This window comes from Bactrocera tryoni, chromosome 2 (assembly GCF_016617805.1).
Source record: "Bactrocera tryoni isolate S06 chromosome 2, CSIRO_BtryS06_freeze2, whole genome shotgun sequence".
In the NCBI taxonomy this organism is placed as follows: domain Eukaryota; kingdom Metazoa; phylum Arthropoda; class Insecta; order Diptera; family Tephritidae; genus Bactrocera; species Bactrocera tryoni.
Window position 1 is genome coordinate 35,827,306 of NC_052500.1, and position 72,089 is coordinate 35,899,394.

Sequence of the window (72,089 nt, forward strand, 5' to 3'; positions counted from 1 at the left end):
GACAACATAATAGCATAATTCATTATTTTATTCTCAAATAAGTATTGTACATATTAGTATAATCATCATTTAATATGTTTCTCTTAATATAAAATACATATATTGTTCAGCGACGTGTTACGCGGGAAAAAACAAGATTTTCTTAAGATATTGAATTGCAAAAAATATAAATTTCTGAGATATATTTTCACTCTGCGATGTTTCAACATTGACCATTTTCCAACAACATCGCGCAGATCGATTTCGTCTACTTTATCCTTTGATCCCCCATTGTTGCACGCAAATCGTTGAAAACAAATTTCAATTTACTAAAAGAACGTTCACATGAAGCTGACGTGACAGGAGCAGTCATTATGTAATGAACAATTTTGTACGCAGAAGGAATGACCTTTCTCAATTTGTACGCTACCATAGAAATGTCATCGAAAGATTTACACTCTTTACATGAATCAAAAGGAATTTGTGTTTCAGCAAAAATACAATCTAGATCTGCACTGAAGAACTTAGGTTCCAATTGCACAACATTTGTTTATTCGAACACTCGTTCATTTGAACGCCGATTCACTCGCTGATTTGAATTTTTAACATTGCTCTATACCTATATGATACGATATGATAAACTAATCATAATCTCCTTCGTCAATTTAAACAGAACGAGTTTCTTGTGAATATAAATATTGCACATATAAAAGTAAATTAGGAGATAACCGACTTTTGAAAGAATGACGATCGATAGTAAATTCATTCTTCGAACTTAAAAAAAATATATTCAACCACTGTTATTCGAACATTGTAGTGTTTTAATAATCCTGGAAATTACGAAAAGGTGCCTTTTTAAGCTTGCTTCCGCAATTATAGAGCTATTTATTGCGTTTTACTGAAGTTAGAATTTTCATAAATGCCGGCTAGTGAATTCGCAATGGATATGACGTAAAAATTAATGTGCAATAATATATTTTGATGAAAATCTTAAAAATATTCAATAAGTTTTGACAACAAATTTCCGGGTACTTGGCAACTCTTACTGGAATTGGCGAAATGAACTTTCAAATTTTTAGTTATGATATTAAAACGGCCGAAAATGCCGACTCGTTCATAGATGGGGGGGTGTCACACCCACAATTGATAGTTTGAACCTTTTGTAAATACTGATTCGTTTCGTTTTCGATGAGTTTCATTCAACTATAATTTATTTTACGAAATTATCTACCTTGGTATATCAAGTAGTTTTTGTTTTACAAGCAGTCTATTAGTGATTAAAACTTATATAAAGGTAATATGAGTTACTTAATTGGTTAAATCAAAAGTATGGTATTCTCGCCAATTCTTGTCATGATGTAAAGTATCAAATCACTTGAGTACAAAAGTACACATAACTTTATTACATAAAACCAAAAGAAACAAATTTGGGAACAGCTTAGTAATTGATAGCTATACGGGCCATATTTTTGAATATTATTAATCGTTGAAGTCGTACAATTTACCAACTAATAAACTCAGAATATTTGTCTTTCCACTAGATTTTAAATACTCATTTGAAATAAAAGTTCTATCTTTCTTAAGAATATTCTCTATAACACCAAGCTGTTTATTCATGTGCTCAACGGAATTATTTTGGGTCAAGTGCAAGTTTGTCTGGCAGAATATATAACAAAATAATTGTCGCCTTTCGTTCGGAATCCGCCTTTTCACACAATTTTTTGCGTTAAATAACGGCTTTCACCTTAGTGTGCCGATAAAGTGAATTCACACATTCACACTTACTTATATGCCATATACTGTGCGTTTCAGTTTAAGCCCATTTTACTTTACGGTTGCTCCTTTTCGGCGTGATTTACAGACTTTTCCCAAGTGTGTCATTTCGTATATGAGTATGTTTTTACCTCAGTTGCCTCAGTTGCTCCGTTGCTTTGACTCTTACTTTCGCATATATTTTCACTTAAGGTGTTGTTACTGTTGTTGTTGTTGCTGTTGCGTCTGTCGTTCAACACATTTTTGCAAGTGATGTACTGCTTGTGGCAGGACCCCAGCAAGCTCTCTACTGACAATTTTGTAACTTTAATTTTTTCCCAGCTTAAATCCCTTCGGCAATTCCAAAGAGACTGATTGTGTGATATGTTGTTGTTGTTTTATGTCAACCTTGTCCATCACATATATTTGTTAAAGATTAAGCTTCTTAACAGGTTTCGATTTCTTTATATCCTGTTGTTTTTTCCTACACTTTTAAATTTATGGCTTTGTGGCCTTACAGACACTGTTATATATTCTACTATGTGTGTGTGTCTATCGTATTCTCTATATTGGATTGGCCTTTAAGCTTCCATTCTTACAAGTGGCTGCACCACAGATAAAATTCTCATAAGCAGGTGTGTATGGCTGTATATCCTTCCTTGTGTTTCGGGCATTAAATTTTTATTGTAGCCTGATGTAGTTATCGGCTCATTTATATCATATTAAGAGAGTATTTTACGGTGATTTTCCGCAATAAAGTAGCATTTTAAAGGAAATTCAACTTTGCTAATGATGATTGCTCTTTTAGTAGTTCTTATTTTTTGGTTTGTTTATGTACTTTTAGATATATATGTTCGCTATTGAAAATTTATGTTCCTTAACAGCATATTGAGAACATTAAATACGAGACTATTTGTGTTATAAAGTTATTTTTGGAATACCATTGCTCTTTGGACAAATTAAGCCAATATTAAGTACTCCAAGAATAGTTTTGTCGTCATTTGAGAAAATTTTGCTGAAAATACTTTATTAGTTGTATAAGTTGTACTTTATAGTGATGATGATATTCTTTTTAGCAGAGCCTCTGTAACAGGCGATCCAATTCCTAAATGCCATTGTTCAAATGAACATGTGCGTTGATACCAAGGTGCGCTGTTTAAGGTTCGCCGCCGTATAGATCATATTTATTAGTTTAAGCATTAGTAAAAGCATGTAATTCTAACTATTACAATTCTTAACATTGATAAAATATTATACACAAGAACATATTTAAACACAAATTTGTACACTTGAGAAACATAGATAATTACATACGAACATACACACGCACATACACTGAGTGTTTTATTTAAAAACAACTCCATGTCATGTAACTATACATACCAATATACACATATACTTATAAATTTAATTAGACATGATAGATCCCAAAATTGTATATAGTATAAGCGATGAAAATACTGAAATAAATCAGAATGAAATAGTTCTATATATATAGATGACGTGTCTATCAATTTTAGTTCTCCATCAGAGGTGAGACAAAAATGAATAGTTCGTCATCATTTGATCTTACAAACTAAAGATATGCTGTTCGAGCCAGATATCAAAGTCCAGCCAAACAGTCCTGTATAAAGTAGTAAATAAGCAACTCAAAAAGCCACCCTAATTTCCGACCAACATTGAACCTTTTATCTGATTGTGCTCCTACTCCGGCAGCTCTTAACAAACCTCCACTGAAATTAAATTAAATTTTTGATTGTGAGTTCTTATATCACGCTTTTGCCTCAGACGCTCTACCACTCTTATGTGTTCTGATTTTACTGATTTCAAGAAAACGTCAACGAAAGACGAACTAATCTTTTTTTGTTTATCCAAGCAATAATTATGTTGGGTAGTCGAAAAAGTACTTTAATTTAGTATTAATAGTAAATAAATAAACAAATAAGTATCATTTTGGTCGATTTCCTTTTGCCATTTTTCATCGGCAGTGTAAATCGAAATTTCGGAAACGAGCGAACCATTATTGTGCTACACGAACTGATACAGCATCGTCTCCGTAAACTTCACAAATTTCTTGGCTTGCGTGGCGTTCTTCCCTTTTTTATACAAACATTTCAAACTATAACGAATTTCTTCATTATTTTCATTCATTTTTGAACAGCTGTAACTTTTTTTCAACTTTCCCGAATTTAATTTTTAGTTAAATGAAGCTTAAACTCTTATCTTTCCAACACTTTATGGTATGACACAATGTGATTGGTAGCACAGGAGATATCGACTGCATCGACATCTATTGACAAAATACGAAAATATGTTTTCGACTACCCAATATCTCGATTTTGATACACAAAGTTAAACTTCAGAGTATGTGTTAGGCATTAAAATGCCGATTGATCATGGAATGTTTGCGAGCGAACCAAGATTTTCCGGATACACCAGTGCTTCCAATATTCCATTCGTCGAGGTATTTATTTTCTGGGTTGGCTTGACTGTCAATGACATCTGCGCCAAATGTCAATCAAAATAATGACTAGTGTTTAGTATATGCTTGTTTTTCTAAAGTACATAAAGTGAAAGCACGATTTGTTGCAAAATCACTAAGTTTTAACGTAAGTGGCGATGAGTCTTGGATATATGCTTACGACCCGGAAATCATCGTCTGTTTTCATTCGGTCGAGGCAAGTGTGAGCCGAAGCTGATAAAATCACGTCAAAGCAAGTCAATAATCAAGATGTCATGCACTAGGAATTCTTTCCGACCGGTCAAACTGTCAACAAGGTGTACTATTTGAGTGTTACGCGTCATTTGCGCAAAGCTATTCGTAAAAGAAGCCAGAATTATGGGCCGACAGTACTTGGTTATTGCAACACGATAATACAGAGACTTTAATCATAATTGTTTAATTCCAGGTTTTTACTTTTCTTGAACTTACTGCACGAGTTTTTCTAATATATATAGTGTTTTAATTTTAATGCTCTTGTCACCTATTGTTACAGAGTATAATAGTTTTGCTCACCTAACGGTTGTATGTATCATCTAAGCCTAATCGAGATAGACATAGGGTTATATACATATATATGTATATAAATGTTTAGGATGACAAGAAAAGGTAAAATCCGGTTGACTGTCCGTAAGTCCATGCAAGCTGTTACTTGAGTAAAAAATTAGATATCTTGATGAAACTTGGTATGTGGGTTCCTTAGTACAAAATAAAAATACAAATTAGTAGATGAGCGTAATCGGACTATTGCCACTTTTCGCAAAAAAATACCACATCTTATGGCCAAAAATTGTCCAAATCCAAACAGAATTGTTCAAGCCCCAGTTACCGAATAAATGGACCCCAGTTAACTTTTGACCGATAATATCGATCAGTCTGTGAGACGTATAATAGAAATTCAGAGAGAATCCTTTGCTGACAATAGTATTTCTGTGTATAAAAAATGGGTTGAATCGGATCAATACATCCCTGAGCACCCAATTGGGCGAAAACTTGACCTAGCTCCCATATAACTAATACACGGATTTTCGAACACCCGGCTGACTTTGCTGTATGTGATTGGTGATTTTATGTGAGATACCTTAATGAAATCCAGGGAACAATTTATTGGTACGAGGCATATTCATTGCATGTATTATTGGCAAACAATTTTTCTAACAAATCTTATGGTAAATTTGTCGGTCTGTGTATGAGTTATATAGAGAATAAGTTTATATAAAATTGCTTAGATTGCGATCGTCTGATTGAAGTTTTACATCTTTAGGTATTTCGGTTGCACTCGAACTGAGTGCTTTCTTATTTGTTCAATATATATTTCTCTAGAATATATACGAAATTTTATGAAGTAATCTGTGATTTCCGTATTTATGATGAGATGAGACCATAAGCAATATTCGCAAACTCACTGAACCATTTATACATAGGGTGCGGACGAAATATGACAATTTTTTTACAAGCTCATCTATAGCAACAAAACTTTTATCAAAAAGAAGTACCTTAGTAGGAACTATTCCCAAACCTACAAAAGAAAAGAATGACAAAATGGCGCGGTTTTCAACGCAGCCTTACAAATTAAAAAAAGAAATGTGGTGTCGTGGGACACCAGGTAGGAACGAAGTTCCTTCGGATAATGTAGAATCGATACAATTTGCAAAAAAAATTGTGTTTAATTTTATTTAGGTTGTCCTGATTTTTCTCTCAAATTTCGCTGATTAGTTTTTATTTAAGTACAGATAAATATTAAGAAAACTCTACTGTCGCCCTACTGCCGTCGGCAAATATAGGAAATATTCAAGTTAGCGGAAACAACAACTGTCGGCCTGCAGTTGTGTAGTCGTGCAGCTGTCAAAATAACAGTGTCCATAAGAACGTCTGTATTTTAATATTTGACAGATGTAGTTTGCAGTCTGTCGCACTCTATGTGTTCCGCACTTCACTCAAAACTAATTTGCATACACAATAACGTTACAGATTTTCATGCCTAATTATTTTGCAAAACCTAAAGGTAGGCTATAACTAGCGATCTTACAGAATTTTTCTTACGGGTTATTTCTTACGGGTTATTTCTTATGGGTTATTTCTTACGGGTTTTTTCTTACGGGTTTTTTCTTACGGTTTTACTATCACTTTTTTTTTCAGTTAGCTCCCGCAGCAAAATCCCTATCTTCTGCAAGCCTGCCGTAAGGAACTTCGTTCCAATAATTGTACTGTAACAATTTACAAAAGCAAACCCAACAAAAAAGGTCTCTTATTAAGTTCGTATCATAAATACCTGCGTGTAAAAATTTTAGAAACAGGTAAATGTACACCTGAAACTATTGCTATTTATAATAATAGAGAATTTGGCGTGAATATGACGGATCCAATGGCTAGAAAGTACAGCACAAAATCTAAGTCTAATAGATAGCCTGTCCAGGTGTATCGCAACATTTTGAATTTAGCTGCTATAAATGCTTGATTTTTCTATGTGCAAACAACTGGAGAAAGGATAACGCGACAAGTATTTTTAATTCAGTTGACAGAGGGACTTGCCACCGAATACCACGAAACACATGAAACGTGGAAATTATGGCGAAAACTTCACCAGATTCCATAACAAAATAATAATAATAAAACTATAAACATTTGTTTAACACGTAAAAAATATGTTTGTGGCAAATGCTTACGGGAGAGACCCGTCATCTGTAAAAAGTGCGACAGTGCGACAACGGATACATTTTATTTAGTTTCAATTCCGAGCTTTCTTTCTAAAAATGTACTCCTAAAGCCTGAAAAATAAATATTTTTTTAATTATTATAATACAGTTTTAATAATACAGTTTTTCATACTGAGTTCTTGAAGTAAATGTTTACGAGTTGAAACATCCTCCCGTTAAATACCAAAGCCTTGGCCTTGTGCTTACTTTGATAGTCATCACTCTAAACACACCAACAACTTAGAAATTTGCTAATGTGTTCAAAATCAAAGCCAAAACTAAGATTTTTATCTAGGTTATAATTATAAAAGCTTTACTCACCTGTGATTGATGTGTAAGTTGTCATTCGATAAAATAAATACAATTTGTTTTTTTCCTTTGTACATTGAGTGACTTGCTTTAATTTATTTCTTAACTTATTGCTTTATAAAGGTGATGGTGTATACATTAAAGGTGTATATAGTAATCCTAAATTGTACATTGAGACCATAAAATATTTCGTTTGAAATTCGCATTTTTGCTTTCCTCTACATTTTTTAAATTGTGTGTTCCAGTTTTTACATCAAAGATTTAATATTTCACTAACTGTAGTATATATTCAAATCCGATTGAGCAATTTATATGTGTTCTTATAAATATTAAATCACCTATTTTTACTTTTCATTAAATATTGCTTCCTCATACCGTAGTTGGCTCATAAAGCCCTTAATGGTGTAAAATATTGCAAATTTAAGGGTCTACTTATTCCTAAGTATTACTACAGAAATTTATATATAATTTGACAAATATAGCTAAGATTGTTTTGGTACTTCTATTCTTACACAAATAGGTTAATCTATGTAAACCATGAGCATCCTTCCAATGCTAATGTTTAGTATATTGCTTATACTAGCATTCGTAAATATGGAGGGAAAGTTTTTATACCTAGGGGTTCGAAAAGAGATACTTGTACATCACATTTATGAATTTATTCGATTGCTCAGAATGATATTGGTAATAGTGCACTTCAAATTGAAGTCTTATATATAATTTCCTATAATTTGCATTTCCAGAGTTTCAAAGAATATATATTTATACTAGAACTCAGGATTTTGACTAAATTTGATCTTTTTGAGTTTCCATACTCAATATACAACTTGTAATTTTTTCCTACCTAATTTACAGTTAACTGGCGCTGTTGAGTTCTTAAACTTTCTTAAATATTTTTTTATCATTAAAGGGTCGCTACTTAGAAATAGTTTCTAGAGTTCATTAAAATGATATTTTCTTACTACTTATCTAGTTATTTACAAGTGTAGATTCTAAAGGATTGTCTGTGTAAAAGTATCAGGTAGAAAATTTGGAATAACGTCAATTGTTAACGGGCATTTTTTACTACAAACTGAAACAGCAATAACTATTTTACCTCAAATGGGTAATTGACGACTGTTCGGAGTTTTATTTCCTACACTACTTTAGAATGCTCACCTCTTTCATTGCATTCTTAACCAGTAGGGTGGTTATCTGGTTAAAAAATGAGGCTACCAAATATAAAATAATTAAACTAAGCGTTTCATCTGCTAGTTATGCTAATCCATGGGTTTTGTAATTTCAATTTCGATTATATCCTCGACTTCGCCCGATGTCGGTGTACTACTTTTATCGCTTGGTGTCACACTGAGTGATAACTTTGATTCAGTAGTGACTTCCATAGATTTCCAAGTTCCGGCACCAGTCGCACGCCCCAATGGTATACGTTCCTGCAACGCTATGCTACTGCGATCATCAGCCTCCTCCAATGCGCCCAGACTGCTGGTGGGCACCACGCGATGAGGAAAACGTGGAGAGCAACGCACTCGCTCACGCATAGAGGGTTGTGGTTCTAGAATGGACGGTCGCCGATTAGCAGGCAGTTGGAAATTCACTTTAGTCTCGTGTACTTTGGTATAACGCGCTACACCGATGCGTTCCAATTCGCTTTCGTCGAGTGGCAGTATCAAACCCATGTGGGTGGGCTCTTCTGGTGTTTCTGCCGATATTGATGGTATTTGCAGAAAATTGGGGTCGGGCGTAGCAACATCCAAATGTGTACCGCTCTTAGCAAATGACAATCGCTTCATTGCTTTGAGCGGCGCTTCATTAGACCCGTTCGAACCTTCATCATTACGGTTTGTCTGATTGTAGATGGCATTACAAGAGGCTGCTTGCGTGGTGGGAACGTGACGCGTAAAGAGTCCCATATGTGACTTAAATGCAGCACGCAAACTCTTTTGCTCGCCAAGGCTACAACTGGAACCTTTGTTACTTGAGGCTGTACGTGAAAATATCCCACGTAGGCGATTGATTAGTCCTGTTTTGGTTTCCGTCGCTTGTCGGTGGGCAATGCGTAGATTGTATAGGTCTTGTTCGGCCAGACAGGTCGCAGCGCTCTTACGTTCTTCCAGCTGTGGCTGCGAGGCGAACGCAATAGAACGACGCATAGAAAGTTGCATGTATTCAGCGGAGGGCCAACTGGCACGCGGTATGACCGGTGGTAAAACAGATAGTAAAAGGTTGGGCAGGATGCCAGATATGCTGGGTGCCCGTGATTTATTATTACTCGGTGGCAATGCAGGAAAAACCGGAGGGAAAGTTGGTGACGATGGATGCATAAATATAGAAGTATCACTGGTAACTGTTAACTCAGGCTGTCCGAATAAAATTGTGTATATAAAAGGAAAGAATAAGTACTGCATAAAGGCGAAAGGATCTTTCAAGTAACATTTTGGTTAAAGTTTTGGGATAAGTACTTTTATAGACGTATAAAATTACAGTTATGAGATAATTTCTTATGCTCACCCTTTGTTGTCCTCCCACTAACGAGGAAGAAGATGTAGCTGATGACGCAGTGCCAAATTCAAGAATACGTTCAAGCTTTCGTATCTCTTGATCTAGTGCGGCTATTTCTTTCTTATAGACGCGATTTTGTACCTCTACGCGGTATTGTAGCTCTCGTCTATCGTCTATAACAAATCGTCGCGTGTTGCACTCCATCTTTAAACCCATGCTGTGGATCACTGGATCGACAATAACATCTGAACACAAAAAATTATTATGCGAGTGTGCATCGAATTGTTTTTAGAATCGTCTCTTCAATACTTTGGGAACTCAAATATTAGGTTATCAAACTAAAACTGTTTATTATTTATTATAATCGAGTATTTGAAACATTTATTCTACAACCAATTGAAACTAAGTTCTTTCGTACTATAAACAGTTATTTAAATTACTTTATACTTAATACTTACTTCGTCCCCAAATATCGTGAAGTTTCGGTATAAATGACAAACACAATGTTGCCGTTGTTGATGCCAGTATCAGTGAGGTTATAGTTATGAACGCTAGTGTCACTCGTTCTGAAATCAAGTTGGCTAAAACCACAACTATAGCGCTTGTAATTACTACGAGATACACAGATACACCAATGTACTGCGAATCGTTGAGTGCAGGTATGGTCACATGACGCGTTTCCCAAGCCATATACACGCCAACCACAAGCAACAGGCCTTTGTAGGCATATAAAGCGCCCAGCCAACCTTGAGTGTGTTGCGAGCGACAAACTTCGACCTGGTTTGATATTAAGTTAACATTTTATATTTGTGTTATCATGTTCTTTGGCTAATATTAAACTGTATAATAAATAATATTAATAAATTATTCGTCAGCAAGATATTTTTTCCAGACAACTCTATCATACTCCAAGTTTGCCACGATTTCGTAAAACCAAAAAGGAAACGTCAGATACCCTATAAAATTTAATATTTATATATGTAAATGATCATCCGATTTACCCATTTTGCATACATGCGAGCTAGTCTCTCAGCTTTTGAGATAGCAATCTGACATTTTTCTTCTGACTCTTTCCTTTTCAGTGTACAACTCAGGAAGCAATTATTATAACGATATACAACCTGGCTCGAATAATGCCTTTAACGATCTTATGATCTATGAGTTAATACTTCCCTAAGCTCACATATACCTAAGGCAACCATTTTCGAACTTCTAGGTGACTTTATACCGTATATATCGGCCAATATATCTCAATGAAAATGAAAGAGCTTGTTTTACTGATAACAGTGTATCTTTGTGGCTAAAATGGATAAAATTGGGCAAACACTTGACCTAGCACCCAAATTTATATATTTTCAATATTTTCCATTTAATGGTTTTAATGGACGCATTTTTTGACTTGGAAAGTCGATTGCCAGGGGAATTCAGTTGCATTGCTTTTAATTTATTTCTTTAGAATTTTTTCTTTTGTAGTGTCTAAATCAGATGTGATAATGTTATGGATTTGCTTACTGACAAAAAGGTGGGGCTAAATCAGAGTAACGCAGAGAGATTTCGAGTATATTAGTTTCAAATCTTATCTGTGACGAGATTAACATGTACCATTTTTGTTAGGCGAAATCTTACTGAATCCAGTAGATTAGTGATATAATCTACTCAGCAACTTAAACTTTGTGATTGAGTGTCGGTGGGAACAGAGTATGAGATTTTTAAGCTGGAAATATCATGGTAATTGGGAAGTAATTAGCAAAAGGTTAGTAGATACTTATGTAAAGAAGAAAAAGAGTAAAGCATTGAGGCACATTATCACAATTGTTATATCCCCAGACCCATGATGTTAAATGCAAATTAAAATTTTACACACTCAAATTCTAACATGCGTGTGTGTGCGACAAACATTTGCATAAATATGGTAAAATTATATGGTTTACACATACAATATAAATGGTGAATACATATAACTTTAAAAATCACCTGTGGCTGATAGACGACGCTTCGGTCGATGCTGCTGATTTCCAACGTCAAATTGTGCAAATGCCTCTCCATCGGATCGACGAACACCCAGAGGGTGACGAGGAGCGCGTCGACCACCAACAGTATACATACCAACATTATAAGTTGCGCGTCCTGTAGCATTTTGTCCTTGAATACACTGCCGGTGCGTGTGAAAATGCGGTGAACACGATATGTTTTGGCAAACATCGAACCGAATGCCAGCGAAAAGCCAGCGCAGAGCAAATAAACACGTGCCTGCGAAGATGGGCGTGAGAAGAGAGAAATTAAGTAAAATGTTTGTGAATTATGTACAGCGAATTCGAAAGAAAAACGAAAAAATGAAACAATACAAGCAACGAATTGCCACAAATTTGTTGGCAGCGTCCCTCAAATTATGCAAATTAAAATTTGACATTGTCTACGACACTTTCACTTTTGTCGGCGTGACTGCGTGCGTTTGTTTGTGTTGGCAAACAATTGTTGTGAATTGAGATATTCAGCTATGCAAATTAGGCCGATGGCGTGCCTTGTTGTTGCAGTTTTGCATAAAAATTTATTAACATGATAATAAATCGCCCGTATTGGGTCAAAAAATTTAACTCCGAACAAAAAGTTTAATTTTGGATGTAATTGTAATAAATGCTGTTTTTTGTTAAAATCTTCTTTGTTAGTGAACGCATGTGGTGCATATATTTTTGCCTCCAGACTTGGAATCGTTTTTTTCCGTTGAATAACTTTATTTAGTATTGGCACTTCCATTTCAATATCCAGAAGAATTGGGATCTTCGTTCTCTAGCTTGCCGAACATTTATACATTCGAGTTAGTGTTGCAATTGTTTTGCTTACAAAACTTTTGTTTTAAAATTTACATTTTCATCAAATGCAAAATGTTTGGGGATTAAAAATAAAATAGAAGCATATTTTTCAAATTAAAACTGGAATGAAAAGTGGCAAAAATCTAGAATTTACGCAATTGTACGAGGGCTGCTATATATATTCTGGCCTAGGGCAACACTGAGTTTTGCCAGGTGCAATCTGACATTTCCATTGGAAAGTTTGACATTTTTTAGCATAACATCACTCAGAACGTTTAGTCATTTAATCGTGAATTGTTTTATTTTCAGGGAATTAAAAAATTCATCTCGGCCAAAAAATGGAATTAACTCGTGAACATTTTCGTGCGATCATTTTTCACAACTTTCGACGTGGATTATCACGACAAGAGTGCATCGATGAACTAAAATCTTTGTATGGCTATGAAGCACCATCCTATAGCACTGTGAAAAACTGGTACAACGAATTCAATCGTTGCCGATGCTCGCTCAAAGACGAATTCCGTGAAGGTCGTCCAAAAACAGCCGTTGTGCCAGAAAACTGCTAGTCCGTACGTTAACTGATAATGCAAGACCGTCATGTAACATACTTTCAGATAGAGGCATGCCTATGCATTCCTCCCACCAGCATACATTCGATATTGCATGAACACCTGGCCGTAAAAAAGGTTTGTTCTCGTTGGATCCCACACAATTTGACAATCGCTAAAAAAAAGGCTCGTGTGGATTGGTGTAAAGAAATGCTGAAAAAATACGATCGCGGTGCTTCAAAAGATTTTTATAAGATCGTCACAGGTGACGAATCATGGATCTATGCGTATGAGTCCGAAACAAAACAGCAATCGACAAAAAAAAAAAATAAAAAAAACAAAAAAAATACATTTTCGTTGATAAATATGCCTATTTACATTATTAGGCCGGAAATTTATGTATATAGCAACCTACGTAACTGAAACCCCATAATTAAAAGTAATTAAATTGAAAAAAACCAAAGTGCGCTTATCCAAGTTGATATTTAATTAAAAACAATAAAAAATTGCGCCGAAGCTATAACACCCTTCACAAAAGATCCTTTAAGAACTTTGATCCGTCAGTTTGTATGGCAGCTATGTGCTATAACTATCCGATCTAATGAATTTTTTAGGAGTTTGCGATTGGCTTAAACAATAACTCAAGAATTCGTCGAATGCAAAAGATGATATCTGTCGTTCTAAAATAAGAAAATGAGCTTTGCGAGAAAAAAACGGCTTAGATGATTAGAAATTTGAAAATTATTTTAAGTAAAAATTTGCGGGATGGCGCACTAAAAATTCAAATAATAATTTAATTATTTTTGTATTGCAATATTTGAAGCTCTGATTATAACATTTGTGTACGAACTAAAAGTAAGATCACTTAGCAATATTTTTTCATCCAACGTTCCAAGGAGACTACACTAGCTAGATGAAACGAAAAATCAAGGGATGCATTCTGATAACCTTGTTTGATCATCTTATAATGGATTACATTCCCAAAATGGCGGAAGAAAAGGAAAGCCTATACTTATTTGATAAATTTAACCAGCGTTCTTTGTGGAGTCGATTTAAATCCGGTATATGATTAATGATACAAGCATCTGAAGCATAAGTCCGAAGTAAGGTCTAAGATAAACGTTAGTATTAAGATCACCGGCACAACCCAAATATTTTGAAAACATCATTTGTATGAAACATAGCAAATATATTTCGATATAATGGGATCCTGCACTCATCTAAACTATTAAATTAAGTAGCGATGGAGTTCCAATATTGGTATACCAACTTAAGTGTTCAAAACCCGAATAGTATATTTCATAGCCTAATTGTTTTTGAAAATATCTACTTGATAGATAATTAAACTATTTTTCATACAACACTCACCGTGCAAACATTAGAATATGAAGTCTCCGGAGTGGGTAGCGTGGAATAGTCCAGTCCAAGCAAAATTACTGCGACATACACACAAACGCAGCCAACTGCAGAAATATTACTCAGTTTGGGGCTAGAAAGCTTAATAGCTCTTCGCCAAAGAAAATTGTTTTTGTAAAAAAATAAAAAAAATATTAAAAACGGAAAGTTAGTGAGGTTGTTGACATAGGTGATATTTTATACAAAAGAAAACTGCGAAATGGTTCAAATTCACATTTATGGCAAGCACTTTGATGACAACTTAACTGGCACTCTCATATTTGCCATTTCGCAGTGCTCTTGCGCTTTTTAAAACTATCAGAACGCTTAAGTCCACAATTGGCTACTCACTTCATTTTTCGAAAGTGCAACGTAAAGGCGAGAAAAGCTATGGCTAATATGATGCCGACAACCGATAGAGTGGCTATCGTATAAAAGGCGCTCGTCGCGATAGTGGCGACGCGCATTTTGAAAATTCGTCTGGCGATGGGCACTTGGCCGGTATGCCAGCGCACCGCACGGCAATGGGGGCAGTGAAAATCCAAACGGCTGACTGCTGGATAGTAGAGGGCAACGAGCGCGAGTGTGCCATTTTGTATTTGATAGAAAGCCGTTGTGCCAATGCGATCCGGGCCACTAAAGGAAACTGGACCCTGCAAGGTGTAAGTGAGGGAATAAGCACGATAAATTTTAAAAACTGAGCACAAATTCATGTAAAATATTGTATATTTATAGAAGAATGTAATTTCGCCTTGTTTTTACAAATTTCCATTTATCTATTGTATAGAAAGTAATTTTTTCTTAGGGAAAACGCACTTTACTTACCGACACTCCCAGAAAATCCAATTTCGCCATCTGTTGAAGGAATTCCCGCGCCATATCCGCTCGCACATAATCGAATTGATTGAGTTTTGATTGCAAACCCAACTTTTGCCAGCGTTCTTCGGCAGCTCGTAATGCTAAAGCGATTGCCCAAACCGCGTCATACGTTTGAGGTGCATAAGTCGATACGGCTATAGCGTTTAGGGTGGGTATGTCGTTAGTGTTCAATGCTTTATCTCTTAATGAATTCTGAGTACGTGCCGCATTCGATTTTCGTTGTTTATTAACACTGCCGTTATCAAGCAAACCATTAGCCCTTTGACGTAATTCGGACAAGAACATTTCATTGCTCTGATCATAAAGAAGAAAATTGTAATTTATGAATTTCAAATGATGAAAATAAAAAATTTAATAAGTTGACTAAACTGAGGAGACTCTTTCATAATCTAAATTATATATGGTGTGGGGCATTGTCGATTTTATGGGAGCACAATTATATGGCGTGAGTATTGATAACAAACGTTATTATAAGAGAATTTGACGTAACCCCTTAAATAAATGAATTAAAATTATTTAGCACCATCACTGTATACTAACGGACATCCCTAATATGTTCGACTTACCGATACGACGACATTTTGGTTGTGTTGAATAGTTTTCCCTGCACTAATATACAGGTATTTATCAAGGAAAGCAATACTATTTCCTATTTCAAAATCGAATTTTTAATTAACGTAACGGAATTTAAGATAAACATGAAAATTAGAAATAAATTCCCCTAGCTAAAAACGATAACAGCTTCTTTATTGATCAAATATTTCGAATTTTTCCGAGATGCAGGCTGCGTGTAAATAAGCAAAAAACACCAGATCTGTAGGTTAAAAATTCTCTGATTATTTTGATGCATTTGGTTATGCTATAAACAAAACTTCAGTATAATGGCTCTAAGAGAGAGTTTCGAATTAACTGATTTAGTCATTCAGGCCTCTGGCAATTTTGATAAATCGGATAAATCGTCACTGTAAACTACCTAATTCTGTTCTGTTCAGCTACTTTAATTGTTACTATATTGATAGTTTGGAAATCGATTCAGAACTTCTCCGAAAATCTCCGAATGACTGAATATCATAAAGGAATTTAGCTTAGAAAGTTAAAATTAAAGCAATACGATAATAATGGTACTGAAACTAGTAGGAAACTGTTTATTTTGCATCCTCATAAAGTAATAAGTTTCATTCTCTCTGGTTGACTATTGAGTAGATGCCTCAGATAATATCGTGATAAGTTGTCTTCGATTCGCCTTTTCGAGTTAGTGATACAAGATAGTATTTTGACAACTGACATAAATTGTTATTCTACGATATGCTTCTTTTTCATCAATCTTTTTATAATTGTGCACCGGCATTGTGCATGGTCGACTTTTAAAAGCCAAGTTCCCGACTACTCAATGATTGAGATTCGTTTGACGGGTCTCCCTTATTTTCTTACTGTGCATAGGTCAATGTCTGCTTCAAAAGTTCATTGGAGAAAAGAGAACCAATTATAGTCTGTATAACACGAATCAAATTAAAGGGTGATCCATTTCGAGGTTCCTTATTTTTTGAAGGAAAAACATACAAACTTGATGGGAAATGTTTATTATCATTCGAAAGAACATCTCTTGGCTTTCATTTTTGAAGATTATCTCTTTCAAATGTTGGCCGCGGCTACGTTTCAGATGGTCCATCGTATGGTAAGTGGCGAATGAGACAAAACAAGTCTAACGGTGTATTATCGCACAATCTTGATGGCCAATTGACCAGCCCAAAACGTGAAATTACCTGCTCACCGAAGTGTTCTTTCAATAAATCCATTGATTGATGCGATGAGTGGAAAGTGGCGCCATCTTGTTGATTCCAAATTTCGCCGAGATCATGAGTTTCAATTTCAGGTATCAAATAGTCGATTATCATGGCACAATAACGGTCGTCCGACGGTTACATTCTCACCGGCATCATTTTTGAATAAATATGGAGCGATAATTCCACCGGCCAACAAAGCACACCAAACCGTTGTTTTTTCTTGATGAAATGGCAGCTCTTGAATCTCTTCAGGTTGCTCTTCGTCCCAAATGCGGCATTTTTGGTTGTTTGCATACTCATTGATCCAGAAACGGGATTTATCGCTGAATAAAAATTGGCTGAAAAGGTCTGATTTTCTTAGAACTTTCCAAAAGCCTAACGATGGCGATTGAGAAGGTCGATCGGCAGTGAGTTCTTGCAAAAGGTGTATTTATCGTAATAGAGTTGAACGAGTCTCTGAACGTGACGACACAAATATTTATAAAGTGAGTCAAGCGCAATGCTGTAAAAATCTGTGGTTTATAACTGATTTACTTACAAAATTATCAATCGTATTTAAAAGAGTTAGTTGGTTAGTTTGGGCCACCAACACATTTTTTTGTTCCCAATAAAGAACTTAAAGTTTTATGACTGAAAAATACTGTCTTGACAGTTGTCCACAAATTACGTTTTGATCATTTTACTTTGTTTGGTTAATGTTTACTAATTTTTTTAATGTTATTTATCTTAGATATCTGTTTAGAAATATAAGAAAGATTTTCTCTACCGATATATTAATAACATGTTATTGAAAAATAATCCATAGAGATATCAGCTCAGTTTTGCTCTATTTTACTAGATACTTTTCGTTCTGTGTATAGTTGACTTTTGACTGAAAATACCGGTAAATAAGTGAGACATATCATTGAAATTCAGAGAAAATTCTTTCCCTCGTGCTGAATCGGGTCAATACTTCTTTTACCCTATAAACCTAACATAAATACTTTCGAACTTGCATATTTGTGCTTAGAATGAATAAAATCGAATGAAGACTTTCCTCAAACTCCGGCTTTAATCCTATCAAGTTGCAAGTGTATAAAATGTCCGGTTACAACCGAACTTACAGGAAGCCCTTTTTTACTTGTTTTATTTGACTTCAATACAGCTGAATATCATATCAAGCCTGTCGAAATGTGCAAACTTTGTCCTAAAGCTTCAAAATTTTACACTTTCAGTCGCAAATAAGCAATCTTAACCTTTAAATATAGACGGAGATTACAGCCGAAGGAATAATTTTGGTTTTTATCTGAGTAGATGATGTGAAAGATCCATTCCTCATCTTGATTTTATTTCGGGTTTGAGCGAACCTGTCCTGCCTTACGTGCCTTATTTTTAAAAAACAAAAATTACCTCCAATGCCACTAGCGTTTTAAAATATTTATTTAGAGTGTCCTCCAATTTCGTTTGTTCCATGCTTGTATCTATTATTGATTGCATCTAGCCAAATAGTATTAATGAGTATTTATTTTTCATTTCCAAAAGAATACGTACATATATACACATTTAACTTCTTTCCACAATTCACCAACTACTTAAACAAATTCATTGAGCAATTTTATCATATTGCTAAATAAATACATATATTTTGAATTCCAATTCCCATTTAGCACCAATTCATTGCCACCACGAAATAGTCTAATCAAATAAATCGTTTTTCGTACCGACAAAGTCGCTGACCAATCTGCCATAAAGTAAATAATCAAACATACCAACAAACAAACAATGGAGAAATCAACATGGCAAAACCTATAAATCGACGAAGTAACGACAAGCACACATACATACATATGTATAGGACACACACTCATGCACACTTGTCAAGACGAAGGCAAATGCAATTTACAAGCATATAAAAGCATGCTTTCCGACATTCTACGGTTCGCGAATTCATACAGTTTTGTCAGCAATCTGGCATTTCATCAAACATCTCCCCACTCTGCGTTACAGCTGCTTTTACAGCTGATATAAAACCAGAAATCTCTTCTCAGATTTCGTCATATTAAATATCCTTAAATAGTAGTGTTATTACTCGTGTTGTTCTTGTTGCTATAATCGACTTACCAATCCACTGTAGCTGGTCTTATTTCCCACAATCCTATTGTGACTGGCAATGATAATCAAATTCTCGACGGCGTCCTGCAGTTCCTTCGGCGTACAATTGGTTCCAGTGGCCGATATGTCGTTCCACCATGGCGCGCCCATGCTCTCGTGCAATATCCAGGCGTAATCCGCGCCGAACATGCGTAACCGAAACGCTTCGCAAAGTACTTGTGGTGCTAAGTCCTGCGAGAAGCTGCCGATAATAATGCGGGTATCTGTCTCCTTTGCGCGCAGCGAAGATGGCGTTGGTAGGCGGTTAACAATTGTCGGGCGGGTGGGCGCCAATTGTCGATGTTCGATTCGGTCGATAACAGCAGTGCGGTCAGCGTTTTGCGAAAATATATGGAGATACAACAAAATGATGATAGATATATATTATATACATACATAGATGGTGGTATATTTTTATTTCAGCAATGTAGATGAGTGTAGAGAGTTGCGGAATGAACAATTATTTGTTGGAATTGCAATTTACGACAGATTAATCGATTTTATATGGCGTCTATGCATTTATTATGAGTTCGTTCACATTGTGCTGTGAACAAGTTTGTAGGTTGGCCTTGCCTACAATTAGGTGTGCCATCATTAAAGAAGTACTATATAGTGGCAGTAGAGATAAAACATCTCCTGAGATTAGGTATTAAAAGGAATTTCGATTAAGCGAAGCTCCAATTTCTTTAAGGTATCTGGAAAAAATGGCGTTCTGGAGGTCTGAAGTGTGGGTCTGTGAGAGTAAAACTCTTTATTCGATTCAAATCTCTGCCTGACTAGTAACTTTAAACTTTGGAAAGAAAAGCAAACCACAAGGAGCCAAAGCTGTAAATTACAGGACCTTGTGAACCCTAGAAAACAGGATACACCTCTTTCTGGCCGACAGCAAACTTTTCGCCATCTTCGGAGCATAGTCCTAGGTGAATTCCAATTCATCGTTCGCCACAGAGCCAACAATAAACACTGCTATGGATTGATCTCACGGTGGCATTTGTTATTTGGGGTTAGCATACGCGGCACAAATCACGCCAACAGATTTTGCATAACCCAGGTTTTTTGAAATGCCTAACGTCTAACTCTAGCAAGTTCAATAGGTAGTCTGTCAACAACAAATTATGAACTTTTGACATGTTATTCTCCTTGGCCGTCTGGTTGAGTCTCTCCATGCTTCCTGGCATCCAAAAAAAGTTACTGTTTGATGAGGTACATATATAAAAAATTTTTATCGTCGGGGGCGTTTGATACATGCATACGATTCCTCAAATTTTAGTTCTGAAAGTTTCCAGGAGGTCTGTACCGAAGACCATCATTAGATATTAGTTCCTTAGCTTATACGATTTGACTCCGCTAGCCTACATTGCGTACCAACGTATTCTTTTTGAGATAAGGTTACAACATTTTACGAACTTAAATTCTTATAGACAGTGGCACCAGTACCATTAAAGAGTTTTGATACGCGTAAAAATCGCATTCGAGTTCTAAAGTTGTAGAACAATTAGTCTGTAGTAGCTGCCAAGCAATTCGCTGAACACACGTCTTATGAAATTGAAATGGACAAGAGCAAAAGTGTCCGATTGGGCTTCCAAACACTAAGATTATAATTTCACAATTAAGGTATGAGCCCGTCTGGCTTTATATTAATTACAAATTGCTTTTAACTCTCGAGTGTATATGAAAAAGCTTTCAGTCATTCTGTTGAAATATAAATGTTATAAACTATATACAAGTATATATCCTACATGCATATACATATGTATATGTATACCCAAAAAATGCTCAGAAGTCAAAACCAAAATTGATGAGCTTACGAGAATTATCACCACATTAAATATATAAAACAGTTATACTATATATGTATGTATACGTACAAATTTGTGTCTGAGGCTTATGTACATACAGACGCAAACATAAGTCGACAAATCTACTTACTCGTAGCAGTAATAGTTGCTCCTTGAAATCTGTCGCCGCAAATGTAATGGTTGCCGCACAGGAGATATTTGCTGCCTCCAGTTCAGTTACTAAATCATTGACAGCCAATGAGTGGACTTCTTCGTTCTGGGAAAATGTGGTAACGGTATCCCAACCGAAGAAGCGTATGAAAGCAATACGCGCGGGATTGTGCGATGAGTCTGGTGCGACGGTACGGTAAAAGTTGGGGAATTCCATGCGGTCACTGAGCGCTGGTGAAGTGGAACCAAACGAAACCTGTGGGCATAAAAAAAGACCAAAAGAACTTTTGTTGTTCATATGCATATATGTATATCTCTGTAATTTGCATGTGTGCATGGTGGCAATGTTGCTGTGCGCAAATATCTGTATATATTGATATACTACAAGTACTTATATAATATGTTTCAGCAAAAAAAGGGTCAAGTTCGTAGACTGTATTAAAATATGTTCAGATAAATGTTTGATAAAATGACAAATACGGTGTTGATAGATAAAAATATACATATAGTATATAAGTATATTAAAAAATGATATGTATGTACATATATATGTACATATATTAGGTTGTCAAAAAAGTCTTGCGGTATTTTCGCTAGTTGGCGCTGAAAGCGCGTAGTTCTAGTTTTCTTCGTCGCATCGGGTCATGCTATACCTTTTTGGAAAGCTCATTTCACGCGCTAACACGTGTTTGATTGATTGTCGTTTATATCAAATATTTTGTATTTACATTTTACATTAAGATGTGGTACGAATTCATTATTATGTTTGGTGGTTTGCACCAGAAAGCTTTGTTAGAGTTGCACAGAGTCACCCAGTGGTGACTCCGCCACAGTATCCCCTCCTAGAGAGCCGTAGATGTTGCGAGAAAGGCGGGCTTTAGGCGAATCATGGTAACTTTGACCTTGCTAGCGTTGATTTCGATAAAGAAGTACTTATTAGTGCTGCTGACAACCCTGAATAGGCCTCTGTAGGGTGCGGATACGATGGACGAATTGAGTCATTTCAAATGAAGACGTAGTGGCTTGATTCCAGCTTGCTGTGAGCGAACGGTTTTGTTGGGGGTATGTCAAGAAGTATCGACGGGTCGCAGATCTTGCATGATGCGACGATGATAAAATCCGAAGGCTTGTGAAGCGTTGTGCCGTAAAAGAGCTCCGAAGGCGTACATGCCATGTCCTACTTAAGGTAAATGCTCCTAATTACGGCATATTAAGGTAGATTGATGAATATACGCACATTACAGTGAATCAAAAGTTAGACGGAATGAAGAATTATAAACAAATCGTAAATAAAGCTTTTATTTTTCATATTAACTTTTCAAATGATAGAATTTTTGTACCGTTTTTTTGTTATTAATGCTTTTCTGAAACACTCAATTGGCCCCAATTCCGTTCTAAAATTTTGTCAAAATCCTAATTCCGTGCTACATTAGAAAAGGTTCTTATTTCAACTATTCCTAGCAATTTGTTAGTAAAACTTACACAGTTTATACGTGGAACACAACGAAACATTTTTATTCACATAAATCACATAGAAAATTACTTAGTTAAATAAAATAAAATAACTTCAAATATTTTAATGACATTATTTGTCAGCTATGCATTTGATGCGATATATAAACATAAAATAATAAGTATTTAGTTAGTAAAACTGTATACATTCAATTACTTGTACGTGAAATAAAATTATTTCAATTACATTAATGTACATAAAGTCAGTTCAATATTAAATTTTAGTTTATTACATATCAGGTATTGAAAATATTCCTCTCTTATTTATAGGCAGAGGTAAATTAATTTTTTTAACTACTTCATCGGCGTCGTATTCTAAAATATCTTCTTTTCCTGGCCAATGCCAGTTAGATCCACTCATTGTCATGGTTTTGATTTGAAATTTTTCTGGATTCCCATTAGTAACTTTTAACACCTGCTCAGGAAATTTCTCGCCTTCATACCTTACTACAACATAGTCTCCTGGATTAAAACTATTATTAATGTTCCGTTTTGCTTTCACCTTTGAACCTTGCTTTTCTTTCTTTTTTAATCTTTTCTTTCTTAATCTTTTTTTCTTCATCCAAGCGTCGCTGATACTCAATGTATTCAGAAGCAGTGGCGACAGTTGGGGTTAATTTTTTCTTGACAAATTTTTTTGTTTGGGTTCACTGGTTGGGGCTCTGGCCAGAAAAGAGCATTTTTGAAAGGCGTTGGAAATTCAGATTTTTTTATTTCTATTGCATTAACTGTGCTTTTTGGTGGAGTTCTCGAATTAATATTAACCACGTCTACATTGTCATTCGCCTCCCTAGGGGGCAACTGAGGTCTTGGTGGATGGTTGACAGTTGTTGGGATATCTTCGAAGTTAATGGCTTGAGCTACTGGGCAAGGTATACTGTCCAATATATGTATGTACTACTTCACGCTGCTTGGACTTCACGGCTCAAGATGGAGATGAGCTGCTCACATTATGTTTGTTAACTAATTCTTCATTGAAATCTATGAAATCAATACTCATGTTTTCGATATCCAATAAACTGTCGTTGTTAGCTAAAATACTCGTAATATTAAGATCGGAAATAGAAATACTTGCAATGCAGCTGCTTGTTTGCTCATTCTTAACACTTCTCCAAAAGTAAAATAAGTTTTCGTCTTTAACATCACCCTTGCAAGTTCCGCTGCACTCAATAAACAGTTTAAGCTTTTCAGCCGGCAACCTTTTCTCAAAACTTTGTAAAAATTCTTCGGAATTATTTTTAATTTAGTTCCTTAACCAAGTTAGTTACGCAGTTTACAAGTTGATATTTTGTTACTGGAAAGCTTATTACCGCCAGATAACAAACCCATTTGACAATAAAACTTTCTTCTTCTGTCGTTAGCACAGCTGGAGATCCTGGGCAGCCTTTTGAATACTTGTATTTAATTTTGTCCAGTAGAGTTTGCTTCGGAGCACGATATACCTTTGAAGCCTTGTAACATGTCATCCGATTGCTTTTTATTGCTTCAAGAGCTAAATTTAATGATTCCTGTGTATATTTTGGCATGATGGCGGCACTCAAATTTCTGTTAAAATAAATTGAAACGTAATTAGAAACACACCGTTCCCAACTGCGGCCTATAGAACGGAATTAGGCACAAAATTATAAACTGAAGCCTATTTTCGTGCTACATGTTTTTATAAATATTAAGCAGGGAGTTCCCGAAATATTTGATGTAAACTGTTAACTAATTTAAATTCCACCAATGAAGAATCATCGCAAATAAAGTCTTATTAATCCAATAACATAGCTTTAGAAAAGTAAGCCCCTGAATTGTGTTTGCTTATTTTAAGCTCATTTATGAAATTTCATACGCAAAAAATAAGCTTTTTCCTCAAAAACCGATAGGACGGAAATTGATCTTTAAACAATTTATTGAGTTTACTTTAAGCTAAGAATTTAAATATATATTAAAACTCAATTTTCAACCCCAAAACAAAGTAAAACGAAATATGCTATATGTTCCTAATTCCGTTTCATAGCACGTAGATCGGTACAGGTGAAATTTCAATGTACCAAATTCCGTTCTAACTTTGCATTTAACATTTTTATGAGTTTATTATATAAAATTCATATTAAAACATATATTTCGGTAAAAAATGCTATAATGTACAAATATTTTAGTATATATGTATATATATGCACTTACCCAATTATAATATCAGTCTTAAACAATTTTTACACAACTCTTAGCACTTTTCACAACAAAACTTGTTAATTATCACCACCGGCTAGGCAACTGCTTCCAGCCAACTAACATATGTGAATTTAATATGAAATAAAATGATTTATGGTTTGACATTTTTCAAATGTAAAGTTGAATATATTTTTAACAATTTAAAATAACTGTCCTTTGAATGATGGGTAGCATTGACTTATTTTGTTTATTTAAAAAACTTGTAAACAAAATAGCACGGGATTAGGTATTAGGCCTAATTGGGCACACTTACGTTAAAGGTTGCACTTAACCTCAATAAAATAATTGGTAGATAGGACGTCCACTGATCTGTATTGTGGCACATAATCCAATACTTTAATGTGCGGTGTCATCGCTCAACGAGGCCATTTCATTGTGGGAGGTACCATCATACGGCTTTAGAAACTATCGGTGCCGTCATGTTTGGTACTGGTTAAGCGTCTGGCCATTGGGTGAATCTATCAATTATCGTAAGGCAATACCTGTTAACTTCCGATAACGGAAACGGGCTCACTATGTCGATGTGTAAGTGCTCGAATGACTGGGAAGCTCTCGGCGCTGTACACTTTTATCCTGTCGGATGATTTTATTCCGTTTGAACCTAATACAGCATCTTTGCAGTAGCACGTATGCCAGGATGCGACAAATTGTATATTGCTTGCAGGAATGCTGAGCGAAACTTCGATGTTACAAATGGGCGTAGGCGACCCATAGGGACATGGTAAATCAAATTTCTTCAGCTTAAGAGAATGATAAATTATATCATTAAGATACGAATTTAATTCTCCATCGTCGACTTGATTCTCGGCTAACTCGTCGTAATTGATTGCAGCAGCGGTCAGAGATTGTATTCGTGAAAAAAGATCAACCGCGACATTCTCTTCACCTTTAACGTATATCGGAGTAATCTTGGATATAAAGTCGAACTGCCTGACTTGTCGATATGTCGCCTTGTGTAGCGAAAAGCAAGAACCATCAACGATCAAAGTGATAGTTCTGCATTGGGCAGCGGATGAGTTATCATAGCGAAATTTGCTAACTGAGATTGGCAGGTTTCGAAGTGGCGTTTAGTTGCTTCGGTCAAATGAAGAGTGATATTGTCGTTTTTTCCGTTACTTGGGTTCATGGCAAAAAGTGGTCCTTAACGTTTCAGAGCGTTTGGCAAGAATCGACGATAAAAGTTCAGGATGGTTAAAAAACGCTTAAGTTTCTTACAACACTCGGAAGTGGGATCTGCGTTAAAGCTTCTATACGGCTAAGAAGTGGGTGGATCCTATCTTCCGTGAATGAATGTCCCAAGAATTCAAGCTCAGAAAATCCAAACTTTGATTTTGAGACGTTGATGCTTAAGTTGAAGTCACTCCAACGACTGAAGACTAAACGAATATGTGCCTTATGCTCGTCAATGGACGTTGATGCGATGCAAACGTCGTCAAGGTACGTGAAGACTTACTCTAAACCTCGAAACACCTCGTTCATTAGTCGCTGGAACGTTTGAGGGGCGTTTCTTAAACCAAACGTCATATGAACTCATATAGTCCAAACGGCGTCCTGATGAAAGCCTTTCTGAAGGTCAATCTTGGAAAAAACTATTTTACCAGCTAAGATTGCAGAAAAGTCCTGCTGGAACGGCAGTGCTCTATAGTCGCCGCATGGCTTCCACGATCTTCAGCCTTGCTTCAGGACTCGCTCAGTTACTGCAGGAAGGACAACAAATGTCCACTTTAATAAACAATTCTGGCCGCGCAGCTGCTAAGTTTTGCTAAGTTTCAGCTCTAACTTCAGGATGACTTCCTCGTAGCTAAACACAGGTGAGCCGTTTGCTGCAAACAGTTGCATTGAGGTAGGACATGCTCGAGCTAAGTTTCGTTGACCTTGGGACGACTGGAGCGGTCGTTACCCAAAAGTAAATTGACTTTCTTTGACACGGCGGCGATTTCAGCTCGGAGCTAATGCAACACACGTGGTCGTCTTTTAGTTTAGTGGAATCGTTGAGAATTTGCGATGCCTCGAACCAAAAATCGAGGGAGTAAAAATATGCCTCGATAGTATCGTCAGACATCGTTGGGAGCAGGATCCGAGGACAGAAAATATTTGTAGAAGCGGCAACCACAATACTTACCCCATCGGTTACTTCAGTGCTATCGTTTAAGCTCACGTTAAAAAATATTGTAGATCACGTCGTGGTCAGCAATTTGTTGGTTTACACCAGAAAGCTATGTCAGAGTTGCACTGCGCACAATTTGACTTCGCCACATATACAGGGTGGCGCAAAAGATGAAATGAGGAATGAAAAGATGATCAGAAGATGCTATAAATTTTGCAATTGACCTCTAATATCAGTTCTGTTTTGACATTTCTGTAGAAACCAATGCCAAATACACGTAAATAAACAATTGTAACGCTACACTGCGTGCCACAACCGAAATGCTGAAGGATGCATTTCCCGGGCGCCTAATCTCCCGTTTTGGCGATTTGCACTGGCCATCAAGATAGCCTGATTTGACCACTCCAGACTTCTTTTTGTGAGGCTATTTTAAGTCGCGGGCTTATGTCAACAAGCCTCAGACTCTTGCAGCTCTTAAAGACAATATCCGTCAAGAATGTGAGGACCTATCGACGGAAGTTCTGGCCAAAGTGATGGAAGCCGCCATAAAAAGGGCTCAAATGACAATCAACTGTGGCGGCGACCATTTACATGATATCATATTCTCGTCTTGAGGTAAAAAAAATTTAAAAGACCAAATAAAAATAATCCACAAGCAGAATCAATGTTTTTAATTTTTTAAAAAAACTTTTTTAAAAACTTTTTTCCAAAAAACATCGGAAGATAATTTTTGCGCCACGTGTTATTTGATTCTATTAAGTCCTCGGGCTTAAATAGGCCTGTGTGGACAATGACTGAATGTCAATAAAGAACCAACCAACTGAGAAATTTATCTGTACAATGCACCTGTAATAACTGTAGGAGTTTAGCATTCGAAGTCTTTACTTTTGAAACACTTCATTGGCATTTTTGATAACCCTTCTAAAGGATGGGTGAGCTATATTGAACAATTTTACTTACTAACTATCCAACTAACTAAAAAATAAATTTCCTAAAAGATAACTCGGGTATTTGAGGACGCTCCTTTGTTATATCACTTATTAAATCATAAAGCAGCCGCTTCAAATATTTAATAAACAATTTTTAGGAATTACATAAAAAATTCGGACTTTTTTTTAAACTTTTCAGACATTGTGAAAGTTATTCTTTAATTAATGATTTCTCACTAATTTCACTTCATTATATATTTATACACTTCTATATTAAAGAATTATTGTGCTTAAAATTTAACTTTTCGTACGCATTTAATTTATTAAATAAGTTTTCAGATTAATTGAACCTCGAGTGCACTGTTATTTAAGTAGCAGTTAATTCAGTGATACCTCTACTACTTATATACATACATAAATATATTATAATGCCTGCAAGATTACTTACCTGCACAATACTCCAGTGCGGCACCACTTTGGCTAAGCTTTCAGTCACCTCCGAGCAGGCGGAGCCCAGCAGCATAATCATACGTGTGTCAGGTTGCGTGTAAATGGCATGAAAAAATCGATCAACTCCAACACCGGGATCACACTAAGCCAGACGGGTAGGCATTCGGACAGAGAATTCCAAAGTAAATACAATATATTATTCATACACATCCATATATGTACATGTACTTATGATACTTAAGAAAAGAGAATTATGAGAGGTGTGAGTTGTAAGTTGTATAATTAGGAATATACTATATCCCATATTGTATGTATCGTAGAAATTATTTATATCATACATCGTACTTATTGTACATATATTTAAGTATTTGTTTATTTAACTGAAGATGGTTTTAGCATGCCAAGTTTAAAGCGGCTAAAAGTTCGTTAAAGAAATTTTGCTCAGGCTATTAAACAGGATATTACATTGTGTCCCCATGAATATTTTATATAGTTTTGTGCATTAAAACTCGAAATGAGCTTTCCTTTCAGTAGCTATACACATATATGTGCCTACATATGTACATACATACATATGTACATATGTATGTTGAGATGCTGTTGCGTGCGAGTGTATTTATAGTTCCTTAGAGCGTACGCTATTCGCTAGAATCATTGAATAATGAAATTTCAAGAAACGTATACATATGTACATACATGTTTATATATGTAAATGTACAGGTTGTTTGGCGCAGAAGTTGTATTGCCTGTCTTTACCTCGCAACAAATTCTAGTATTAATGCCAAATTGTGCACGTACAAAGTGCGTTTAAGTCGCTTGACTGTGATTTTCCTCCCCTAAAATGTGCACAGTCCTGTTCAAAATATTTGCAACCTTTGAAAGTCTCTTGCTTTTTTACCAGATAGAATCAGCTCACTCGCGAACATTGAAATAATATTAATATTATGGTTGGTTGTTTGTAGAGTACTAAAATAAGAATATTTTCGTACCGCTTCATTGTGACCTAAACCTTCTTGAATACCGAAATAATTAAAATATTATTATTAGTATCATGAGCTGCTCACCTTTAAGCTTTCCTACATTGCCGCCATAATTTATTGAAACAAATTAGATCATAGATACGACCTTTGGTATCATTTGTTTTTGTATTAGTATCGAAGCATTAAATCCAATTTAAAAAAAAATATGTCTCTGCTTTAAATATTGGGGAAATTATTCGAGTACCCATAATGCTATCTTGATCAAATTAGAGTTACAGAGTTCTCGGAATTTGTGAAATACATATTGCTCCAAATAATATAGATTTAAAGATGAAGTATGCGAATGTCGATGAATCCATAATATCATCTTCATCATCATTTTAATTAACCTGAAAACACTGCTTGAAAGTAACTTTTGAAACTCGAGTCTACAGAAAAACGGAATCAATTTATGTTCTGCATGGTCTGATCCATAAGAATAACTATTTAAAATTTTTTATTCTACGAATTTCAGTTAAATTATAAAACCTGAAAGACACTGGAGGTATAAAAAGTTTTAAACAATGCAAGTTGGTATCTCAATATTTAATAAAAAGTATAAATTTAAGTATACAATTTAGTTTCCTTAAGCACAATCAACAAGTCTATAAATCGAGTATATTAATTCTTAAGACAAAAAAAAACTTTGACAAAAAAGCTAACAACAAAAATTGTCGTTTTCACACTCTTTCTTCAATTATGATTACATTCTTCTTAATATCTAAAGAGTGCATATATTTTCACAGCAGTGTCATCATCAGACATATCTACTTGCGCAAAAGTTTCTTCACTTATCACCGCTCTTTCCCAATTTTCTAGTACGCGCATTTAAGCGATTTCATAATTAAGCGCTTAATTTGGTTTGCCCATTAAAAGTTTGATGTAAGCTAAGCTTACCCGTACAAATATGTAATACGTGCACATGTTTCTGAAGTAAAATGTACTAGTTGGAAACCATTTTACAACTAGTATAACCTTCACGTGCAACTGGTTAGCCAACTATACTTGTAGTAAATCTCTTCCATATAAGACACATTGTCTTTTAAATGATTCATTTTCTGCCAAGAAATTTTTGTTTAAAGCGATATTTTTTGGCCTACTTTTATTTTGATCATTAATTTCTTGAAATTCCTTTATAGGGATATGTTTGAGCATACATGCATTTATGCGCAAATACGTACATATATAACGTGTTTTTAGAAAATTGCGCCACATACTTTCATATACCTGTAACCATTATATTAATTTCTTTTTATGTAGTACGTAGTATTTTTCATATATAACAGCCTCTTAAGCTTTTGTTATATGTATAGTATATTTGCTTTAGCATTGCTTTAATATTAACCTTGACTGATTTTGTTAGATTTTGTATCAATACAGTTTGATTTGTAGAAAATCGTTGTATTTCTTCAGGATTTACTATTCATGATAGTATAGTAATGATCAATTTGGCAATGCAGGTACTTTTTCAATAGGTAAGACTTACGACTGAACAATGGTTACAAATCGTTTAACTTTATTACGAAAATTTACGTTCTGTAAAGAATGTGTATCGCGCGCTTCGCTCAACTTATGGTCAACATAATCGGCCTACTGAGCGTACATCGACCATCATGAGACCCAGCATTGATTATTATTGGATAATAATCGACCGAATAGACCACGTCCAGCACACAGTGAAGAAAATATAGCAGCCGTAACCGAGAGTGTACACGAAGACCGTGGATGGTCGATTCGGTGCCGTTCGCAACAACTCGGACTGACGTGGAACGTCTTGAGAGCTTAAATTGGAAGCATACAAAATATGGTACAGCTTGTGCGAGAACTGAAGCCGCTCGACCTTCCAAGTGACATCGCTTCGTTTTTGAAAAGTTCCAAGAAGATCCGATGTTTTCGAGCCAAATTTTGTTCAGCGTTGAGGTCCATTTTAGGTACAATTTGGTTTCAACAATAGGGCGCCACTTCCCATAAATCGCATCAGTCAATGGACTTATGGAGAGAACACTTCGGTGAGCAGATAATTTCACGTTTTGAATCGGTCGATTGGCCACCAAGATCGTATAATATCACAACACTTCACTTTTTTTTGTGGAGATATGTAAAGTCTGAGTCTATGCGAACAATCCCGCTTTGATTCAGGTATTGAAGCAAAACATCACGCGTGTCATTGGCCAGTTACCAGTCGAAATGCTCGAATGGACTCAACAGAGAGACCAATTGTGTCCTAGCCGCGGGTAAAATTTGAAAGAGATAATCTTCAAAAAAATAAAGGCCAAAAAATGTTCTTTCGAATAAATATTCCCCATTAAATTTGAAGAGTCTTTGGTTTGGTAGGGATTCTGGAAATGGATGACCCTTTAGTACTATTATTTAACATAAAATCGTTGTGACTTTCCATTAAACAAAAATATTTAGTCATTACATTGAATCTAATCTAATAGAAGGATAATATTTTGCTCTTATCCTAAAAGTGATCACTATGAATTAGTGTCCTATTTGTGAAACAGCTAGTTTCATTAAGATGACTTACTTATGATCAATTTTATACAAATTAAAATTAACTTTATCGATAGAGAATATATTGCAAGTAAGAATGGTAAGCATTTTTGGCCCAAGCCTTATATCGAAGAGAGAACAGGAATGGAATCGATTGCTTTGTGCTAATAAAGATAAGCAATGGACAAAAGCCAACAAAATTAGTTATATTTTATGGTATTTTTATAAGGTGGAAAGCTTTACACTTGCGAGCGTTCAGCGTGCGACGTTCATAAGCACCCATGTAACTCAATACCATTCTGCATGTACTACCCGTTGACATAACCGGAAGATGAGAGGAATGTTTCTAAAAGATAAACTTGGATTGGGAAGAAGCCGTTGAAGGAGAGTGTTTCTTGTTGATGGGTAAAGTTTTGGGAACAAAGAAGGTTAGGAATAGTCTATAGTCGATAATTATCCACCAGCACTAGTTTCAAGCTTTTCGCCCGAGGTTAGGTAATGAATGAATAATCTCACTATCAACGACATCGAGATATTTTTTAATAAATATAGCACACCAGGCGAGTGCAAAAGTATAGGTAATTGTAAAGATGATTATGTTTCAACCGCGGTATCAGTAGAATGGGAATCGGTTGGAACTCCACTGCCTTCTTGCAGTTTTTAATAGATTTCTACGATTCACGAGAACTTGGCGGTCAACCACACCTCACATAGCGCGGTAACAAAATCCTTCTCAATATTATAGATCAAAGTTTTTACGATTTAAATAAATATGCATATTTGTGTGTTATATGTGAATTCTTCCTAGATTAAAGTAAGCAAAATCTAAACTTTTTGGATCCTATTTGCTAACAAATTATTTGCACTTATTTTTAAATACTTACATCCTGATTGCAGTACGGGGGAAGGAGATTTTACCAGCAAAACATATAGGTATAATTAAGCATAACTATTTGAAAATCAGGCAAATTAGTTTGAAGACAATAACTGTATTGAAAAGCTTTGTCCAATTTTGCTACTACTAAATTTGCTTTTATGATATTTCATTGTTGTAGTTCTACTCCATTGCATAGTATAAGCGAACTGTTAAACTCACATTTACTCATTATGTAGATTTACTCACCTGTGTGTCGTTAGTCAAGAGCTCCAGTGTGTAGTCGGGTAAAATTTTCTTGCTATTGATATGTTCTACGGCCATTTGTGCCGCGCTCAATTCACTCCAGCCATCTAAACGTTGTCCCTGTCGGTTGGAAAGCTCGAATAGACCAAGCAAAACAATTCGCCGGCTGTTGCGCCTAATTTCTGCTGTCGTCATGCGACGTTGACTTTCAAACACTTGATTAACCTTCAAATTGTTTTGAGGCCAATTGGCTGAAATTCTCGTCGAGCTGCGGCTAAAGTTTATTTTCTCCACAGTCTGCGTGTCGGGCTGAATACCGCCGCTTACGTTTTGTACTTTTACGAGTGTGGCGTGGTGGGTCGGTGTTTGTTGTAGACCATATGCTACATGCGTATGCTTTTCCACCTTTGTTTTTGTACCGTATGCCACATCATCATCACTACTTGTTTCAAGCGGAGGCGTAGGCAAATTAAGCTCGACGTTGGGACGGTTTCTTGTCTGTGCCAAGACAGCATGTTCAGTTGGCGCACTTTCATGACTGTGGTTTGGTTGGAGACTAAGTTTATGTTTGCTTTGGTGCGTGTTGGTTAGTTTGATTTGGGTTGCCTGTAAGTTCTGTTGTTCTAGCTCCTGTGATTTTGTAAGGCTTTTTTGTTTCCTTGGTGTATGCAGTTGGCTTCTGGTGCTGTTGTTGTTGCTCTTAGGAGTGTTATATATCTCAGTGGTTAAGTAGCTCGTCGTGCCGGAAGCACTGCTGCAAAGTGGTATACATATTGATGTCACAATAAGTGTGAGACGGTATAATTGGCCCGTTTTCAGCCAATGCCAGTGACGTTTTTGTCGTGGCTTTGGCATTACTCGGGCGATATGATGGTGATGTGAGCGGTAGGATTTTCTTGCAAATACTTGTCATTTAAAATTTTACTATTGTGTGCTCAGGGTGTCATATACTGAGTGTACTCTTGACAAGCAATTGCGACACTGAAGGACAGTTGGCGCAACAAGCAGCTTACAGCAACATTCGTGGTATCTGCAGTGAGGGAAAAACATAACTATTTTAATGCATGCATGTATTTATTAGTCTGAATAAAATATTTTGAGAATATTTAAAATCCATAAATTTTATTACTACTCTCCTTCTTCGTTTTCTGTTTCCAATAAATTTATAAATTTTTTTAGCATTTGACTTTATCCTTTTTAGCATTTGACGATAACACCTGAAAAGGCATTCATTATGACAATGAAAAGAAATTGAAAAGGTTTGTGAAGCCTTGACTTCGCACCAGCCGCACAGCAAATTAATTTCCGTTTTCCGCCGCTTTGACGGATGAGCGCCGCGCTGTTGGCGAAAGTGCGACTAAGTAAGCAAAGGAAGCAAATCAAAGGAGTCATTACGATGAAGGAATACAATGTGGCGAAATTTCAGACATGCTCAGTAAGAATGCCTTGCAAAAGAAGTGTGGATGTGGTTTATAATGCTTTGGCATTTTTTTTTAGAATCTGTCCAGGATAAAGCCAAATAATGAAACCGGAATAATTGTAATGGGTTAGTAAATGGTAAGTAAGTAATAATGTTTAGTACAAGTTAGCTACATCGATTTAGAACTCTGTCTAACCACCATTTATTTCTTCCTCTTTATTAGCGTAGACACTGCTTAGGTGGTTATATCTGAGTTTACAACTGCGCGCCGGTCGCTCTTCGTTTTCGCTGCTTGGGTCCAATTCGAGATTTCAAATGTAGCCAGATTCTTCTCCACCTGGTCTTTTCAACGAAGTGGAGCTCTTCCTATTCCTCTGCTTTCACCGGCGGGTACTGCGTTGAATACTTTCAGAGCTGGAGTGTTTTCGTCCATCCGGACAACATGACCTAGTCAGCTTAGCCGCTGTCTTTTAATTCGCTGAACTATGTCAATGTCGTCGTATATCCCGTACAGCTCATAGCTCCATCGGCTGCGGTATTTACCGTTGCCAATGTGGAAAGGAACGTTTCTCTCGAAAACTCGTAACGTCGATTCATCAGATGTTGTCATCGTCCATGCCTCTGCAAGATATAGCAGGACGGAGGTGGTGAGTGACTTGTAGAATTTGGTATTTGCTCGTCAAGAGAGGACATTATTTCTCAACTTCGTACTCAAGCCGAAGTAGCACCTGTAAGCAGGAGTTATTCTGCATTGGATTTCTTGGCTGACGTTGTTGTTGGTGTTAATACCGGTTCCAAGATAGACCCAATTACCTACGACTTCGTTATGACTGTCAACAGTGACGTGGGAGCCAAGTTACGATGACTGGATATATTTCGTCTTGCCCTCGTTCACCACCAGACCCATTTGATTTGCTTCCTTATCCATTCTGAAGAAAGCAGTTAATTGCGCGGTTGTTTTGGTCAATGATGTCGATGTCATCGGCGTACGCCACTTTCTTTCACTTTACAGTACATAAATCGGGTCCAATGTCGATACAGAACTTTGCATACAAAGCGTGTTTAATGTATGCGATCTCTCCTCCGAAAATAAGCGAAATTCGCACTAACTTTTCAAGCACCCATATTCCGACTCTATGGCTAATCCTTTATCGAAAATACCGATCAATCTGTCAGATACCTAACTGAATGTTAAAGAACATGTTTTTCTGGAAATTATATGTCGTGATGCAACAAATGGACAACAATGTTCAATATTTAAAAATCCATATTCATGACGATTAAGATTTTCCAACTTACTGTTTCCGTTGCACCGCATATATTGGCCTATATGTGAGACATCTTAAAGAAATTAAGAGAGCGTTTCGCTCTAATAATAGTAGTAGTGCATAAAAGTGACAAGATCGCCCCAATAATAACTCTATTAACAAATCATATATATATATATACTTTTGACAATTCTGCTATTCTTGCCAGTCCGATTACTTTAATATATAAATACATAAAAAGAACTCAAAAATTCCATTTCTGTTCCGCGGAATAATTTAAATCGTGCATTTCTAAAAATAGAATCGACATGCGCATCTTTGGCCATAAAATCCCCACTGCGACGCTGCAACCCTTAAGCGCCGCGTTTGAAATAGTTCAACACCAGACGCGAAATGTTGCAAACACAAATCACAATGGATAACCGAAAACCGCACATGCCTTCATATAAAAAAGTTAAAAATAAAATAGTAACAATAACAGTGTCAACAACGTGCTTCAGATGAGTCCGAGTGCTGCAATTATTGCAGAAATAGCAACAGACTTAAAGCAAAATTTACAAATACAGAAACATTTATATATATAAAGGGTGTTTTTGGAGGTGTAAAACTTTTAATAATTTGGCTTTACTACTAAATTGTACAGCCTTCAGTTTGGTCTACCTACCGACAACGGAAGTTTTGGAAATACATTCCCACTATTTCAACTGGTTTTTCCGGTGTAAGTATTTGTTTGATACGAGTAAGTGATAAGTGTAAAACACTTCCCTTTACTTTGACTGCTATTTCTCTAAGATATTCCATGTCACTAAAGAGGCACCCTGTATAACTGCTTGATAGTGTATACTGACTCGAAAACAAGGCAACATGTACAAACAAGTGTATTCGTACCCAAAAACCCGAAGCCGTGTGGAACTGAAGCACTCAAGCATACGCTATTATGGAGAAAACACTTTTATAATCGTTTGTGTACATATGTATTTGTAGAACTCGCCCCAACATATCGACGTATGCATGTGGACTCAGCTGTGTGTTTTGTTGGACAACTCGAATGTACAAAATTGCGCCAGGAGCTATAGAGCGAAAGCCCGTACAAAAGCGACCACAATTGTGTAGCCTCTTCACATTTATGAAACTGAATGTATGTGTGTGTTAACGGCGTAAGGATAACTGCATTGTTATGGCGACATTGGCGAATCGGCATAAGCGAGCGCTTGATCCAGGTACCGACCAAACTCTGCTACCATGCTGTGAACACTACAAAAGTGTTGAAATTGTAACACAATTCTCACCCAATCGACTTCAATATAAAATTCGCAAACAATTTGTCCAATCGAAGCTACTAGGAAAACAGCAATCTATTGAGTACATAGTTTTGATGGTAAGGTTTTTGCTAATGTTATCATACTCACTTATTTTTTTTTTTAAGATATCTAACCTGTCTTTAGAGAAGTTTATTGAGAATTTATTGATGAGTTCGGAACTCAACACTTTTGTCAAATAGGCGACATACATACAATTTTGATCCAGTTTAGCGAACCTCAAAAAGTCAGTTTTCTCATGTCCAAGAAAGCCGTTAAGATGGGTTTATTAATATTTAATCTTAGTATAGTGGAATGAAAGATTGGCTGTTTAATAATTTTGTCTTATTCGAAGTCTTCAAGTTGGTTCTTGTTGTGTCCGCATACTACAAATTTCTTTCCAGCGCAACTTTATATCGACTTATATTTACCTATCTTTTAATAATATCGTTTTAATCAATCTAAGCCTCTATTAAACCTAAGTATTCACGCTAGAGTTCTTTGGACATAGTAGTGACATCAGTGAAACCGATTTGAATACTTTAGTTTGATTGCTCAAAGTAATTAGAGCTAATTGAAAAATCAATAGAATTGACATAGTCAGTCGGTTGAAAAATATTAAGACATTGTTCTTATACATAAATTATAGTTAGTACGATAGTGACATATATAGAGAAGCTTCACATGTTGAGAAAATTGGTTAAGTGGGTCGTAAAAACCATGAAATATCCGATATTAGTATCGGAATGTTTCGGCTGAAATAACGTCCAGTGCCAAGCGCCCCAAGCGGTCCAGATGTCGAGTCAATAAGTCAGATATATAGTATCTACGGAAATTATTGAAATCTTCTAAAGGCCATAACATTATTAAAGGTTAAGCTTTAAAAATATTTAAAACAAGTAAGAAAGGTCTAAGTTCGGATGCAACCGAACATTTTGTACTCTTGCAACTTGCAAGAATTAAAGCGAGATGTAGCCGGCTGTTCGAAAATTCTGGTAAGGGTTATAAGGTGGGTAGGTCAAGTTTTCGCTCAAATGTATCCATTTTAGGCACGAAGGTAAACTGTTATGATTAAAACACCTTCTCCCAATTTCATTAAGATAACTGAAATATTGGCTGATGTATCAGCATAAAGTCCCTCCAAGTTCGAAAATCTTTATAATGGGTTGTCAAAAAAGTCTTGCGGTATTTTTATTGAATTTTTTTTTTTATTGAAATTGAAATGAATTTTTGATGACTCATGCCCAGCTCTTGACCGATGCTACGGCTGTTACTATGCCGGTCAATTTTCGACGACAGGCCTTCCGGAGCGTGGCGCATCTTCGACCACCTCTACACCAGAACGAAAACGTTGAAACCATCGTTGTGCGATGGTAACGGAAACTGTATCGGGTCCATAAACTGCACAAATTTTATTGGCGGCTTGAGATGCATTTTTGCCTTTATCGTAGTAGTACTGTAAAATATGCCGTACTTTTTCTTTATTTTGCTCCATGTTTGTGACGCTATAACTCACGAACGACTTAAAAGAAACGACATCCATCAAACACATGTTAGCGCGTGAAATGAGCTTTCCAAAAAGGTATAGCATGACAACTAGCGATATTTTCGGTCACAAGTCAACTATAGATACTGGGGTATTCGGGACTTAGGGTCTTAAAGAGTTTTGGTTGGATTTTCGGTCAACAGATGCCATACTTTAAGGGAATTATTACTGCGAAACTTTATTTCGTTATATTAATTAATTCTTGATTTATGTACTGGAAAGTGAAATAATCAAATGGAACTTAAAATTGTGTTATATGGAAAGTAGGCGTGGTTGTAGTTCAATTTCGCCTATTTTGCACATGTGGCATGGGAAGTATATGTAGTATATTCATATATACATATATGTATATAAATTAGGGGGTCCCTTATTTTTTAAAGTTTTAAATTTTTATCGCATAGGCCTTAATTTGGTTCATTTACCCTTAAAACGATGGGAAATACATTTTTACCTCACTTGGAGTGCGATTTGCATCGAATCGTGTTTATACATGTTGCGCGGTAGGAGCGGTGGGTATTCACGGCTTTCGTCATTTGTTCTCAATTATTCTCGCGATTAACACGAACATTTAAAAGATGACAGTAGAAATAAGAAACAATAAAAAATGTGTTTTCTCTGTTGGAAAAATTCTAAAAATATACAAGATATTTACAATCCCAGTTAGGAGCATTTTAAGAACAATTTAGATAATTTATTTGATATAGTACAAGCTGATACTTTGGAACTGATTAATACTGAAGGGGGTATTCTCTTCTTGTAATCACTTCGAAAACTCGATTTTTTTTTTATATTTTGACAGTAAAACCTATTGAAAACATGCTGTGAAAAATTCAGACCGCAATTCATAGTATTTGATAAGTTACAGCTCATAGTCGCCGACGTGTCGTAAGCGACTGTCTACCAGGCGCAATGACAAGTCTGCAGCTGCTACGTTTCTAAACGCATTTTTCGCGAATCATCATTTTCTGAAACTGTCATGGTCCTAAAAAAAAGTATTCAACCGATTGCTTTAAAATTTACATATGTTCTTCTGCTCATTTATACTTATCGTCCCTACCAGAATTGTTTATTTTCGAAAATATTTTTATATTTGTTTTAAACGATTTTTAACGAAAAAAACAAGATTTTCGTGACTTTTTTTTTGAAGTTTGACATTTTTTTTATGAAATGGATTATATTTGGTAAGGACGATAGCTGCAGAACTACTGAATAATAATCCATTCGATTTTTTTTAATTCAAGCTATCACCATGACCAGTGAAATACTTTTTTTTGTCGGGGACTACTTTGATTAAAAAAAATATATATTAATATTGTAAAAAAAAAAAATTTTTTTGGCACATTTTAAAATACAAATAAAAATATATTAAGAAATTAATATTATTGAATTTTACTGTTGCATAAAAAACATTTTCCTAAAAAGTGGTAAAATGTATGCGTTCACATGAGAGTAACCCCTGAAGAGAAGAGAATAAGATATTTTTACAAAAACAAACAAAACCATGGCGTCCAGGGTGTTTAGCGGGTATAAAGAAAAAGATAACCGAAAAAGAAGAAATCGCAAGATAATGGAAATTAAATGAAGATAAAAAAAGGTGTCAATAAATGTGATTCGGAGGTTTATCGTCATCTGTTACTGCGCAAGATTCTATTTAAATGCAAGGTTATCAAGATCAACTTACCAGCTCTGATGAAAGCCTTGAGGAAGCCAAATGGTAAGTACAAAATGAGGAAGTAAAAACTGTATCACGCCTAAGTTAGTTGCATCTTTAGATAGATCTTTAGATTATTGAACTATCTATTATTTTCTTAGGAGAAGACAGTGAAAAAAATTAAAATTAGACCTCTGGGGCGATGCATCAAGCAAGGTGGATGGCTACAGCTATTTACTCTTTAAAGATATATTTGTTACAATCTCAGTTAAAATTAGTGCCATGGCTTGGATGTAGTCTGGCGGTGAAGACACCAAATTAATATTTGTGCGTTTTAAAGAGGCTTAAGGAATATGAAGCCGTAGACAAATTGATCTTCATTTGCCCTGAGCAAGTTTAGTCAACATCTTTGGTACATGGCAGAAGAAATTGTAGTTTTGTCACTCTTTGATGATGAAGTTAATGAATAAACCAAGACAAATTTAGTAGTGAATTTCCAAAGAGAGAGTTTGCATGATTATGGGAAGAGATATATTCCATCTAAAGAAGATGTGGCTGATAATTTGTATATTAAGTAGGATTACAAGAAATACTAATTATTGTATATTGTGAATTTATTGTATGTTTATTAAATAGTACTATTTTTATACCCTGAACAGGGTATATTAAGTTTGTCACGAAGTTTGTAACACCCAGAAGGAAGCGTCGGAGACCCTATAAAGTATATATATATAAATGATCAGTATGTTGAGCTGAGTCGATTTAACCATGTCTGTCTGTCCGTCTGTATATATACGAACTAGTCCCTTTATTGTTGTGGGAAAATAATTAAGTGGTTTTGTGTTTTCCAAGAGCACAATTTTATTTTCTCGATTTAAAATTTCTAAAATTTTTATCCAGAGCCCCGTCTCTACATGGAATGAAGATGTTGCCTATCCAGAGGCGAAAAGGAAAGTGCTTTCTTTAACGGCAGTTAATGATACAAGATTTTCATGGTTTGATCCCTGCAAAAGAAAAGAGAAACAATTTTCTACTCTGTGTTCAGGAGTATAGAAATAATCCAGATTGTACTTGTATAATAAAATAAATATTTCATAAAAAATTTACTATTTCAATTGATTTAGCTACATAACGGAAAGGGTTAAAACGACCCATTTTCAAGATCTTTAGTCTGTCGACACGGGTTAACGTTGACGTAGGAAGATGAAATTTTGTATTTAAGTAAGTCTGGGTAGCTTAAAAAGAAAGTATGCGTTTCGATATTTAAATTTTTTTCTTCCATATAAGGGACACCCTAATATACCTATATAATTGTTTGGATTTCGATGCTCTGATTGCTCTGATGCAAGATTATAATTTATTCGGTTGCACACGAACTTACCCGTCCTTACTTCTATTAAATCAAAAACAAAATAATTAATAATACAATGTTTACAAAAGAAAAAAATAAAAAAAATCAAGGAAATTGTTATTACTTCTGATCACCACTTTTGCGCTGGTAGCCTAAATTATATTATTGAAGCTTTTCAAAATTAAAAGCGTTGATGGTATCCATGCTCCTTGAATTTCACTGTTATATACAATTATACCGTGAAGTGAAAATTTTTTCGAAGAGTTTTGCAACTTCGATTTCATATACATATGTATCATCCATATGAAAAAATAGATTATGTCTAATGTTTTAATGTTTTTGTAACTGCTTATTATGTGAATAATAAATTTAATATTAAACAATTTCCGGCAGACACGATTATTTGAGTTTAGTGAAGTATGGCAGAAATTGAATTCGGTTGATGTGACAGCTCAACATGGAATTTGATATAATAAAAGCAGCTCAAAAAGCTAGAAAATACTCTTACACCTTTATATTTGTGCAAAATTACAATATAATTATATTTGACTTCCCACTTATGTCAAAATAAATGCCCATACATACTATGTATATAGTATGAACGCTGATATTTCGTGTAAAATAAAGCAGAAAAATATGCATAATATAAAGGGTGTTCTAAAACTAACCCAAGATTTAATTTTGCCATTTATAGCTGACAGTTTAGGCTTAGTAAAAATGGAGTGTTACAGGATAGAAGAAATTGGCGGCCGCAGTTTGAAAAATATTATTTGAACTCCTTCAAATGTGAAGAGATATGTAAATTGAAATGGCTGCAAATTTAAATCTTGCGTTCATCCTGTAAAAAATTTTCGCTATAGGTATATGTACGTCGACTAATTGATTTGGGTGCAATGGTACCCTCATTTAGGTGAGCTCAATTCAAAAATACTTCATCCATCTGATTCGAGTTTGATATGTGCTACCGTCTTAAACAACGTATCCATTTTACTCGTCGATGTGAAAAATTTGTATTGACATGGTCCACCTCAAATTTGTGCTGATGATGATATGTAGACGTAAAAGGCTTTAGATAACGGAAAATTAAACTTCAAGTTACTTATATTTCGAATATTTCGTATTAAGTGTGTACTACTAAAAAATTTGGCTTTTGGGCATAAACAATTTGTTTTAAATTTTTTCCTAAGAAATCGCATATGCGGAACAACTTTGAAAAGCGGTTTCGAACCAGCGATTTTCAAGGTGAAGTTTATCTTTTAGGGATTATAAAAATGTTCATTAGGTTTTGAAATATACGAAAGAAATTTAATACATAGGCGCATACCCACATTCTATTGGTCATTTGTAGGTATCGACTACATTGGACGACTATAACATATATCTCCTATACAATTATTCAGGTGTTTTATTTTCCATTACCCTGTCTTTAATTAAAAATCTAAGAGCTTGTAACTTTGCAGAACTGTTCTCTAATACTTGACAGTGATAGTGAAAATAAAGAAAATCCAAATGTGGCACTTTGTGGGCGTGGGAAGTAAAATTCTTCTAACATAATGTGTTGGATTGTCTTTTGCTAAGTATAAGAGTATGCTGAGAATTACAACAACAACATATCTCTTTGCATATAGAGTTAGACACGCGGAACAAAATTTTAACATTTAATGAAGATTTTAAATTGAAATGAAACTCAATGCTAAAATACATACATATATGTATGTCTTATGTATCTGTATGTATACAACAGTAAAACTAAATCATAAAGTGAATAAACTGCAGACGTGACTCTTTCAAAATAACCCCCCTTTCTGTTCTTCACATGATGTTTACTTGACGGGCACCCATTTCCCACTTAAATCGAATGTAAATAAATTTGTGACGCCTCATTTAACACGGCAACATTTATACTCGTATTCTGCTCCCCGCCGCCATAAAGTGCAGTCATTGTTGCCGTGCTTATTTAAAATAAATATTTAAGCAAGTAAATATCACCTCTGTTTGCACACTTCGCAATGGCATTAAATATTTAAGTAGGAAAAATAAATATACGGTGCTTCAAATTATACCGACTGGATGAATGAAGTCATACACAAATGTAAAATGAAGGACAAGTAAGTAGATATGTACCATGTAGCGACTAGGTAAATATATGGACTTACCTTATAAAGCGTTGGTTGTAACGGCAGTTAGGTTTACATAACGGGAACTGCCTGTTCTACCTGTTTCAACTTCTTAGTTATGTTAAGATATCTCTGTTAGTTTTGTGCTCTTGGAGTATACTAGTTTTGTTCACCTAACGGTTGTTTGTACTACGCGAAACTGCTAGAGACAGATATCAGGATGACAACACGAGTTGGCTGTCGGTCCATCCGCTCATCCGTGTAGACGATAACTTGAGTAAAAATTAAGTTATCTTGAGGAACCTTGGTTTGTTTAATAGTCCAATTCCGTCCTTCTATAATACGAAAATCCTGATGTTAGTTATATTCCTTCTATAATACGGAATTGGACTATTGCCGGCAAAACCATTAATCGAAACATATAAAGTGCAATGACTAAACTTCAAAAGTTAAAATAGCTGTTATTTAGAACAAAGGAATGCATTAGGGTTGAGCATCTATGGCTAATTTTTTTGTTTAAGTGGGAATGGTTCCGCCGTGTAATAAATTTATTGTACATATCTCTAAAACCATTCAAGCTATAATAACGCAAATTACTAAAGACAAATCCTTCTAACATCCTTACACACTTTGTGAAAATAGGTGAATTCGGATTATAACCCCACCCACTCCCCACATAAAGGCTTGGAAAATTTTGCCCGAATAGTGCAACTAAAACAAAAATTGTCAAAATCGGAATATAACTGTTGAAGCCCTCATATACCGAAAATGTGAATGCCAGTGCCGTGGCTGACTTTTTAGCACAAATACCGGTCAATATGTGAGATATATAATTGAAATTCAGTGCTTAAAATCAGGTGAAAACTTGCCCTTCTCCCGATATAACTAATATCATTATTTTCGAATTATATCCCAAATACGTAATATAAGATTTCAAACTTTGGTTGGCCTTAAAACATTTACAAAGCAATATGTAAAGTTTTGCTAACGGCTTCGCCTGCGTTGATCATTGCAAGAGTATATATGTATATAGCCTTTTGTTAAACCGGTTATTTGGTTAGAGTTTCTGTAGAAAAGTTTATCAAACTCGATTTAGCTCATGTGGCATTAATTGTTGTAAGATACTTTGGTGACTTTTATTGATTCATTCAAAAAACTATTCCCGTGGAGCAGCTAAATGCCGAATTTCCAATTAACGAAGTTAGAAAGTTAAAATTGGAATTTAATTCCGAATGTATGCCGCAGCAGAAATACGAATGTAGCGTGGCATTTGGAATTTGCTGGTTGCAATTAATTTAATGTTGTACATAGTTATTGCTAACTTTAACAATCTAACCAATATAACTATTCTGCTTTAATCAAACTCAAGACTTTTTTAGCGTTTGAATATGAGTCCCAATAAAGAGATGACATTAGGACAAAGAAGCGACATCAGTTATGAAAAAAGCAAATTCTTAACTATCCAATCAATTAAACTGTTTCAAAACATTTACTATATATACAAGTATATAATTTTACTTGCTAACGAGGATCGAGATCACATCTCTCGTTTAATTAAGAAAATCGTAATTATTTTTCTTATAATTTTAAGCTCGTTTTAACACCCATACATTAGTGTCATGCTGGACTTTAAATTTCAAATCCCTGAACATTAGAGAACATTACAGAATAATATTCAGACGAGTACTGAACCTAAGTAAATACTAAAATACAGGATATTTCAAAATTCTTTACACACCAATGAAGCTCTTGGTATAAATATAAAACAGTTACTGACCTTCAGATTTTTATTTGAATTTCACCAGATTTATCACATCCCAACAGCTACACTGAATAAATTATTTCTCAATTGCCATGAAAGCAAAAAATCAAAGAAACCACATGAAATCAATAAATTTTGTTAAATAATAATAAAAACGAATTTGACCACTTGTCAAACTCGGACAGGTGATATTTTTGTTATTTGCCACAATGAATTTTATCAAAAATATATCGATGGTTATATGCTTGTGGCATAGATTTGACTGCATATTTTAATACCAGTAATCTATAATATCTATTCGATAACAGTAAATGGTAAAAATCTTTGGAAATTTATCTCACGATACGGGCTGGTTACTATACCACTAGTAGTATTATCCGATCAGGTTAAGCTATATGGCGTTAGAAAGATACGATTTCGTACTAAAACAAGGGCATCTTACAATAATCTCTCTGGGTTTCATTAAGGAACCTCACATACCATTGTCAATCATTACGGAGTAAAATCAGCAGGATGTTCGAAAATCCTGATGTTAGTTATATTTAATAAAGATGCACTGTTGTTAGTAAAATAGTATAATATTGGACGTTATACACGGTATAAAGTTACCTGGAAGTTCGACAATATTTATATTGGGTAGTCGAAAAAGTCTTTTCGTATTTTGTCAATGTAATTGTTGGACCGAATTAACATTTGCGATTCTTTGCTGAAGCGAAATGAAATCGAACCATTTCTGAAGCGAATGGTAATAGGAGACGAAAAGTGGATCAAATACGACATTAATGTGCAAAAAAGATACTGGTCCAAGAGTGGTGAAACTCAAAAAATGGTCGCAAAGCCAGGATTGACGTCTCGAAAGGTTATGTTGAGCGTTTGGTGGGAAGAAAAAAATGGCCTGAACTGATCACCAGAAAGGGCTTCGTCTTCCATCAGGACAACGCTAGACCACACACATCTTTGATGACTCGGCATAAACTGGGAGAACTTGGCTGGGAAGTTTTGATGCATACCCATATAGCCCTGACTTTGCGCCATCGGATTACCGTTTGTTGTTCAAGAGAAGCCTGTAAAAATTACCTGTCGCAGTTTTCCGCCGAGAAATCAGAAAAGTTTTACACTGATGGAATAATGTCTCTAGCGGAAAAGTGGACAAAAGTGGTCGACCAAAATGGTATATATTTGGTTCATTAAAGTTCATTATAAATATAAAAAAGTAAAAGTTGAAGTTTGATTAGAAATACGAAAATGCTTTTTCGACTACCCAATATTAAATAAACTATATGTGGGGCTAAGGGAATTGTAGATCCTATTTAAATAATTTATAAAATTCAGACATACTATTATCTGAGAAGATTTTTCTTTGAATTCCAATTATATATCTCACACGTTGACCGATATTTTCCGTAAGAAGTCAACGATACGCACTGAGTGCACACATTTGGTACTTAGAGGCTTGAATAGTTTTGGTTCGATTTGGAAAATTTTCAGACATAAGATGACACTCTTCAAAGGCATTATTTATGCAAAGCTTTAGCCAGATACATTTACCGATATATACCAAATTTGGTTAACATCGGTCGAGTATGTTCCGAAGTATGGATTTTCACTTCAGTGTGGGCGGTGTCGGCTAGTCCAAATTTGATGCCGGCTCTTATGAAACCTTCTCTTAAGTAGTTTTGTGATTGCTAGACTCAGTATTGTTTCAGCACTCGTTTAAGATGGATATCTGCCATATTTACAGGAGGCAAAAAACACGGGTGGTGTCTATAGTTTTATACTGTTTGATGTGACTTTGTCGATTTCGTTCTGGTTATTATACGCTGAACAGGGTATATTAAGTTTGTCACGAAGTTTGTAACACCCAGAAAGAAGTATCGGAGACCCTATAAAGCACATATATACTTAAATGATCAGAATGTCGAGCTGAGTCGATGTAGCCATGCCTGTCCGTCTGTCTGTCCGTATATATACGAACTAGTCCTTCAGTTTTTATACTCTCGCAACAATGTTGCTAAGGAGAGTATTATAGTTTTGTTCACATAACGGTTGTTTGTAAGTCCTAAAACTAAAAGAGTCAGATATAGGGTTATATATACCAAAGTGATCAGGGTGACGAGTAGAGTCGAAATCCGGATGTCTGTCTGTCCGTCCGTCCCTTCTGTCCGTCCGTCCGTCTGTCCGTCCGTCCGTGCAAGCTGTAACTTGAGTAAAAATTGAGATATCATGATGAAACTTGGTACACGTATTCCTTGATTCCATAAGAAGGTTAAGTTCGAAGATGGGCAAAATCGGCCCACTGCCACGCCCACAAAATGGCGGAAACCGAAAACCTATAAAGTTTCATAACTAAGCCATAAATAAATATATTAAAGTGAAATTTGGCACAAAAGGATCGCATTAGGGAGGGGCATATTTGGACGTAATTTTTTTGGAAAAGTGGGCGTGGTCCCGCCCCCTACTAAGTTTTTTGTACATTTCTCGAAAATACTATAGCTATGTCAACCAAACTCTACAGAGTCGTTTTCTTCAGGCATTTCCTTATACAGTTCAAAAATGGAAGAAATCGGATAATAACCACGCCCACCTCCCATGCAAAGGTTATATTGAAAATCACTAAAAGTGCGTTAACCGACTAACAAAAAACGTCAGAAACACTAAATTTTACGGAAGAAATCGCAGAAGGAAGCTGCATCCAGCTTTTTTTTTTTTAATTGAAAATGGGCGTGGCGTCGCCCACTTATGGACCAAAAACCATATCTCAGGAACTACTAAACCGATTTCAATGAAATTCGGTATATAATATTTTCTTAACACCCTGATGACATGTACGAAATATGGGTGAAATCGGTTCACAACCGCGCCTTCTTCCAATATAACGCTATTTTGAATTCCATCTGATGCCTTTTCTGTATAATACGAGTATATACATTAGGAACCAATGATGATTGCGGAATAAAACTTTACAAAAATACGGTATTTGAAAAATATGTAAATGACGAATAATGAAATCTCGATTATCACTTTATCAAGCGAGAGTATAAAATGTTCGGTGACACCCGAACTTAGCCCTTCCTTACTTGTTAAGATATCGTTTTGAAATTTTGCAAACGTCATTTTCTTTTCATGGAGCTGCTTATTTGTCGGAACTGCCGATATCGGAACACTAAAACATATAGCTGCCATACAAACTGAACGATCGGAAAAAAGTTCTTTTATGGGAAACTTCCTCATTTGACGACATATCTTCACGAAATTTGGTATGAGTTATTGTTTATAGAAATAATGTAATATCAGAAGAAATTGTTCAGATCGGATTACTATAGCATATAGCTGCCATACAAACCGAACGATCGGAATCAAGTTCTTGTATGGAAAACTTTCGCATTTGACGCGGTATCTTTACGAAATTTGGTGTGTATTACTGCTTAAGGTAACAATATAATCTCCAAAAAAATTGTTCAGAACGAATTACTATAGCATATAGCTTCCATAAAAGCTGAACACATAGTTACTAAAAGAAATGCATCTGTGAAGAGTTTATTAGCTTCGGTGCAGCCGAAGTTAACGTTTTTTCTTGTTTTAATGTCAAAGATGGACCACGACTTGTGTGAGGGAAGTTACCGTTCAGAAGCGGCCGATTTTGGTCAATACGATAAGAATTGAGTTTTGTCAGAACAGCAACACATACATTGATAGAGACGTGGATCTTATACTACCTATTTTTGGTTATGGTGAATGATTTGGATATGAAAAATTTGCCGTAAGTTTGCCTAATTTTTTGTCAATATGTGATCTATAAGTTCATAAATCTAATTAAATTAGTAAAATAATCATTCTATTTAATCATAATAATTTCTTTCTTTTTGTTACACCTTACATATTATTTCCAATACTGTCGTTGCGCATTTAAATTCCACAAATCTCTTTATCTGTGCAAAATAGGTGATAGCAGCAGTTTCGCTCTACTTACATATATGGATATTTACTATACTTTTTATGCCAAAAAGAAATAGTGGTTTGAAATATGTATATACTGTATTATAGTATTTGGTTTGGTTCAGTACTCGTCTGTATATTATTTTGTAATGTTCTTCTAATGTTCACGGATTCGAAACTTAAGGGGTCCCGGTGGTCAGAATTTTCAAAAAATCGACTTTTTTTAGTTAGTTCGAAAGCATAGTCCTTTAAAAGTATACTGTGAAATTTTAGGAAGGATATTCACATTATTTTAGCTTCTATAGCCGTTTTAGTAGGTAGCGCGCGGTCGAGGCGCTCTATGAATGGATACTTTAAACTCATTTATCTCAAAACTACTTTTTTCGGAGTACCGTTGATTAAAAAAAAACTGTTCATCCGAATCACTTGAAATTTTAATATGGTGTTTATAAGATCAATATCTATTGCGGCGACTACGATCAAATGTTAATTTTAAGAACTTCGATTTTCCTTCGATCTAAAACTGGTCCAAAAATAGCTATTTTCAGAATCTGAACTTCAAAAGCGCGAAATATTTTTAGTTTTCAATTTTATTTTTTGGTTGAAAAAGCAGCGATAGCTGCACTCCTACTGATTAATAATTTATTTGGTTTTTATGTTTGAGATGTTCAGAAGAGTCAAAATCAACAACGGCAACGGGAGTAATTTTTTTAGATAGCTTTTTTTGGACGCCATTTTTTAAAATTGTTAATTTTTTTTTTATTTAAGAAAGAAATATTTTTGTACTTTTCATAAGTGTATAAATAAACTGTAAAAATTGTAAAAATTGGTCTTTTTTTAAACCTTAAAAAAAATTCAGAAAATCCCCTTAATTTGAGCGTTCTAGACCACCGGGGCTCCTTAAAGTCCAACTTGGCACTAATGTATGGGGTTTAAAAAGAGCATAAAATTATAAGAAAAATAATTACTTTAAAAGAAGTTTCCGCTAAATAAAATAATTTTGTGAAGAAGTAGTTTTGCTTTGTACATTATTATTCGGCGGCCATCAGAATTGTACAACATTGCTGGCTTCCAGCTACTGACACAATAATTTTTTGTCCAGTCCGAATTATTTAAATGTTCAGGTATTTAATTAGTTTTGTTTTTCCATGCCGAGAATATAATTGGGTTAATAGTAGTTTTAACTTGTACGTTATAACGCATTAATTGTTCGTAAAAGGAAACACATATAGATTTTGCCTAAAATATGTATACATAGTAAGTAGGGTGGAGTAAAAAAGTAAATTTTTTTTCTTTTTTTTCGAAATACATATCGTCCGAAAGTACAAAAAAAAATAAAATTTAAGTTCTTAATGTTAACAGGTTGTGCAAATAAAAAATAAATAACACTGGAATAATTTTTGAGTTCTTAAAATTAAAAGCTAAGGTAAATAGAGGTCGATTTCCAATTATAAATCGAAAGAGATAATTTTTGAAATTACCATAAAATCATAAATTACATTATTTTTTATGCACAATCCAATTTAAAATAATTATTATCCTCTGCTTGCTTTTATGTCGTTGATTTTCACACCAAAGTAAATTAGAAGACAAGTAAGGAAGGGCTAACTAAGTTCGGGAGCAACCGAACATTTTATACTTTTGCAACTTGCAAGACTCAAAGGCAGGGAAACACTTTAAGGTGTAAAACCAATCATATGGGGAAAACTCAGCCGGATGTTAGAAAATCACGATATTAGTTTGGGGGCTAGGCCAAGTTTTCGCTCAAATTTATCTTTTTCTTAGTCAAACGCGCTCTCTTATTTTCATTGGGATAACTCACATATTGGCCGATATATGCGGTACAAAGTCAGCCACACGCTCGAAATCTTTATTTTAAATATAAGGGGGCTAAGGGAAGTGTTGGTTCGATTCAACTCAGTTTTTTCAAACAATCATACCATTATAAGAGAAGGATTATCCCTTATTTTCAGTTATATATCACACATTGACAGGCATTTGCGATCAAACGTCAACTATAAGTAGGTACCGGTGTGTAAATATTCGGGACCTAGAGGCTTGAACAGTTTTTGTTGAATTTAAACAATTTTTGGTGATAAGGTAGCACAAACTAAAGAAATTATTCGTGCAAAGTTTTATTCCGTTATATTAATTGCTTCTTAATTTGAATCTGAACGAATCAAGTGGAATTTAAGTTATGCTATAGGGGAAGTAGGAGTGGTTGTTACCCATTTCTTCCATTTTCACAGTGTGATATAAGAATGTAAGAAGAATGCCACGTACTAAATTTTATCGAAGACGATTGGTCGGGTCCCAAAATATGGAATTTAACCAAAAAGTCGGCGGTGCCACACCCATCGTCCAATTTTTACACCAGTTACCGTAAAGCTCTATCATACTATCTCCGTGGTAAAATTTAATGTCTCTGACTTATTTAGTTATTGATTTATTGCGCTTTTAGTAGTTTTTAACTGTACCGTTATATGGGGAGTGAGTTGGATTAACCAATTTCCGGTTGTATACATTTTCACACTGTCGGTAAAAGTTCTTATAAGAATTTGATTGTTGTGGCTTAAGTGGTTTAGGAGATATACATTAAGCTGTTAGAGGGCGGGGCTACGCCTACTTTTTCAATAAATTTCGCCCACAAATGCCCTTTGCTACTTCGCTCTTCTGTGCCAAACTACAGCTTTATATCATAATTTAGTGCGTTGTTATGGCACTTTATATGTTTTCGGTTAATGGCGACTTGTAGGCGTTGCAGTGGTCCGATTACTCCTACTACTGATCTCTCCGGTAGCCTACGAATATAGGAAGTCTTAGCATTATCCATATTGCCATAAATAAATTTAGAACTATATTTATTAACTTGAACAAATAAAATTCAAAAGAATTTTTTCAATTTTTCCATCAGTTTGTACTTCGTTGCACCTATGTATGTATGTTTATTCGTCACTGTGAGTTAATGACATTTGTAATATTTTACTAGGTTCAAAAATAGATGTGTATGTCAAACTTTGCAGCTGCTAAATCTCTATATATAAATATAAAAAAATAAAAAAAATATAAAGTACTTGTCACGCTGTTTGTCCGCGATGGACTCCTAAACTATGAACCGATTTTAGTAAAATTTTGCGCACTGTCCAGTTCGAACCAACTTAGAAGATAGAATAGTAAAAATAGTTCAGAAATAAAAAGAAAATACAGTGAAAGCACTATTAGATGGACGCTCTATTAAGCGGACATCTCCATTAACCATTCAAATTGTTGATGTTTATTAAGTACAATCTATTAAGCGGACAACTCTATTAACCTTAAATTCGTTATTTTTTCAAATGAAATTTATTTGTATGAACATATTCAAAATTAAATCTCAAGTACAATCCCTTGGATTTGTACCTGTATTTTCACTGTATTGAATAGTTTATTATATGAATATAGCGTACAATGTCTACCACAGCAACGCGTGGCTGGATCCCCTAGTACTCGTATTAAATAAAACCCAACAGTTTTGGTAACTTGTTTCAACCGATCGTATTTTTATCTATTGAAGACAAGTACTGGAAAAATATAAATTTATTTCAAAATATTGCTTAGCATCGCGATTTGGCTCATTTTCCTGCTCATAATTGAACTATGTTTTCGCAAAGAAACTAATGCCGTTATAAATGAGTATATATTATATAACAACGACAAGGTGCTGCTATTAATAGTATAGTATAGTAAATGTAAATTCTTCATCACGTGAGCGCAATAAATCAATATTTTAAAATCTTCGGCATTTTTTCTGGCATTTTAAATTATTATTTGTTGAATTAAAAGTGTTTTTTATACAACACATTCACCAAGGGACAACAACAGCTTTGCATTCTTTCGCATGAGTTGATTGACTTGTGCTTATTTTATTGCGTTACTCATACGTCATGTCGCACCAATCTAGATTTGTCGCTATAACACATGTGTAAATAATGAAGAATATTAATGCGTCGGTTTTATTGTTGTACAGTTTGACAGCACTAACTCTGGTTAATAATTTATAATACGAAAGCATACATCACAACTATGATTTTCCACAGACAAAGTATCTTCAGACATGTTACATATATAACACAATATACGAGTATGTACATATGTATACGTATATTTAATATTTATATATATATATATGGGTGCATTCATAAATACTGGCTGGAGTAAAATTTAAACTATCAACAAAGCACCTACGTTTCGCTTAATGTCGCCGTTGCACCTGAAGGACATTGCTGCCTTAAAGTCGCGTTTTATATTGTTGTTGGTTGGCGTTCAAGCGTTTCTGCTTTTATTATCGTTGTAGATTCATCGTTGTTGACACTGATTGTAACGAAGACGCCGTTTTAATGTATTCCCATATTCAAGTGAAATTTATGGTACAAACAATAACGGTAAACACACACACACATAGACACAAATGCATTTAATTGGTATTTTATGGCGAATTTCGAGATTGACAATATATGACTGTCTGAAAAAAAAATTACAACCAACCCAAATAAACCGTTATTATTCACACCTTAAACAAACACAATTTTTTTATTTAACTTCACGGTGAAACAATTTAAAACACATTTTGTTTTGTGTTTTTGTTTTTTATTTTTTCATATATCTGCTTTTTTAGTTTTAATATTTTATTAAATTTTTTATACACTTATTATTTATTATTGTTTGTAATGACACCACCGCCTCAGTTCGGTTTTCTTCCAGTGTGCCACACTGGTTGAGTCCTCCGCCGCAACTGAAGTTCGCCGCTTCAGATCTCTGCTTTATATGCGTCCAGCTTCAGCACAAATGCGATGTTAAGTGCGAACATTCTTCGCCGAGATGCTGTACTGTAGCCTTCGTTTCGCCTCGTTGGCGGCGCATGCGTTGCGCCTCCAATTAGAATTTCATTCATAAATTGTTGCAGTCTGCCGTTATTATTTGCAGACTGCTCATTGTTTGGCAATAAGTCATGTTGCCGTTTAACATTTAAACGGACGATTTGTAGAAATTTAAGCGAATTCAATGTTTCTATGTGACCAACTACTTGTTAGACACTGACTTGAAGATGCGAAACACCTGCATACGATTATGTATTCCAGTGTGTGAGTAATATATTGAAAATTATTGTTGGATTGCGTTGACCCCGTTCTAGTTATGTGGAAGGAAAATTGTAAGGATTTTTTCTAACGTTATTGATGGTTTATTGGGCATATGCGCATTGTTTGTTGCCTTTGTGGTTCTATCAAGAATGACATTGACTTCAACATTGGAATTGAGTGCCCTTTTCATTGCGTTCAAAAAGAACTATTGCAACAAAGCCTTATAAGAACTAACGTTATCGGTACATATTGATTGAACAACACTTTCGGTTTGTCAGAAAGAACAAAAGAATTGTGCTTAAAGGTTTGTTTGTTATTTTGCTGCCCTCCCCTGCTTTTGAAATGCCAATGACACATTCAATACATTTTGTAATAGACTTGAATCTGCTTAAAATTTTATTATGAGAAAGTTAGGAGTATTAAAGCGTCATTGTTCTATAATTAATTAATTTACTAATTAGCAAATAATTTAAACTTATTTATTTTTTAATGTTAATTAGGTCTATATATTATTTTTCAAACATCACCATACTTAAGGTTGAGTTTGCGTAATTTGGGAGAATCAATCTTCGCTGGCATGTTGGCATGTAAAGTGTCAAATCGCACGACCGAAGCGGCCAATTGATCACCAAACTTGGTTTTCAATACATCGATTGCGACATTCGCCATGTGCCGTTCTGTTGGCACCACATATTGTCCACGTCCATATAATACAATTCGGGCCAAAAATATTGGGTTATCATTGAGCGGTAGCGATTCTATTCACAGTAACGTACCGGTCTTGATAATCATGAAAGAAGTACGGCCAAATGACGCCGCCTCCTCATAAACCTTATCACACCGTAATTTTTCCGGAATGCGATAATGACTCATGGAGTACGTCTGGATTGCTGCCTGACCTTATTCACGAAGCTACTCAGCCAGAAATGAGTCTTATCGCTGAAGATGATTTTTCGATGAAATTCTGATTAATTTTCAAGTTGTCGCTCAGCCCAATTCACGAACGTATGATATGATTTTGATAGTCAAGCGGCTTGCGTCTATTTGATCTTGTAGGGATGTAGGCCAATATGTTTTCGTAAAATTTGTCACAACGACGTCACAGAGGACCCCTCACTTGAGAACGATTGATGCCCAAGCGGCAGCAATATTCTCGACATTACTGTCTCACTGCTACGGGAACAACTTGTATGGTGTCTGTAGATTCAAATTTTTCCAGTAGACGCTCAATTGTTGATCTGACAGGACGATTATGACGACCATAAATTGGATGTAGCGCTTTTAAAGTTGAGGCCACTGATTCCGAATTTCAGTAAAGAATTTTAATAATTTCGACTCGTTGTTGGATCCTATGTCTTTCCATGATGAAATGACAATCCTTAATAAAGAGAAATGTCAAAAAAGCGGGGAAAAATATGGTCCTTATCGGTCGACTTTTGTAGGGTCCCTATTGAAAAATCCGTTATGTTTTTATATTCCGCTAATTCGTATTTGTAGCAATACTTTTAATGGGTTTAGTAAAATTAAATCCATTATTTTTTCATTCAATTGGACATTTTTTTATCATAGTTGAAATAATCCATCCGGCCTTTTATAAAGGTTTCTATCGGTTTTTTTTGTGATGTTTAGCTCCTTTTCATTTGAAGTAGTGCTAACAAAAAGTTCGAACTCGACTCGAACTTGGGACTAGGAATATTTGAACCACATTTTTTCTGAATATTAACAAAACAAGAAAAAATGTTAACTTCGGCTGCACCGAAGCTAATATACCCTTCATAGATGCATTTATTTTAGTAACTATGTGTTCCGTTTGTATGGAAGCTATATGCTATAGTAATCCGATCTGAACAATTTTTTCGGAGATAACATTATTACCTTAAGCAGTAATCCATGTCAAATTTCGTGAAAATACCACGTCAAATGCGAAAGTTTCCCGTACAAGCCCTTGATTCCGATCGTTCAGTTTATATGGCAGCTATATGCTATAGTAAGCCAATCTGAGCAATTTCTTCGAAGATTACATTGCTGTCTTAGAAAATAATCTATACCAAATTTCGTGAAGATACAAAAGTTTTCCATACAAGAACTTGATTCCGATCGTTCAGTTTGTGTGGCAGCTATATGCTATAGTGGTCCAATATCCGCAGTTCCGACAAATGAGCAGCTTCTTGAAAAGAAAATGACGTTTGCAAAATTTCAAAAGGATATCTTAAAAACTGAGGAACTAGTTCGTATATATACAGACAGACGGACAGACAGACAGACGGACATGGCTAAGTCAACTCAGCTCAACATACTGATCATTTATATATATATACTTTATAGGGTCTCCGACGCTTCCTTCTGGGAGTTACAAACTTCGTGTTAAACATAATATATCCTGTTCAGGGTATAAAAATCGTATCTGTATCTTACAATTTGAATAAAAAAATAAATTTCTCAAAGCACCAACTAAATTTTGTCCGTACAACTCTGCATATAGATATACATATGTATGTAGTTACCTAAAAGGCAAAATAACGTTTCTTTAAAGATTTTAAATTTATTTAATTGGTAGAATCGTTTGATTCGAACATTGAATTTGATAACAAAAAATATTGTTTTGAAACGGAAATAATGGAATTGAGCAGCGCGTTTTTAATTCAGTATCGGCTATTGAATGAAAATTTTACTTTTTTCTTATATTTGTTTTCCGGCAAGGACAATGATGATAATAGTGCACGTAAGCAATTTCAATTACCGCAGCAACAACAACTATACTTACCTGTCCGTGCAAAGTCAAACTCATACAAATACATTACAACTTCTATTTCCGCAGAATTGAAAGTATCAGCGGAAAACAAAAACACTATGGAACGTCTTCCTACATTAAATATTTAAATTGTAAATGGAAAAGTCAATTAAAATTGTTTGCAATACCCAAGATTGCACGAGTGGCAGAAAGCGAAACATATGTAAGAGTATGTACATAAGGGTACTCCTGATTCTTCAAAGATCTTATCCTTTTGAGCAGAAAGCTTTAAACAATTTTCCATCAGAAAAATATTTGCGTAAACTAGTAAAACGGTTGACCAGAAAAATATTATGTGCAATCTATTTATGAAAGACTTCACTATTAATTGTTGTGCCAACAAAATTATATTTCTTTGGGAAACTTTGCTAAATTCAGGGCAGAGTCTTCTTTGTTTACAAGAGTGTAGAGGAGCAGATAATTGGGAAGACTACTTGCAGATGAGTTGCATCATTTCAACCGAACCTGGAATATATACAAAAACAGTTCTAAGCCTCTGGTACACCCATGTTCATTTCATTTCGTCTCTGCTAGGTCTGTCCGTCTGTCTGTATACCTTTCTCAGTCCCTCAGTTTTTAAGATATCGATCTGAAATACTACACACGTATTCTTTCACCAAGAAGCTGCTCATTTGTCAGAACCGATATTGATATCGGACTATGATAGTAAAAAGCTGCCAAACCAACTGAACGATCGGAATCAAGCATTTGTGTGGAAAACTTTTCAATTTGCTGCCGTAAAATTGAGCGATGAAAATCAAGGTCTTTTAAGGAATCTATTTTAGTTGTGAATGGTATTATAGCCTCGGAACATTGAGATATCGCATTGAAACTTGGCACACGTGTTCCTTTGCAAAAACAAAGGGACGCGTTCGTAGATGTAATCGGCTACCACAAAATTCCTTTATTCGAAAACCAATAAAATGCTATAAGTATGGCGTATGGTAAGCACTAAATTAAGATATAAAACTGTAATTTGGTAAAGGGAATTGCAGAAACAGGGATCAAAAATCATAAACTAGATACGTCACAGATATTAAATTTTACACCAAGGGAGATACAGGAGCGCCTTATAGGCGTCCATTGAGGTGATATTTCATTTTTCGGAATCTACCGGTAACAACCACATTCGGTATGTAATATTATCCTAACGTTTCTACAATGCAGTGAGAAAATAGACGAATAGCACGCCTATTACCCATATCACTTAATTTCAAATTCGTTCTCAGTTTTTTACTTTCCAGTATACAAATCAGGAAGCAATCAGACTGTCCCAATATAACTTTGCAGAAAAAGTACCCTCAGGTATTACATCTTACGCCCAAAAAGTGGCGCAATCGGACTATAACTTTTCAAGAACCCAGACGCCAAATATGTGGACCCCAGTGCGTATGGCTGAATTTTTCCGAAAATATCGGTCAGTATTTTTAATATGTTATTGAAATTCGAATAAAATGTCTGTTTGATAATAATATACTCTAGTGTCAAAAATTAGTAGAGTCGGTTCAATACTTCCCTTAGGCCCCATATACCTAATATACAAATTTTCGAACTTCCGGGTGACTTTGTACCGCATATAACCGATTATAATATGTGAGTTTTCTCAATGAAAATGAGAGAGCAAGTCTTACTCCAAACAGTGTATCTGTTCCTAAAATGGACAAAATTGGGCGAAAACTTGACCTAGCCCCAAATTACTGGCATTCAGGATTTTGAAATTAATTGGTTTTGTTCTAAACCTCATATTCCTAATAAGTATAATGAATTGCTATTATGTGGTTAGTGTTTTTCATATACTAAAGTTAGACTTTTCGGTTGAGTTCATATCACATATATTTCATTTGAGTATGATTTCAGTATAATTTTCGGTGATCGGAAGTAAAATATAGTAAAAAATTAAGTGAGGCTGTGATACCAAATTTGTAATTCGGGTGTCACCGAACATTTTATACTCTCGCATGATAAAGTGATAATCGAGATTTCATTATCCGTCATTTACATATTTTTCAAATAAAATATAGTATGTGTTTTTGTAAAGTTTTATTCCGCTATCATCATTGGTTCCTAACGTATACATATATTATACAGAGAAGGCATCAGATGGAATTCAAAATAGCGTTATATTGGAAGAAGGCGTGGTTGTGAACCGATTTCACCCATATTTCGTACATGTCATCAGGGTGTTAAGAAAATATTATATACCGAATTTCATCGGTCTAGTAGTTCCTGAGATATGATTTTTGGTCCATAAGAGGGCGACGCCACACCCATTTTCATTTTTAAAAAAAGCCTGGGTGCAGCTTCCTTCTGCAATTTCCTCCGTAAAATTTAGTGTTTCTGACGTTTTTTGTTAGTCGGTTAACGCACTTTTAGTGATTTTCAACATAACCTTTGTATGGGAGGTGGGCGTGGTTATTGTCCGATTTATTCCATTTTTGAAATGTATATGGAAATGCCTGAAGGAAACTTTCGCTGTATTTTTCTATATTGCCAGCACCTGAAGGTATTTAACCGGCTTTAATCCGTGTATAAAATCTTTGGTTGCACTCTGCTTAGACCTTCCATACTTGTTTTATTTATATATTTTGTTATATTGTGGTATATGAATCATTTGTTCCATTGCTATTATTTAAAAAAAGTTCAAGGTTAGCTTGATTACTTTTTTCCCGTTTGGTAATAATGAGGACCTTCTTGCAGTTTGAAAGCGCCATCAATATTATATTTTAATTAACTAATGTTTTTTCGAAACGAAACTTTAATAAAATTCTTGTTATTATGCTTGTAAATTGGCTAATTAAACTCCAATCGACACCGGGATAAAAAAAAGTTGGAAGTAGCCTAGACGTTCTTACTCTTATGCAAGCTCGGGATGCTTTAAGTCTGAGAGTTTTGATTTGCCAGTGGTTTCTATCACAACATATTATTGTGAAGCTGGTATGAGAAAAATGAAATTTAGTAGAAATTACTTTGTGTTGTATCGATCTCGATTGCAAGCCGATGAAGTTTTTTGTGAATCTTGGTGAGAAATTAAAGCAGTTTGTTAAAAAGCTCAAAACATAGAAAGTTACTTGAAGTAGATAGAGAGGCTTCAAAGTACTTAGAGAGTCTTCAAAGCAGTTTACGATTTTCAAAGGATTGGCAAGTTCGTAGAAGAGCAGAAACAACGGGAATCTGCATCAGAATATCGAAAAATGGCGAAAAGGCGTTATGTTTCTTATAATAATATATATTTAGGGATTTCATAAAGTCTCATAAAGTTATCAGTTGTAACGAACCGAAAACATAGCGTTGAGTATAGTAATTGCGTAAACTCATTTTTTCTATGTAATACAAATGTATGATTTTATCACTTTACGATGCGTAATGACAAGTGGTAGTCCCTTAAATATAACATTATGGCTTCCGTATTATTTATTAAAACACTATTTAAAAAAAAAAAACTTTAAAAGTAATTAAAATTGGTTTTTAGAAGAAGTTCTATAACCAAATTTGGTATTTCAGCTGAGTTTGGTGTTAGGTTGGTAAATGAGTTTTCTGGTGCCATCAAAATTTTCCAGATTTAAGAAACACCTTAATCCATTTGTAAAAGCAAATGTGAGTCTGCAATTATAAATATACAAGTATGTAACGAAAGAAGGTGAAAGTAAAATATTCCGCACACTGGCTGCTACTTAACCGGCGTCTGGAAGTGAAGATGGAATTGTTGGCAGCGGAAAGTTGGCCACTGGCAATTGGCAGCTCACTGTTCTTCCACTGACAGCTGATAAAAGATAAACTCTTTATAAAATGGTGTGATTAATGTTATTAGTCTTATAAATGTGTTACTGACTGCCGCAGGTATCTGCCACGGTGAACTTTAACATGTGGAAAATTGCAAGAGACAGTGAGATTCCACAACTTGTTGCGAGCGAGGCGAGGGGTAAGTTCTTATGCGTTTACATTGCACAGCTACTTGTGTATGTGTGGGTGGCCGTATGTGTGTTTGCGTATATATTTGCGAAATGGAAATCTCTGGTAATGTGTGCGCAGTGAACGCGGCTTAAGCTGATGCAATTACTCATCAGCCCCGACATGAGTGTGATGCGTTTCAAACACTCGGTGCTTTCAATAGTCGGTGTAATTTGCATAATTGTCCATTTCAATATTGCTCCGATATACATAATTTCATGTAGACATACCTATACTTATTACAATACTATACATGGTTGTGTTCCACTTGCCACATTTAGCACATTTTTTGTTGCCAACCGATTCTACAATTATTCATTTATTTGCTGCTTCTCGTCATGCCCGCTGGATGATTCGCTTTGGTTTTTCAATTACAACGATTTGATTCATCGGTTTTCAGAATCAAGTTGCCATGTGGATAGCGCAGCTTGGCGTAGAGGTGTCGATTGTTTTTGTTGTTGCTTGCTTCTGCTAATTTAATTGGTGTTCGCACTGTTAATGGGCTAACGACAACATTGTTTCCCACAGTGGGTGTGTAACCGGAAATTTTATTAATCAAACTAGAGTTGTGAGGCAAAGTACGTAAAACTAAATTGTAACTAAATAACGAATAAATAATGAGTTCAATGCGGAGAAGAGTAGAGAAGAGTAGAAATTAATTTTAAATAAAACTGTTCAAGTTCTGAAATGTGTTTTATTAATTGGCAGTTCAATTATCAAGTTCTGAAATGTGTTTCATTAATTGGCAGATTTTCATATTTGATAAGTAAAGTTATGTGAGTTAATCTAATTAGGTAATATCTCATTAAAGTAAGAATTGAGTCTTCTTAAATTAAGTAAACTAAGCTGCAATTCAATTACTATACTTTCAGTAGGAACAAATGTTTAATATTTTCGGAAATCGTTGCATATGATACTAATATTCTAGCCTTCAAAATCCTCTCAAAAATAAGAACATTTGCATATAAGTATTTTCGACAACATCTTTAGACATTTTTCTCTTTTGGACATGACAACCTTTCACAAAAAAAAAACAAAAAAAAAAAAAAACAAAAAAAAAACAAATAACTTATAAAACTATCATGCTAGATTAATACCCATAACTTAGGGATTTTATTCTTGGCTTAACGGCAATGCTTATTCGCTGGCGGCCATGAATCTTTTGACCAGTTTTGACATTTATCTTTGACAATTAATTTTCATAAAAAATTTCAAATGTTAAAATCGAAAAATAATATTTCTACATCAACCTTTTTCCCCGATTTCCCAATCGATGACGATGGAGCAGACGTTCCATTGGCCGACCAATCGAATAGCAATTACTCGCCTGAGGACAACAAAGTTGCGAGGGCCGATAGATTGCCGGCCGATATATTCAAATACGGCGGCGAAGAACTAATAAGGAGCATGCATCAGCTTCTTTGTGAAATATGGTCGCACAAAAGCTGTCCGACGATTAGAATTTAAGTGTGCTCTGCTCAATCTACAAAAAGGATACCCCATAATCTGCGCCAACTTCCGAGGGCTAAGACTCCTCAATATCGTACATAAGTAAAGAATGAAAGATAAAGCAGATTTTAACCATGCGCCAAATCTTGGCAAAGACCCGTGAAAAGAAAATCGACACACACCACCTCTTCGTCGATTGTAAAGCTGCTTTTGACAGCACTAAAAGAAGCTGCCTTTATGCCGCTATGTCTGAATTTGGTATCTCCGCAAAACTAATACGGCTGACCTCTCCGAGCCGTTCCATACCATATGAGGTTTCAGACAACTAGACTGCCTATCATGCGACTGTCTACAATCTACTGCTGGAGAAAATTATTCGAGCTGCAGATCTATCTACAACTTTCGTACGCCGATGACAACGATATCATTGGCTACGTATATAACATCTTCGCCGTTAGTTCTGCTTCTCCATGTTGGACAACGACGGCAAGACGAAATATGAAACAAACAGTCGTAGACTTGGCTCCCACGTCATTGTTAACTGTCATAACTTCGAAGTGGTAGATAGTTTCGTTTCTTTTGGAACCAGCATTAACACCAACAACAACGTCAGCGTCGAAATCCAGAATAACTCTTGCCAATAGGTGTTACTTCGGACTGACTAGGCAACTGAGAAGTAAAGTCCTCTCTCGATGAACAAAACCAAATTCTACCAATCAATCATCACCGTCGTGCTATATTGTGCAGAGGCATGGAAGATGACAACATCTGATCAATCGACATTACGAGCCATCAGCAGCAAGGTTCTGCGGAAGATTTATGGTCTGTTGCGCTTTAGCAACAGCGAATATTGCAATGGATGGAACGATGATAAGATGATAGTTCAGCGAATTAAAAGACAGCGGCTACGCTGGCTAGGTCATGTTGTCCGAATGGACGAAAAAACACTCCAGCTCTGAAAGTATTCGACGCAGTACTCCCCGGGGGAAGCAGAGGAAGAGGAAGATCTTTTTTCCGTTAGAAGGACTAGGTCGAGAAGGACCTGGCTACACTTGAAATCTTCAGTTGGTGCCAAATGGTGAAAAGGAAAAGGTAAGCGGTGCTACGCCAATAAAGAAGAAGAGAGTTGTTTTGATGTTTTCATTGTAATAACTGCTTAATCTTAAAGATTAAATTAAAATTATATTTCTAAACAGGTGGAAATATTTTTTAAACATGTTTAAAATTATGATCTTTTTTTAACCTCGTCAATTTGACTGCCAAGCATATGAAAACAAGGTCTGTCGCAAAAGAAGCAGGACTGTTAAAAAAAATTAATATTTTTCAAAAGTTATATTTTTTTATTCAAAGTAGTTTCCTTGTGTTTCGATACAGCGGTTAGCCCGGTCAATTAGCTTTTCAAATGAGTGTTAAAGGTCATTTTTCGGAATGCTCTTGAGAATATCGGTCGTCGCCTTTTGGATAGCTGAAATGTCCGGAAACCAGTGTCCTTTCATGGGCAAATGAAGTTTTCCAAATAAGTAAAAATCACAGGGTGCCAGATCAGGTGAGTAGGGTGAGTGATTAATGGTTAATATGGAGTTTTTTGTCAAAAAATCAGTGACAAGCGTCGACCGATGACACGGCGCATTATCGTGCAACAGGCGCCAGGACCCTGCCTCACGGTATTGTGGTCGAGCACGACGAATGCGTGACAAAAGACGCTTCATAACACCAAGGTAAAACACAGCATTAATCGTTTGGCCAGGTGGGACGAACTCTTGGTGTACAATACCCTCGGAATAGTAAGAACAAATCAGCATTTTCTTTATTTTTGACTTCTGAAGACGACTTTTTTTCGGTGATGGCTCGTCTGGATGCTTCCATTCGGCACTTTGACGTTTGGTTTCGGGATCACATTGAAAGCACCACGTTTCATCACCAGTCACAATCGAATATTTGTAGTTTATGTCCCTTCTTGACTCCTTAATCAAATCCTTGCAATGTTGGATTCGTAGCAATTTTTGCTCCTCAGTCAATTTGTGCGGAACAAATTTGGAGCACACCTTTCGTATACCCAATTTATCTATCAAAATGCGATGAATGGAGTCTTTGGTGATAATTAACTCCATTTCCATGTAACGCAAAGAAGATTTCGGCTCATTCTTAATAAATTCCTGCACTTTTTCAATATTGTTTTGGGTAATCATTGATTTTGGCCGGCCCGACTTCTGCTCGTCACAGAGGTCCTCACGACCTTCTTGGAATCGCTTAAACCACTCATGCACATTACTACGGGATAGGCACTGATCACCATAAACTTTTTTTATCATTTGAAATGTTTCAGTAAACGTTTACCTATGTTTAAAACCAAATTTAATATTTGCTCTTTGTTCAAAATGCATTTTACGACCGATGACCAAAAGCTGCTGTCACTTTTTGATCGATAACATCGATTGTAGTTATCCAATTGTCTTAAAATTTTTACGAAATGTCAACAGGAGATCAAATTTTTATTTCATGTACCCACCAATAGGTGGCGCCACCAGAAACAGTTATATTTAAAAAGTTCTGTTTCTTTTGCGACAGACCTTGTATTTATTCATATGAATAAAATTAAATAATTAAATCTGAGCAGCTGGCAACCTTTCTCCTGAAAATATTTTCGAAAAATAAAAGATGACGAAAACAAGTAAAGAAGGGCTAAGTTCTGGTGCAACCAAACATTTCACATTGGCAACTTGCCAGGATCAAAGCCAGGGTAATATCTTAAGGCACATAAGGTTTGTTAGATATATGGGGTCTAGGGCAATTCTTTAGCCGATTTCATCCCTTTCAATTAGATGAACCACATATATTCGTAGAAGACTGTGAAGGTACTAATAGTACGTTTGTGTACTCAAAACTGCATTAATGGTGAGTCTGTTTTTATATATTTTGGAACTAGTCGCCTAAGCTTTATTATTGAAGAGTCTTACTGCCTTCATAATATTGTACAATTAGGGTAATTAACCTCATGAAAATTAAATCGGCTATACTTTTATAACGTTACCTTCCTCAAGTTTTATCTTTAGATGATTAATACTGATTGATCTCCAGGTATCCTTTGAAGATAGTTGCGACTACACGTACAATTTTCGACAGAAATTGTTCATATGCATATATGTATGTATGTAAGTAAGTGCACATAAACAATTTTCTCGAAATGCCACTCTGAATTGTCATTGTTCTACCCGCATGCAAGATCATTGCCCTTGTCGATACTGTCAGTAATTAGCTTGATTGACAAATTTATATTCCAACTAACGTGCCTGCCAAAACTTCCCCCACAAATGCGCTCATTTGCCTTAAATGTGTCAAGTGTGCATATGCTTTATTTACAGAGTAATGCAAACAATTGCAATTCTGACTGAATGCCTTACGATTTCTCTCCAGCAAATGCTTAATTATTGTCTTACGTCAATCTTCTCCAGTCAATTCTTGTTGGCAGCTCCAGTCGCAGGCGCAGTCGCAATGAAATCTAAGATGCAGCAAATTGCAGAAGAATGAAAGAAGTAAAGTTAATTAAAGCAAACGTGAAATGTGATATGCATTCGCTGATTGTCTAGACAACTTTAAAAAAAGCATTTTCAGTTGGAGTTGGCAGCTAACAACTATGAAAAAATATGAATTTTTATACTCTTATAGTTTTGTTCACCTAACGGTTGTACGTATCACCTAAAACTAATCGAGATAGATATAGGGTTTTATATATATACATACGTATATAAATGATCAGGGTGACGAGAAAAATTGAAATCCAGTTGATCAGTTGGTCTGTCTATCCGTCCGTCCGTGCAAGCTGTAACTTGAGTAAAAATTTAGAGACCTTGATGAAACTTGGTATGAAGGTTTCTTAGCACAAAGAAATGTTCGAGTTGGTTGGCCAATGTGTGATACATATAGTATATAGCTGAAATTAAGGGATAATCCTCCCTTGCAATGGTAAGTCTGTATGTCAAAAACGATTTGAATCGGACCAATACTTCCCTTAGCCCCCATATACTTAATATTTATAAAGATTTTCGAATTTCGAGGTGACTTTCTCAATATGTGGGTTATCTCAATGAAAATAGATAAATTTGAGCGAAAACTTGGCCTAGCCCCTATATAACTAATAACAGTATTTCGAACATCCGGCTGACTTTGCTATATATGATTGGTTTCACACCTTAAAGTCTTTCCCTGGCTTTGATTCTTGCAAGTTGCAAGTGTATAAAATGTTTGGTTGCACCCGAACTTAGCACTTTCTTACTTGTTTATTCTTAGAATTCTTTAAAATAAATAATCAGTGTGACTTTACAATGATTGCGCAAAGCTTTTGAATATGCCAAATACAAATATACGCCAATTTATTAAAAGCTCTCACATGAATTTCTATGAACTGCCGCTCTAAATAATTGCATATTTAAAGCAAATCGCAGCATTAAAATGATTTTGCAATCCACTTTTCTTAGGCTTCATATGTCTATTCAGATAAGAAGCGGAGCTGCAAATGGATTCTCATAAAATATTCAATACTTTTATGTTAGAAGGCTCGTCTGCATTCGTTATGTAAAGAAGAACTGTGTGTGTTTAATTTTATATATGTGATATGTATGTATGTACATTTATCCAGCAAGAACGATGTGTTCTTGCGTTTACAATTTACTCACCACGAGTCAGAGAGTACTTCAAATTTAACTACAAGTCATATAATAAATATATACTAAATAAGAACTGAGGACTTAAAAGTAATACGATTTCTCTTCCTTTGGCAAACGTATACTTTTTTTGAGAGTCTAGAGCCTAAGCTCTTAATGCCGAAATATTTAAACTTCAACTTTCGCTAGTATGAGTACTGGAGAATATAATATATATAATATAAATATATATGAAACTCAAATCTTTCCCTTCTTTAGGCAAAACTTGTACCTTTTCGCTTTTTAAATCTTTTGTTGCTTAAATAGTAATTGTAATGGTTTAAACATAAAAATTCCTTCAAATTAAAAACATGCTGCAAAAAAACAATTTTATGGTTTTGTGAAAAAATTTTGCTAACTTTTTTATAGCAAGTTAATTTAGTCACGCGAGTGGGAGCTTACAATTGTAGGCTTGTTTACGATAGTATCTACTTTATCATTTCACTAAATTGTATGTTTGTATGGGAAAGTAACTTAAATGTATCTATATGCCGCACGAATTTGAATAACTCATTAGATATTTTAGGTCTCTCAAATACCATGAGTTGGCTTCAGTTTTGAATATATCACCAAAAATCTGCTAATTTTAGCATTTTCTGATCGTTTATTTTGGATACACTGCGTATACGTAACTTATTAAATGTTTTAATGCAATTTCTAAGGCACGTCACATATATGTAAGTTTGTGTCCTTACATTTTGCATGTGTATATGAAAGTAGTATTAAAATTTCTCCAAACAATCAGAGAGAATTAAACCTTAGTTAATACAGATTTTGAAATATTTCGATATGTTCGTAGTAGCAACATTTGAAAATGGTAGCAAACTTTGGATTGAACTGAACCAACTCATCAATTTACACTCAGGTAAGGTTTCCTTCTGCTGGATGAAGCCGCCAGCCATTGAATCTCTACTGTTGATGTCTTGCATATACAGGATGCAAGGAGTAAAGGCTCATCATTGACACCTTTTACTGCCATCACCGTTAGGCCATCTGTTAAAAGACAGAAGTCAATATGGGAATATAGGCTTTTGTTCACCAAAATATCTTGTTATTCACGCTCGGGGTGTATGTTTTGTGACTTTATCCCAGCGACTACGTTACCCGATGCAATCAATGGTTTTCTGGACTAAAGTCACGCCGTAGCTGCCCTTATCTAAGTTGAGAAGAAGCTTGGCGAAGGCGATCTTTCATTTGCGGATGTTTAAATGGAATACCCTCAGCTCCTGGTTTTGGACCCTCAGATCGCTGAATAAGTTCTTTCTTCACCTCCTGTAGCATAAATGAGATCTTCTATGCCGAGATACTTCTCCACTTCTTATTTCTCTAACGTACTTTTGTTGCTGTTTGCCGGGTGGCGCTTCTTGATGCGAAGCAAGACGCTTCCAACACGCCACGCCATCTTCCCGAACCTAGTGTACCGAAAGTCGATTGCCAACTTATTGAACAGGGAGATGTAGCTTTGGCCTCCATTTTTTCAAAAACTCACTCGGAGTCAAATCTGGTGAATACGATTTTTTTAAATTTTTTTTCCAGGGGAATTTTTAATTGCAATTTCCGGGTGAGTTTATGATTGTATGCAAGTATATAGCTCTCTTTCTAATTCGATTAGTTTTAGGTGATACGAATAAACGTTAGGTGAAGAAAACTATTATACTCTGTAGAAACGTGTTGCAACAGTATGAAAATTTTTCGATTTTAGTTCTAGCAATTTATGCTGAAATTATACGAAAATAAAAACAACTAAACTATTTTATTGTTGTTGTTTATTGCATTTTTTTCGAACGAATATAAAAGCGAAAACGAAGCAAGGAAAGTGAAAGCGGTAATAGTGCCAAAGTGCTGAAACACTTAGACAAAGGCAGATGAGTTCAACGCTTAATCACCGTAAAGACTGCGACGTGGAGATGGAGGTAACCTCATGAGCTGAACGGTTTTTCCAACAGTTTTTCGCCGTAAATGATATAATGATTCTGATGCTTATGGTATATAACGTAGGAGGCAATTTGAACAAATGAGCAAGCAAATCTTATGTTATACCGGAGCAGAAGTTAAATAATTGTGGTTAAACCCTGTATCCTTAGCAGTCAAAAAATAACATAATTACTGATATACGTAGTCATTACATATTTGACCCGTTATTTCGTTGTATGCGTGTATCTTACTTAAGTACATAAGTTTTGCAGTCGGAAAGTATCTATGTTCTCTTCATTTTCGATGTGGGGGTTTATTATTAGCAACTTATATATGTTTAAACGACCTACAAATCGCAAGAAAGAAGGATACGAGAATAATGTGAAAATAAATAAGAAATGTTATCCAGAGGTACAAGTATATTTATTTTTAAACTGACTTTAACTTTTCATTAAAATTTTTTTATGCTCTTGCAATATGTTGTTCGTATCACCTAAAAATAATCGCTATAGATAAAGGGTTATTAATACTATATAAATTATCAGGATGATAAGACGAGTCGAAATCCGAGTGACTGTCTGTCTGTCTGTTGATCCGTCCGACTGTGTAAGCGACAACTTGAGTAAAAATTCAGATGTCTTAATAGAATGCTACACGTGTTCCTGGGCAATAAACTGAAGACGAGTTCGTTAATGGTCGTACTCAGACAACTGCCACACCCACAAAATGTCATTAATTGAAAGCCTGTAAAATGCCAAACCTAAGCACTAAATTAAGATATAATCCTATTATTTGGCACAAAGGATTGCAGTGGCAAGGGGCACCTATGAAAAAAAAAAAATTGAGGAATGGGCTCATTTTCCTCCCTCCAATAGGTTTAATGTACATATCTCTATCACTAAAGCTTCACTAATCGAGTTCGCTTAGGACAAACCCTATAAGAACCCTATAAGAACCCCCCTATCGATACTGTGAAAATGTATCGGACCATAATAAAAATACTAAAAATGCAAAGAATCGACAAGTTAGGAAAGGCTAAATTCGGGTCCACCGAAAAATGTATACCCCTGCAACTCGCAATAATTAAAGCCAGGGATATATCATGGTGCAAAACGCCAACCGGAGAATCGAAATCCAATCAGTTATGTACATATATGTATATAACATATTAACTGACCGCAACTTATTCGGCATAAGGTTTGTTAGAAAAACGAAAATCAGTCTGTGGTTGGTAAGTATCGATCAGATTTTATTTATTTTTGCCTATTTTATTTATTTTTGCCTAACACGACACATTCTATTAAAATAATCTCTGGGTTCACGTACCATCTCCAATCATATGAAGTAATGTCAGCAGGATGTTCGAAAATCTGTATGATAGTTAAATGGAGTACAAGTAAAATTTTCACTCGAAGTTACTTAAGTTAGACACAAATATCCACTGTTATGCGAAAAGCACTTAATATCATTGTGGCCGACCAGTGGCGTAGCTACAACTTCGGGCTCCCAAGGATGTTCTGCCGCCCCCGTTTATCTACCTACCTACAAGTTTCATGAGGTGGTTCGAACAAAAGTGAATTTTTACAAAATATCTTCGATATAAAGTATATAAAATTTGGGAACTAGAAGCCACGCAAATTCTGAAGTTCCAAAATTCTCACAATACGGTTTTTAAGGAAATTAATAGTAAATTTACAAGACATCTTATTAAAAGCCATAGAAAAAACCCATTTTCGCCCGATATCTTGTACACTTTTGACACAATTTGCAGGAATTTTTGCCCGAATTGGAGTTTTTAAATACCATTTTTGAAAATTTGGAGAAATAAAAGTATTTGTTACATTCAAAGCATAGGGTAACTGTGAAAATGACACGTCGCTAGACATCATTATTTTTAAGAAAGATTTAAGCCAAAAGACATAAGACAAATTCAAAGACTGAAGAGTATTCGAGTAAAAATTAATATATTTGATTGTTATTCAGATTATTTTATTGTGAGTGTACAACTCTTTATCTTTTATAATAAATTTTGTAAAAAAATTTGTGGAAGTATTTTTCTGAATATTAAAAAACAGCGAAGGTCGTTTTGCCGCCCCCCAAGACGTTGCGCCCGGGGCGACGATAAAAAGTTTGATCTCTTGTTGACATTTCGTAAACATTTTAAGTCAATGGGATAACTAAAATCGATGTTATCGATCAAAAAGTGACAGCAGCTTTTGGTCATCGTAAAATGCATTTTGAACAAAGAGCAAATATTAAATTTTGTTTTAAACTTGGGAAAACGTTTACTGAAACATTTCAAATGATGAAAAAAGTTTATGGTGATCAGTGCCTATCCCGTAGTAATGTGCATGAGTGGCTTAAGCGATTCCAAGAAGGTCGTGAGGACCTTTGTAACGATCAGAAGTCGGTCGTCTTCAGAAGTCAAAAATAAACACAATGCTGATTTGTTTTTACGATTCCGAGGGTATTGTACACCGAGAGTTCGTCCCACCTGACCACACGATTAATGCTGTGTTTTACCTTGGTGTTATGAAGCGTCTTTTGTCACGCATTCGTCGTGCTCGACCACAATACCGTGAGGCAGGGTCCTGGCGCCTGTTGCACGATAATGTGCCGTGTCATCGGTCGACGCTTGTCACTGATTTTTTGACAAAAAACTCCATATTAACCATTAATCACTCACCTTACTCACCTGATCTGGCACCCTGTGATTTTTAACTATTTGGAAAACTTCAATT

General features: G+C 35.3%; 1 protein-coding gene across 1 annotated transcript; it reads right to left on the minus strand.

Moving 5' to 3' along the window:
- Window positions 1–7,304: 7,304 nt before the first annotated feature.
- On the minus strand, window positions 7,305–54,026 carry LOC120768213 (gamma-aminobutyric acid type B receptor subunit 1). Its single transcript, XM_040094783.1, has 12 exons — window positions 53,654–54,026; window positions 33,084–34,110; window positions 28,444–28,587; window positions 21,211–21,486; window positions 19,252–19,512; window positions 15,314–15,661; window positions 14,840–15,141; window positions 14,462–14,600; window positions 11,710–11,985; window positions 10,194–10,512; window positions 9,745–9,980; window positions 7,305–9,593 (listed from the first exon to the last, which is right to left on the minus strand). Exons 2-12 carry the CDS (start codon window positions 33,933–33,935, stop codon window positions 8,496–8,498), a joined length of 4,251 nt encoding a protein of 1,416 aa, XP_039950717.1. The 5' UTR covers window positions 33,936–34,110; window positions 53,654–54,026; the 3' UTR covers window positions 7,305–8,495.
- Between the last annotated feature and the right edge of the window lie 18,063 nt (window positions 54,027–72,089).

Bases quoted from the DNA above. Each gene is read 5' to 3' on its own strand.
- LOC120768213 (XM_040094783.1), bottom strand. From the start codon at position 33,935: ATGCCAAAGCCACGACAAAAACGTCACTGGCATTGGCTGAAAACGGGC. The intron at 15,662-19,251 runs GTAAGTCGATTA...CTTTATGATCAG, and splicing joins AGACCAGCTACAGTGGATTG to AGCAATGAAATGTTCTTGTC. The intron at 14,601-14,839 runs GTGAGTAGCCAA...TCTTTGGCGAAG, and splicing joins TTGCACTTTCGAAAAATGAA to AGCTATTAAGCTTTCTAGCC.